The sequence below is a fragment of the Mercenaria mercenaria genome, chromosome 1 (assembly GCF_021730395.1).
Source record: "Mercenaria mercenaria strain notata chromosome 1, MADL_Memer_1, whole genome shotgun sequence".
NCBI classification, from domain to species: domain Eukaryota; kingdom Metazoa; phylum Mollusca; class Bivalvia; order Venerida; family Veneridae; genus Mercenaria; species Mercenaria mercenaria.
In genome coordinates, this window is record NC_069361.1 from 35,245,101 (window position 1) to 35,317,189 (window position 72,089).

Genomic DNA, 72,089 nt, shown 5'->3' on the forward strand with positions numbered 1-72,089 from the left:
GTGATACCACTGGTTTGGATAAGAAGTAGGCGGAAATATATTATGTATCATCGAATCAATTTGACCAGTGATAACACGCTAGTCTTCGAGTAAAAGAGCCGTCTGGACACTGACCCAGACCAGAAAGAAAATGTAAATGTCATTGTACATGTTATACCCTACCCCTATGTTTACTACTGAGCAATAGTCATCAACGGGAAAATATACTAGGTCAATTCATGGTGCCAAAGGTCCGGATAACCAATGAATGCATGCTAGTCTTTTCATAAAATAGCCGTCCTATGTTCTGCGCTTGCTGGATGGAAAAACAACACGTACGTTGAATGAATAATTGACGCAAGCTTTAATTCAATATTATTTACATACAAATGAGTAAGTACTGAGCAATATCTTTTGTCATAAGCTGTTAATTTATACTGCATCTTCGAAACAAAATACCAAATACGAAAACAAAATGGGAATGATTTATAGTTTAGTGTTTCGACTAAGGAATATGATTAATAACTTTCAAATAAATTACATCATTTATCGGCCATACTTTATAACACTTCATATCATTTAAAAGGTATCAACCCAGTTTTGAAGTACTTCCTGTATCCCAGAAAGTAGTTCCTTGAAATTGAGAAGTCTCCATTTCGAAGCCATCCCTATTGTGACTGGTTACATGATTTGAAATATAATTATTGACATTGTGCAAATCTTGTGTCATTTCGGACGTCTTTAACAGTTGTTTTGTCTGTTTTCTAAAGGACCACATGTCTGTGCGGAACGATTAAAAAGCGTATGAAGATTTTAACAGTGAATGTAAACATAAATTTAAAATGTAGCAAAAAAGTTCATTGTTGATGCCAGTTCTTTTTTAGCGAGAAATGACTGGAAAAGTGTTATAGCCTAGAAATACAGAGCTGCTATTGCTGTAATTTTGTTGTGAAATTCACAGTTTATGTCCAAAAATGTTTGTTTTACTATACGGGAAAGTAGGAGAAATGATACCGGGCCGACACGTATATGCAAAATTTTGACAACGGAATATCTCAACAACCATAGAGTTTACAGAAAATACAGTAATGAAACTTCACACACTAGCAGCTGATAGCAATACAAATCAGTGGCTCAAAGAGTGTTATCAAGCTGTGTGGAATTTTAGTTTTATTAAATTTCAAAATATTAAATAGTTGAATTTTCTTTAATAATAGAGTAATAATTGTCTCCTCTTGATTTGTCAGTCTTCTGTTATAGTGCAAAGACACTGAACAAGTAAGAGACTTTAAAAAGGCTATTTAAAAGTTAGACACAAAGTTTTTGACTTTTTTACATTATAAATTCAAATTTCTTTACATTTCGAAAAAAATCTATTTCGCGTACAGTCAATTTTCCAAAGAATTTAAAAGTATATATGTGAAAATCCCATATAGTGTCGTAATAGACTGTAGATGAACAGTGTGTTATGTATGGAAACTGTACATTTTATAACAAAACGTTTATTGTTGATGCCAGTTTTTTAGTGAGGAATGACTGGAAAGGTGTTAAAGGTTAGAAACACAGAGCTGCCATTGCAGTAATTTTGTTGTGAAATGCAGTTCATGTCCAAAAACGCGTGCTTTACTATAAGGAATGAGACCAGGCCGACACCTAAAGTATTGCTGCACAGAATAACCCCACTCGTACATTAAAAGCATTTTTTTCACTTTTTAACGCAGTGTAAATTTCGCGCATGATAACAAAGGAGACAACTCAGCTTATGTGACAATAAGCCAGAGAGGAAATACAAAATGTTCGTACAAAATGAATATCTTATATTTTCCTTTCTTGCGAAATGTTTCTACATCATAACTTTCTTTATTGCCTTCTGTCGCAGATAAATGTTGTTTGATAGTTAGGCTTTTGGAAAATGTTTGAAAAAGATTAAAGATGAATCCCATGGAGAATACGTAAAGATATAAATTGGTTTTGTAGTAAATTATTGTCCAATTTATTTGACCTGTCAAAAAATGGACCCGGCTTTTATAATATTCTGTTCGAGCCTATATAAGATTAACATGAAAGCCGGGAACATGTTTTGACAGGTCAATTAAATAGTACAATATCAATCACAAAGATAAATAATCAAAATACGGAAGCGTGGTCATACATTGTCATAGTAACCGTAAGTTTCCGTTAATAAATTTCTCCTGTCCTAATATTATTTATTTGCATGCATTTTCTTACAAAAGTCAATGTCAAAGTAAATTACCGTGATTTCAAATGTTTGCAGGATTGATCTTTTTTCAGGATAGGCTTTCTGGAGAAATGTCTGTGCCGGAAATACAAACGCTATCTTTTGTCGTAGAAAACATCAAAATATTATTCAGTTCGTTTTGATACAGTCCAGGTAATGAAAAATGGTACACTTGTATATTCTTTTACAGACAGACTCTTGTCTCTAAATAAGAAAACTCTGCAAGCTTCAATACCCTCATCAAGTGGAATATTGGTACACATGAGTACCATAAGCAATGTTTTCATTGTATTGAAGTTCTAAAACAAATAAAAGTTTAAACAAAATTATTTCTTCTTTCGATGCACATTACTCAGTACCACATATTTTTCACCACGAAACAGAAATAAACGCAATACTTTTAAATGATATTAAGTGTTATTAAGTATGGCCGATAAATGATGTCAATAAAGATAGTTCTTTGTCATTAGGATATGCAGGTAGACCTATGTTATCTGCATGCAATTCCCCTACTGATAACATATCTAAATATCCAGATTATCCAGCAGCTGCTTACATGTTCTACTTTTTGTGCAGTGGGTATTTATTGAATCCGCGCATGTTTTAATATTGTTATGTACATGTCATTCCTTCACATAATTATTTTTCAATTCTGGTGACTCTCTGTTTACTGTAAAGTCTGTCCTAGTTTTAAAACATCATGTGTGTCAATAAGGTATTTATATTCTATGGTTTTCTGGAAAGTTCAATCAACAGGGTGTTAACATTACTTTTAAGTCTGGATTAATCTGGGTTTTTACAGAATCTTCTTTTTATTCTTAGTGAAACATGAAAGTTCTGGAATCTTCCATGAGGCTTTAAAAAGGAAGCTGTCTGAAGACAGGGCAGAACCTAAGTATGATCTTATTGAAAACCATTCCAGCATTTGTCTATATTTCTTAATAACAAAATATTACCATTTTGAACATTTAACATTTGATGGATTTACACTAAGATTGTGAATCAAAAAAATAAAGATGGGATTTGTATTCTTTGGGTATGCGAAATTAATTTTAGAGTCTGTGTAAAATATTTTGAATTAATACTGATTAGATTTAAATTTTACCAGGATAGGATTTTGACTACTCTTTCATATTAGAATTGGACTGTCTGGCTAGTTAACGTTTTAAAGGTTTGTGTAGTATTTGAATTGTTCCTTTTCAGAAACAAACTTTGTTATTGTTAATACATTGTAGCTGCTGGTATGTTTCGTCTGCTACATTATGTATTTCAAGTAACAAGCAACTCTTAGACGTAACAATATGTTTATCTTTACACACTTTATTAATGAGAAATACCTCTGCAGTAATAGATTTAGGATTTTTTCGAGAAGTCCTATCATATACCTATTACCATCCTTGTGTTTTCGCAGGAACAACACTTTTAACATATCAAAATGAGTCACGCCATAAAGAGAAAAGGATCTGCATTCTAAATATCTGCCGCCTATTGGCGACGTCTTATAAAATGTTTTGTCAAATTAAGGACAATATCTACCTATTAACGTTGTTCTGAGCTCGCTAAAAGCACGGTAATTACGTAAGCAAGTGAAAAGGACGTCACATACCGTACTATAAAATATAAAACTAACACGGGTCTTTTTGATTATTTGTTCATCATTTTAACAACGACGCTACGTTGCACGTGTTTTGTACTGTTTGATGTGTCGCTATAGTCTTTTTCATATGCATAGAAATTCAAGTTTTTATATAGTGCGCTAGTTTCATAATATCATAATTAGTAACACATCCAAGATGGGGTACTTACGCGAAGCCTTTGATAACGAGCCAGTGTATGTACCATACCCTTTATATCTCGGGACTAAGGTTGTCGGAACTTGATGTCCGTCCTTTTATTCTTTGGCTATAGTTATACTGAAGATTCCCAATTGCTGATGCCTATGCTTCGAACAGTTATTAACTACTATAACCTCTGATGGAAGTAAAATCAAAATACATTTAAGAATATTTTTTACCGCACGGTTGAACTACTCGTACTGAACAAACATGGATTGGCAATCATCTTCGAAATAATGGCTTTTAAAGTTTACATGAAATTAGGAACAAAAGATCCATGTATATACTAGGGTTAGATCATGCAAATCCTTTGAACGCTGCTATCAGCAAAGGAACTGCATCTTTCTCCTGACAAAAAAAAAATATGCAGCAAAAACTTGAAAGTTTACGGTAGAGATTTCGCTTAAAGGACATATTGAGTAAGTTGGAGGCTGAAAACATGTTACACTAATTTTGCCGATTTTTTCTGGTATGCGTATCTTCATAATTATAATTGCAGGTATGCGTATCTTCATAATTATAATTGCATTTTTTTATAAAAAAAAAAGTGAATAAGCACATATTCATTTTTTAAAGTATTTGTAGCACGCGTAAGACTTTTTATTTTATACATGTTATTCCTCTTTTTCCGACAAGATATTTTGATTTTGCATTGCACACAAAATTTAAACAAACGAAACATTTCAATAAAAATCAAAACTTTAATGGACTTCGATTCTGAAATACGAAAGAGCATCTGAGAGTTCATACATTTCTATTTGTCAATTCATTAATAGTTTTTACTTTATTGTAATTCGCCGTTTGCTAGACATTCATTGTCCGGTAGACCTTTAATAAACAGATTTTTCGAAGGACACTTCGTTCACACGTATTGACCATTCATAAAAAATGTCAGACAGATTTTCTTTGCGAGATTAAATCAGCTTGAATTGATCCAATTTCCATTTCCGACATCATTTGTATTATCATGTATCTCATAAAGCTTCGTATTGGTTTTTATTTACATAAAACAATATTAATACGGAGAAATGGAGCACAAAACTGATACCGGAGGTTTATTGCAATTTCGCAAGCCCCCTCTAGGGACGACTGGGCTATCGTAGCTAAGGAGATGGAAATAGCCAAGTTTTGGTCGATATTACAATATTACATTGGACAAATCATGAATGAATTATACCAGAAAGTTCATTCAATCGAAATGAATGGAAACAATTAAGCTGGTTGCCTGGATACGGCGCGTGTCAGTTTCAAAACTTCCGCTTTGGGCTTTTGAAGTGATCGTTTAACAACCTAACTTGTGAATGGGGAAGTCTGTGGCATGGAATCTTGCTACTGGTCGCAGTAATAGCTTCGTATCTAAGGTTTCTGATAAAAACTGTATGAAATCTTATAAGGCCATTTCACCATTCGCTTCTGTCATATCAATTCTCAGAAATTTATCGACGCCTACACATTCTACTTCACGCATGCGCAGTAATAAGTCTCTACTTTGATTTAATCTATTTGGTATTGAAAAGATCTTTAAACTTGGAGGTTGCTAACTATGTTTAAGGATAATAATCCTGATAAAAAGAGAATTATCTTGATAGCTCAGATCATAGTATAATCTTTCGTAAAAGATTCGGGATAACTAACTGGTCGAGGCAATCCAAACCGAGACATAAAATTCATTTGCCTATGAATGATATAACCATCCCCTGTGTCAATTCGAGTCCTGTTATAGTTGCTACAAGAGACTTCTGAATCATCAAGTGTCTGTCTGAGCTGATACGATGCTCGGAGTGGTATCTTGGATGTGATGGGATCATTTACCGCAGTAGCTAATCGCGGTATGGCCTACACAAAAATAAACTTACAATGGCAAATATAAAATGCATGTTTCATCTCGTCGTTTTTAAAATTCCTTAATGGAATATAAAGTATATTAATTTTGTTCGTTTCATTGTAAGATCGAAATTTCTTTTACCGAAAGTATACCAGACGCAATAATTTCACAAAAAGAGTGAAAATATAATATTGTGAAAGATAGTTTGACAAACACATTTTTGTTAATGTCTTTTCATTTCACTGTGGAGTTTTCAGGGTCGCTATTATTATTATACCAGATTTGTTGAGCGCCCTTTTCATATGGAATATACGTTCAAAGGCGCTATATTTCAATAAACCATAGAAAAAGTCAATTAATTAACAACGTAATGGGTCCATAAATATGACCCAGCCCAAAAGAAAAACACGTTACCTAGCAGCTAGCAGGTCTTGAGAAAAATCTTCTTTGTTAACCTGATGATTTTGAAATATATATTTGTGTAAATGTATGTCATTTGTTGTTTGTAACTGTACGTAATTTGTTGATTATCCCGTGAAAGACTGACTTGTCCAGATTTGTGTCCCCGTTAAGGTAGTTCTGCCTGTTTGATACTAATATTGTTCTACAACGAAGAATTTTATACAACCATATTTTTTTCAAAGCATCATTGTATCCGAAGGAAATTAAGCAAGTAAAACGATAGGTTCGTTTGCTTTTTATCTATTTTTTTTCAACCCGGTCAGTTTTCACAATGGTCTTCAATGGTAAAACTGCATTTTTGATGACATTTTTTCATGAAGAAAAAATTCAACGATATGAGCCGTGCCATGAGAAAACCAACATAGTGGGTATGCGACCAGCATGGATCCAGACCAGCCTGCGCATCCGCGCAGTCTGGTCAGGATCCATGCTGTTCGCTAACAGTTTCACCAATTCCAATAGGCTTTAAAAGCGAACAGCATGGAGCCTGACCAGACTGCGCGGATGCGCAGGCTGGTCTGGATCCATGCTGGTCGCAAACCCACTATGTTGGTTTTCCCATGGCACGGCTCATATGATTATTAATGAAACTTTTCATAATTGTATATGATCAAATAAAGTGTACTGGTCCTTGTGCTTATTTTTTTTACAATTCGCAAAACTTCAGTTTGAGTCCTTGCACTTCTGTTTAGTTTATGCTATTTTCTTGAATTGTTATACACCAACGACTATCAATTGTCAAAATTTATCTTAAGAATGACAGTAGCCCTGAATGTATACTCTTCATACACTGAATATAATGGATTCTCGACAACATTTAGGCTACCTGCACAACGGCTACCAGACATTGTTTTTGGTTTTCCAGATAAATGACCGTTACGCTGTCATTTACGTGCAGAACTACCTTAAATAAAGTCTTAAGCAATAATAAAATGTATTGTTTCATAATTTTCATATTGACAAATATACTATCGTCCAATTTCATATTTATTATCCGTTGACGTCCGGGAAAAGATGGTTTAACTGCAATAATAACATATTCCAGAAGGCAGCCAATATATATATAAGCAAATCAAACGTTATATTACTACTGAATGAAACTGTAATACCCTTGTGGATTTGGGACAACAACTTGTGTCTGTATTGTCTTAACCTTGCACGATCGTAAGAGGCGACTAACCGAGTCTGAACACTTGGTTTTGCTGTGTCTCGGCGATTCCGGCAGATATAAAGTTGTGATTCCATATTTCGACGTAAATGAGCTGTGAAACCAAAACGTTTAGTCCTGCTTGGCGTCATTTAACCTGTACTGTGTTGGTACGGCGTAAAACCTTTATCAGATCACCCCTTGTGTTTTAACGTATTTAAACAGAATTTTATTAGCAAATATCAGGGAGGATCAAAATTAATGAGGTGACAATTATTAACACATAATGCTTTGTTTATCTATTTTATTCTTATGTAATTCAATCGTTTATTCATATATGGCGATGTAATATTTTTTGTTATGCTCTGTTTTCTCTTTGGCAGCACGGAATAAATTATCCTTCCCACTGTCTGTCTTCTGGCTGAAAATAGAAATTGGCACCATTCAGTATAAAACATCTTTTCAGCTTCCTTTCACGCGGGAGTAAAGGCAATTAATTAAAATCCGTCTACATAAAATCAAGTGAATAAGCTACATATATGCCACTCAGAAAAAAAGATATATGCGATGTCACAAATATTTAAGGTGTAAATAGCAAAATGTTATCTCCAGATAGTTGGAGTACTTAACGCGAACATATTTTGTGTGCATAAGAATATTTGAAGTGTGAATGCGAAAATAGTCTAACTAAATATCACAGGGGACTTCTGATAAAAAAAGAAAATTGTTTCTGTGGATTTTAAGTGATTACTGAAGACAAATCAACCATCGTTAGTAAAGTAAGTAAAGTGATACAGATAATGTATATATAGAAAAATGTTAATTAATACAAATATTCTATAAACATCCTTGACACTAATTAATGTCACTTTCGCACGTTTTGAAATGTTACAATTATAGAAAAATGTGGAATGGCATAATTTGTTATTTCTGTGAAGACTTTATTTACTGTTAAAGCAAAATTCATCAGGGGATACGTTAAAATAAAAAAAAGAATTAAAACTATGAACAGATATAGTCTGGTGGTTTTAGCCCCTGAAAAAAGTTTATGAGGGCCGGAATGTTAATGCTTGGAGATAAAGACTTTATTAAAGTTTAAACATCCCTGGTTCATGTGGGTGCTGTCTCCAAAAAATATATGACCACTATATGCAAATTATAGAGGTCAAACGGTCATGCATTAAAACTGATATTTTCACATACTTTCTGGCACTGATGCAATGATTCATGAATAATTTCTCATTATACAGGATTTGATTTACAATATTAGGATTAAATAAACCATACACTTGTATCCAATTATTAAATTATGACTTGCACCCGATAACGTATTGTATGCTCTTATATAAAGGTTAAAGGTCACAGGGTATATATACAGAACAAAATAGCTAACCGCATTTGCTAATTTTCCAATATCTTTGTAAATTCTGTAAATACAAATTTGAAATTTAGCATACTTTTAGAACAAACTGTTGATTATAACATAATAAAATTTCAAAAATATTAAGTGACGCCAACATATAAATTTTATTCAATTTACTAACTCAATCCATTTGTAAAAAAGTCACAAAAACACATAAAAGCGGTGTTTTAATGAACAAGTGAATACTAATTGTAAGAATAAGAACTGTTCATATTAACATTTTTTTTCTAGCGAATGGTTAAATATGACACGAATGGTGAATGCTGTTTTTAGAAAAAGCAAGTTAACGAAGTTATTTCATTATCTTCCCAAAATACAATTTCGTGTTTAGTATCTACATACACATTGTTAACATGTTTGTTTACATTTTGTGACCTGTCAAAAATTGGTTTAAATCGTAAAATGAATGAATATTATTTCTGAAGACGTGTTTCGGTTTTGTTGTAAGTTCGGCATTTAATCAATTACATATTGTTCTGAGTGTACATTACATTTCAAAAAGTATTTTATGCTATTTTTTGAAGATATTGGCAAATAAATATGAAGGGCACTTAGCTATTTTGTTCAGTATATATTAGTTATTTTACAGATTAAAAACGTCCCAATAAATCTTTATGTAATATTTGCATACATTTTATCATGAAATACTGTTGAAGTTCACCTTCCGGAAGTACATATTGTTAAGTTTTAAATGTTTCATTTCGTTGCTTTATTAGCTCGACTTTTCGAAGGAAAAGTAAAGCTATTGCTCTCGCCCCAGCATCGGAGTCGGCATCGCCGTTGGTTAAAATTTTTTATTAAGTCAAATATATTTGTTACTATCAAAGCTATTGACTTGAAACTTAAAATGGTTATTTACTATTAAAGTCTACACTAGGAGAAACAATTCCAATAACTCTGATTTGAATTTTGATGGAGTTATGCCCCTTTTTGACTAAGAATTTTGGTTAAAGTTTTTGATAAAGTCAAATATCTCTGTTACTATGAAAGCTATTGAGTTGAAACATTAAATAGTTTTTACTATCAAAGTCTACACCAGGAGAAACAAACTCTCTAACTCTGATTTGAATTTTTACAGAGTTATGCCTCTTGTTAACTTAGATTTTTTGGTTAAAGTTTTATAAAGTTTTTACTGGCAAAGCTCTAATTTAGAGTCAAGCAATGAGAAAATGTCGCGTGCGCTGTCTTACGGACAGCTCTGACTTGTTTTAATTCGGGTTGAGACTACTTAACCAAATATTTCTGATTTCTTGTTAAAATAATTTTCTTTGATCTAGCTAATGCAGTCAGTTTGATTATACAGATGCTTCTCAGTTTAAATGTCACAAATATATGTTAAAGATCCAAAGGTCGCAATTAAGTACTATGAAGTGTAAATAAACACGATCATATTGCCTACTGAAAAGATGCATAACCTTGCATATAAAAGGGTATTATTTATCAACTACATAAATGTTTTAATAATAAACCATTCAATTACGTTAATATTTGAAAAAAAAAATATTGCCAAAAAAATATCTTTCAATAAAGTTGTGACTTGCGTCTGCGTTCATATTCTGGAAATGTAATATTGTTAATAGCATTTTTATATATCTATCAGAACCAATCGTAATTTCATTTTTGAATTAGTTCTAAAACTGGAGAAAAACACATTTCTTACAATATATGATATAAAAGGGAAGTAATTTCATCTACAAACAAAAAGGAAACTTAATTTGGGTGCATGTGACCTTGACCTATGCACATGTCATATTGTTTATAATGGTGAATATTTAAGTGGCGTCGCTGGAATATACCAACAAAAAGTGCAAGCCAATAAATGTATTATGTAAGGATGATGTCGGCTGTATGTGGGAGTCGCTAATACATGTACATGTACTTGTAAACTCATGATTACAGATCAATATTCAGTATTGTTAAATAATTCGTTAATGTGAATTTTTTTTATATATCTATCAGAACCAATCGTAATTTCATTTTTGAATTAGTTCTAAAACTGATTTACAGAAGAAAAACATATTTATTATACTATATGATATAAAAGGGAAGTAATTTCATCTTCAAACAAAAAGGAAACTTAATTTGGGTGCATGTGACCTTAACCTTTGCACATGTCATATTGTTTATAATGGTGAATATTTAAGTGGCGTAGTTGGAATATATCAACAAAAATTGCAAACCAATATATGTATCTTGTAAGGATGATGTCGGCTGTATGTGGGAGTTGCTAATACATGAACATGTACCGGTACTTGTAAACTCATGGATACAGAACAATATTCAGTATTGTTAAATAATTCGTTTATGTGAAATTAGCAGAATAACAGCATACAGCAATGAGTTCATATAAACATTCGGAAATATTTAACTGCTTTCCTATATGAAAACTCATCTAGGTTATCGGTATATAACACATTTACTTGGTTTGATATAAAACTTTTAAAAAAGGTAAAATTTCTTGTATAAAGTGGGTAGTGGACGAAAGTCCCCACCTGTAATGGATGGAACAACTTATTTCCAGCGGAGCCCACGGCAGGTGTGATATTTACCTTCCCAGCATACATTCTAGACCGATAGTGTTGGAAAAAGTACCAGTACTGAACACTGGTCGGGATATCAGCCGCAACCTTGAATCGAACCCGGACCGCTGTAGCCTAGTCTGCTAACTTCTGCGCCCCTCACTCTCTATCAATAGAGAGTTTAAATGCACAAAGGACATACTTTAATAAAGTAACATATGTACCAATAAGCTGCATCTGGCGAAAGAATGCACTTTAAAGAATTTTTCAAGATTTTTTCAAAAGTCATTATAAGATGCTTGTTAACTAAGCACTGTAACCTAATACTCATTGTGTAACTTTGAAAAGTTTGCCAATCTTGAGTGTTAATGTAACGTAGATTTTGGTGAAATAAATGGTACGCTAAACAAAACATGATATACTAGTACTCAGTGGTAGACAGTCATTGCTCAAAGTGTGGTAAATTGTGGGAGAAGGCATTTTATTCATTAAAATTATGTAAAAGCGACTTGTAATAAGAACTCACAAATATGAATAAAATCGAATTATACATGTGTTATGCAGTACATTGTTTCAAAAGTAAATATAAGTATCGGTACATATATTACCATGAAAGCATGCTGAAATAAAACAAGAGGACTGCCTTACGGGTGCAGATGCTCATCTGATTGTTTTGTCTCTGTATAATAGAAATATTGTCATACCCATGATATTTTAAGTTCAAAAGGGGTCGTAATTCTTGCAAAAAGCAATGTAGAGTTACTGTACTTGCAGCTTTAAACGGCGAATAACTGCTCTAAGTTTTAAAACAATGACTTTGACCGTTAATGAGAAAAGTTGACCTAAGCGCAAACTTTAAGCAAGAAAGCTGATATTTTCTAAGTCCTAAAGGGGTCATAATTCTTGCAAAAAGAAGGATTGAGTTATGTTTCTTGCTTTACAGAGCCAGTTTTTGATCGTTAATAAGTGTTGCAAGTTTTAGAGCAATAGCTTTGATAGTTTAGGAGAAAAGCTGACCTAAACACAAAACTTGAACAAGAAATCTGATATTTTCTATGTCCAAAAGAGGCCATAATTCTTGCAAAAAGCAGGATGGATTTATGTTTTTTGTTATAGAGTCAGCTTTTAATGGTTAACAAGTGCTACAAGTTTTAAAGCAATAGCTTTGATAGTTTAGGAGATAATTAACCTGACCATAAAACTTAAATAAGAAATTTGATATTTTTAGTCCAAAAGGGGCCATAATTCTTGCATAAAAGCAGAATGGAGTTAAGTTTCTTGCTGTGCACAGTCAGCTATTAATGGTGAACAAGTGTTGCAAGTTTAAAAGTAAAAGCTTTGATAGTTTAGGAGAAAAGCTGACCTAAACATAAAACTTAACCAGGCAACGCTGACGCAGACGCCAACGCCGATCAAGTGATGACAATAATTTTCGAACAAGAGCTGTCACAGAAGACAGCGCGCTCGACTATTTCGATGCTTGATAGTAAAACTTGGAACATCTGAGGAAACTGGAGCTGTCATAAGAGTGATTCCAATGGTGGATGAAGATATTGCACAATAGCCTGAGTCAAAAATATTAAATAATAAGAGAGGTAAAGATAAAGTGTATCAAACACTATGTAAGTATATTCTAAGCAAAAAGGGGGCATAATTCATTAAAGATTGGTGCAAAAGTTACGCACCTTGTGTCATATGATGTGGGTGATGATGTGGAACAACTTCTTCAAGTTTGAATTAAATATGCATTTCATATTATTATAACTGAAATATAGTGAAAATGCATCAAAATTAACCTTAAATTCTCAGTAAAAGGGGCTTAATTATTCATGAAAAAAATGTACTAGAGTTATGAACCTTGTGTCATATGATGTGGGTGATGATTTTGAACAATTATTTTAAGTTTGAATCAGATCCATTCAGCAATAACAGAGATAGAGTGAAAGTGCTTTTAAAACTTTAACCTGAAATTCTAAGTAAAAAGGGGGAATAATTCATGACAAAATTGTGCCAGAGTTTTGCACCTTGCTTCATATGATGAGGGTGATGATGTTGAACAACTATTTTAAGTTTGAATCAAATCCATAGAGTGAAAGTGCATCAAAACTTTAACCTGAAAATCTAAGTGAAAAGGGGGACAAATCACGAAATATTGGTACCAGAGTTATGATATTTAGGTCAGATGATGTGGGTGATGATGAGGAATAACTATTTTGAGTTTGAATCAAATCCATTAAGTAATTACAGAGATAAATAGAAAAAAGAGAAAGTGTAAAAAACAAAAACTTTAACCAAAGTTGGGACGCGGAAAGACGCCGACGCCTGGTCGAGTAGGATAGCTCTCCTTATACTTCGTATAATCGAGCAAAACATCAGATGAGCCAAAAAGGAACCCCATATTCTATAACAATGCTTAAGATATCTGTGTTAAATTACATACAAACATTTAAATATAAAGACCAAGGGAATATACAACTACCAAAGATCATATGTTGTGCTGTACATGATATATATTGATGATAACATAAGTGCCAACGAGCTGAGGTCTGATTTAACAAGTACATAATACGGTAAACATTAACCTTTATGTCTATAGTATTGATTGTGACCATCTGCTGATATGTATTCTATATAAATGAACAATCCCTTACGCAAGTAGGGTACCACAAACCTTTTGACAAAAGCTTTGTAACGATCAACTGATGCCAGTAACGTAAGTACTATTCAGACCACTGAATAGAAAGTAATGTCATTTAGTGTTTAACAATATGGTTCAGACAACTACATTCTATAAAGGGAGATAATTTAAAAAATGAGCGAAATAGACTCATCATTTATCTTTCAGTGGTCTTTATCGTTGTGTGAAATTTCAACAAAAATGATTGTTTAAATTTAGAGTTATTCTTTGGGAAAGAAATGTTATATGTTAGTTTAATAAAGGGAGATAATTCAAAAAGTAAGCTAGATAGATTTATTGTACTTGTACAAAGCACTTTTCCTTAATGTCCTTGATCTTTGTATGAAGTTAGAATGAATTCCATTTATCACTTTTGGATAACATATTGATAGTATCTATAGATGACATTGTCTCAACGTAAATAGATAAAGTGCACGACCTTTGACCCTAATTTTAGACATTGTTTCTATTTGTCATGTTCTGTTTTAGCTTTGCATCAATTCTAAGTGACTAAAAATAGTTTCATAATACATTTAGGTTACAATTTTCCAGAAAGATTGCCAGTACATAATCATAGAAAACAAAGCTACACAAAAAAGTTGCAAAATCAGAATTTCATAGCATGACCTTTTGACCCCTCTAATTTACATAAAACATCGTTATATTTTTGGAGACAGCTATCAAAGTAACCGGTAAGGTTCAAGCTTCAACAAATATGTTGTCTTCGGGCATTAACATGCCGGCCCTCATAAAGTGATTTCTAGAGCACTTTTGTCACTAAAACCACCAGACTAATATGTATCTATCAATCTTTAATATCATTATTAAACCAATAATCGACTTGTTTTCTTGATTTAAGGTAGTTCTACACGTTTGATAAAGCGGAAGTGATGGCGTAACGTCATTTATCCGGATAACATAGAACGAAGCCTGGATTCGGCGTACGGAAATGAAAATCATTTTATGAATGAATGACAACCCGTGAGTATTTTTCACAATAGCAACGTTACTATCTGAAGTTAAAATATGATATTAAAACGTGTGGCACGTTAAATAATTCAAAATAATGGCTTACGGTAGTTTTGCACGTTTGATAAACCGGAAGTGATGGCGTAACGTCATTTATCCGGAAAACGTAGAATAAAGCCTGGATTCGGCGTACAGAAATAAGAATAATTTTATGATTTAATCGAAACCTGTGAGTAAATTTATTACAATGGTACTGTTGCTATATTTCTAAAGTCAAAATATGATATTAAAACATATGACACGTTAAAAACAAATAATGTCTTAAAATTAGCGTAAAATATTCAGTTCACTTTAATCATGGTCAAATTTCTCAAAAATAAGCACAAGAACCTATACATTTTATTTCCCCAAGTTTTAGGCCATGTGTTTATTTACAACTGTGAGAAGTTTCATCAAAATCTACATTGTAGAAAAAATTCTATTCGCGAAAATGTTATGAAAGTTGTGATTTTCCCATAGACTCCCATTATGAAATATTGCGAGAGGTCCAAATTTTTCAAATCAGTCTAGCAAAAAATCAAGCACACGAACCTATCTTTTTTATTTGCTGAATTTTCTAGGTATATTCTGAAGTTTTGAAAAATCATAGTTTAATCAAATTCTACATTGTAGAAAAAAATTCGACCCAATCGTGCAGAACTACCTTAAAACCAGCTTGAAATGTGGTGATCACTTTAATCATGGGCAAATATTTCAAAAACAAGCACGTGGACCTGTACATTTTATTTTACCATATCATAGGCCATATGTTTATTTACGACTGTGAGAAGTTTCAATAAATTCTACATTGTAGAAAATATTCTGTTCGCGAAAATGTTATGAAAATTGGGAATTTCCCATAGACTTCTATTACGAAAACTTGGTGAAGTCCTAATTTTTCAAATCAGTCTAGCAAAAAATCAAGCACACGGCCCTATTTTTTTTATTTGCTGAATTTTCTAAGTATATTCTGAAGTTTTGAAAAATCATGGTTTTATCAAATTCTACTTTGTAGAAAAAATTTTGATCCGAACGTGCAGAACTCCCTTATTACGTCGCTGGATGAGGTAAACTTTACAAAACAACGTTGTCAAGGATATAGATAATAATCCTTGATACCATTATATGGTCGAAGTAATACATCTCAAGTAGTGATTTTCCCTCCAAACAAATAAAATCATTGTTTGTCGTTCAGATGCATATTACTATAACACTCGGGCTGCGTTCTCGTGATTTAATTTCTTCGCATCTGAGCTCCAAACAATGATTTTATACACCGACAAAATTACCATTATTTCTTAAATTTTGTGGCGTACAAACTGTGGTTTCGTTGCATAATAGTACATATAATTAGTCGTCTGTGTTTAATAGGAAAATAAATCAGGTTGTATTAGAATAAGTATTTGAAAACATTAATCGTGCTCTATCACTGTACAAAGAACCATGTAAATACTTCTTGTAGAATAAAATTTTCGTAGTACTAAGATAATAAGGTGTTGAACGAAATTAGTTAGAAAAACAAAATTATGACGTGCTGTAAAAACACTGATGAAAGTAGTAGGGTTTGCTGCAAGTCGAACAATTATTATGACAGTTTTATATAAATATGACAAACTTTATAACAGCTGAAGACATGCTAGCGGGAGGCAAAAGAATGTAGGGGAGGGGCACAAAAAGGGGGATGAAGAAAAGAAGCACCATCACCATACAAGACTATATGCAAAGCATATAAAACGAAACGGACAAATAAATAAAAAGGTATTTCTATTATTTGTACAATGGCATATTTCCCAAGTTTCTGCGTGCTAGACTAAACAAATGGTGCAAAGTTAGTACGTATTTAGTGATGCCCACTTTGGATTCCGATGCAACAGTACTTTTGATTGTGCGTTTATTCTACATTGTATTATACAAAACCTTCCCTCCTAGAAGAATGAAGCTCTGCATCGTGCCTTCACAGATTATGAAAAGGAACTTTAAACCATTGACTTTTCGGAACTGCTATTAGCAGCAAAAATGATGAAATTGTTAAAATCTATATATGAAAATGTATCAGCCTGTATAAAAGTATTCTCTAATGTGTCTGAATTCTCTCTCTCGTCGATATTCTTTATTTTATTCGTGAACAATTTTGTGAAATGATTTTAATTGAATAAGGCTACGGACATCTTTGGGAAAAAATCTCATGTTTATACATTGTTTTTCTCTGCTTTTTCAAACAAAGCAGGTATTTTTATATAATTAATATGTCGAAAATAGATCAAAAGCTAAATTTAAAACTAAACTTGAATATGAGTTTTACCCGAGTGCAATAGAAAATGATTATCATAAAAAATTGTCATCATGTTTTCAATTATAGTTACACAATGTTGCAATCGAAACAGGGCGATATGTGGGTACACACTGAAGACATAGAATATGTAAAAATGAAATGCAACAGTCGTACAATCTGAATACCGCTTTCTTCGATAAATTTTACTAAGTACATATATTATGCTACTTGTGTTAAATATTTGCCAAATGCGTCAGAAATTTAGTAGAATGATGCCGTTAAACTACAAGAGAACACCTGTTAGAAAATATCTTACAGAGGCATATAAATTGAGAGCTGAAATAATCAAGGATAGATAATAATAAAAGTATCGTATGTTATGATAATTTGTATATAATACCTATTCATGTGCATGTTCAATGATGTTGTTAAATGTTTATCTGTTCCTTAACTCTAAACATATTAATGTCGATTTTGCTAATAGATGCTGTTGTCGATGGTGTTTTTGTTGATGCTGCTGCTGTTGTAAATTTATTTCTCTTGTTATGTGGTAAAATATGTATTCCACAAGTGTATTTACTAGGTAACCTGGCATAATACACAAATAAGTGGGACAAAATTTTGAAAATCTCTCGATGCTGAATGGATATTAAGACTAGTTAAATCATCAACAAGTTTGTGCTCGTACGTGGATAAATTATGTAGCGTAAAAAAAGTTATTACAATTTAAAAAATCATTTCCTATATATCTCTAAAGTAGCAAAATCAGTCGGATTGTGAAATCGATAACGCCGATAGCGTATTTTCAAGGGAGACAATTACATCGATAAGCATCGATATGAAAGCTGGTAATGTATTTGGATTGCTGTAGTATACTCATTGCTTAAGCCATTGTTTTGTTTTTATTGGGTTTAACGTCGCACCGACACAATTATGGATCATATGGCGACTTTCTAGCTTTGATTGTAAAGGAAGACCACAGGTGCCCCTCCGTGCATTATATAATCACGGGCGAGTAGAACCACCGACCTTCCGTAAGCCAGCTGGATGGCTTCTTTACATGAAGAATTCAACGCCCCGAAACACACTCAGACCAATATCGGTGAGCGGAAAGGTTTAAACTCAGCGACCTAATCCACTCGGCCATGGAGCCTTCTCCCCGCCCCTACTCCTATCGTTTATTTCAAAGTGAAAATAGATTGAGTATAGATTGAGTATTGTTATCAGTGTATGCAGTCATGTAGAAGAGAGATTTCGCTGAAAAAAATACTTTTATTGTTACCTCGTAATGTCTGTCTGAAAGAAGCTGCATTTCACTGAAGTAGTATAAACTTTACTGACATGATATAAAAGTCAACAAAATGATTCCCGTGCGGATTTGTTTGTTTGTTCTAAGTTTTATGTCGTCTTTCAACAGTATTTCAGTCATGTAACGACGGGCAGCTAACCTAACCAGTGTTCCTGGATTCTGTACCAGTACAAACCTGTTCTCCGCAAATAACTGCTTACTTCCCCGCATGGATCAGAGGTGGAGGACGAATGATTTCAGACACAATATTTTCTATCAAATCGTCAAAGAGAACATACGCCTCGTCCGAGGATCGAACTCACGACCCCGAGATTCGTAGATCTGCGCTCTCCCTATAGAAATAAGCGGGCGGGTGTCCCGCACAAGTTTGCAACTAAGTTTAGTATTAATTAGTTTGTAAGTTTAACGCAGAAATCGTGATGATATCTAGATGTACTTTGTACATGTATACTTACAAATACGTAAACGCCAGAAGCAGTCAATACATCATTATTATATAGTTATTATAACGCCCATCTGATTGAAAGTTGTATACATTTTTAATATTTACGTCTGCTTCGATTATTTTCCGGACATTTTCATTCGTCGTTGTTTAAATCACTAGGTACCCCTTGTAAGTAGTGTTGCGTATGAACAATTTCCTCTTTGAGGTTACACCGTATATCTATTTGAATTAACCCTTGAGACAGACTATAATAGAAATACGCCTGTGTGCAAAATGGAAACTTTTGGTGTTGACGCGTACGGTGCCCCTAAAATGACATGTTACGCACTTTTTTTTCACTTAGGTAATGTGAGACTTTTTTTATTTCGTTTAAACAAAAGATGCCGATTTTGAATAGAATTAACATGAACAAAGCAGTAATTTGTCTCAAAATTATATAATGTAAATGTTCTCAAGACACGTAATATAATTTTGCTATTTTCGTCATCTGATATAATTATATATAATAACATCCAATGATTTCAAAAAAGACGCCATGAATTATGAAATGTTCATATTTCTTATCACTCTAGATTCTCTAAATTGTAGATTGTGATAGAACGGTCGATGATAACACACGCGCCTGCTCTATTTTTGTGTTTTACATAAATGGCAGTTTCCGTTAAAGATACCAAACCCTAAACTTTCACTAAACTATTTTATCTGTAAATATTTACTTCAAATATAGAAAATCTTCATTACATGTATTTGATTTTTCTAAATAAAAGAATTTATTGTGTATGTGGAGCTGTGGAAAAGGAGGACTGTTGGACATTTGTCCCACAAGAGCTTATTTCTGAAACAGACATTTGGTCCCCAATATTTTTGTCCCCAACTGATTGCTTAGGAACATTGTAGAACATAATTATCTATTGCAGGTAATAATACTTTTGTTTCTTACAATTTTGTAGTAGACTATTGCAAAACTAACAAGTCTGAGTTAAAAATATTGCACAAATCGCTAAAATTATAATGTTGTTATGAGCTTTTTATAACTCAATAATAAGCTACTATGTACCTTTACATCTGAATGTAATTAACATATTTATCATATTCATTAAACTTTTATCAATGAAACATTTTTTTACCGGAAATTGCCTTTTAGAGTAATGTTGTGATTAAACAATAAAGAACACAGTTATATGTGCGGGTATATGTCCATCCTAAAAATAAGCAGTGGGGGCAAATGTCCTATCTACCATTTCGACTGGGGGCATATGTCTAGCAGTCCATTGTTTCGTCGTTGTGGGAGTGGGTGGGGGAGGCAAATGTCTTACAACAAAAACATTTAAGTGATAGTCCATATTTATACTATGTTTAGCTATAGGCCTACATGTGTTAAGGAGTACTATTTTAAACCAAATGCATAGTACCGTTTATACAAATAAACTTGTCATATATGAGCCGTGCCATGGGAAAACCAACATAGTGGCTTTGCGACCATGCTGTTCGCTAACGGTTTCTCAAATTGCAATAGGCTTTGAAAACGAACAGCATGGATCCTGACCATACTGCGCGGACGCAGAAACTGTTTAAATTAGGCTTAAAATCTAGTACCTTGTTCTTTTAGGTAAAGATATGTGCTTAAATGGAGATACTAAGATTGTATATAATTTGCTATTTCTTTCACACTTTGATTTGACATGAACAATGTATATGTTTTAAACAAAATATGTCTAAATCAATCATATTGTATGTCTTTTACATGTAGTATGAAATTTACCTTTCAACGCAATAGTACGGTGCCCCTAAAGTGACATGTTACGCACTTTTTTTCCACTTAGGTAATGTGAGACTTTTTTTTATTTCGTTAAAATAACTATTTCGTTTAAACGAAATCATTTCGTTTTAACGAAATAACTATTTCATTATAATATGGCAGTTTCCGTTAAAGATACCAACTGAAATAACTGAAATACCATTTCGTAAAAACGAAATGATTTCGTTTAAACGAATTAGTTATTTCGTTTAAACGAAATAATTAATTCGTTTAAGCGAAATAACTAATTCGTTTAAACGAATTAGTTATTTCGTTTAAACGAAATCATTTCGTTTAAACGAAATAAAAAAAAGTCTCACATTACCTAAGTGGAAAAAAAGTGCGTAACATGTCACTTTAGGGCCACCGTAATCTATATTACCTTGAAGACAAAATAAAGGAGGTAAACATTACAAATCTTTTGTATTTGTTTCTTGGTATCATATATTTCATAACAATTCAATAAACAGTGAGTTTCTCGCATGATCTTTATCAAAGAAGGCAGTCAATAGTTGTCTGTTTGGGCTCCATAAAAAGGGAGATAAATTATAAGAATCGATAGAGAGAAATCACGATAATATAGTACCTTTTTTCTCCATTACCGCTGTTGTGCTATGCACAGTTTTAAAAGTTTAACTAAAGGGAACTAATTAGCAAATACAGGGAAGTAATTTTAAGATATATAGTTGTGTCGTTATAAACTTACTGTGCATTTTGTCGTATCATACTCAAATCTTACAGCCATATTTATACATATATTCCTAAATTGTGTCGATGTGACTTTTACCTTTACCCTGCTAAACTTTTAAAATGGACAGGTCGATCATTCAATTTGGACAGTACCACTTCTTATTCAAAGGGGTGTTGACTGAATAGCGAATAGTTCAGACCATGATCAGCCTGCACGGACGTGCAGGCTGTCCTAGGTCTACACCGGTCGCAAAAGCAGAATCACTTGCCCCCAGAAGGCTAAAGGTTTACAAAAATAGTTAAGTCAAATAGTACGAGTGGTAATGTAGTGAACAAATGAAAAGAAAGATGAACATGCTTTGTTTTCTTACAGATTATCTTGTACATGGACCAATTCTGATGTTGTATGTCTAAAGTTTGAAGTCATGCCAGTGCCGTTCAAGTAATATGGCAGCAGCTTTTATTGTAGATGAAGTCGTGGCGTGTAACGCACGAGTGAGCACCTTGATAGAACCACTGGCCTTTCGAAAGTCTGCTGTATGTCTCATGATAACCTGAGCATGAGTTGGCCCAACAGAGATTACAGGCCAGTGATTTGGAATCAATGCTCTTAACCATTCAGTTACAGAGAGACCTTGTTGACCAGTTACATTGACAAAAATAAAAGTCATTAATTGTTAAACTTTAACACTTTGAGCTAAGTGTTGTGATAGTCAGTGAATTTTTAATCAGAGTTCTTGTCCAAGAGTTCTGTCATTGTTAATAAATATTTCCCTTCCTGTTCTTGTTTAAAGGCCTAGATCCACTACTATGTAAGTGTCCCTACCCAAAATCCAATAAACAAGCCCAGCTTGTTAGCGATTATGTAACTGTAGTCAATTTAGGACAATTGGCATAGCAGGGGATCTGCACTAGAACATCAAAGCGTGTGCAATGGGTTGTAAGAAATTAATTTTCCTTCTGTGAATGTAAAATCATAAAACATGATTTATGATAATAATAATAATGATGATAATAATAATAATAAACCACAGTTATATTGAAAACTCAATAATTTGGTTTTATTGACCAAGGGTAAAATTTATATCCAAAATCATAATGAAATGGTCATAGCATTGACAGTTACCTTACCTTTATGTACAATACTTACAAAAAATGGGAAATTATTTTTTTCATAAACGAGCAATCACTGCTATTTTAATATAACAGTATAAAATCATCTATACTCAATTCATTTTCAATAATAATTTGCATTAAGTGTGCCTTTTCAGGTTTTATTTGATAACATTGAAATACACGTAGGGTTTTCCATCTTAAACAACTGTTCTTTAAAATATTCAGAATGAAGTGAAATAAAAATTTAGATGTGTAAATGCCGCTTTGCTTTTTATTTGTACACATCTCAAACAAATGTACACCAGAAAAAAAGTATTTAACCCTTATCCATGCTATATGCTGGACACGATTGATTCTGCCTTTGCGACCAGTGATCACATCTGATCACGACCTGCACTATTCGCTATTCAGTCAGTATCTTTTTGGAATGCATCCCTTTTGACAAGTAATAGCACTGTCCAAATTGAAAGATGCACAAGTTCATTATAGAAATTGAACAGGGTAAGGGTTAAATTCAATCTGAAAAATGTTGTCAAGACAGAAATGAGTTTCTTTTTTTTTTGTATATAAGTTTAAAGTCGTTAACTTAAACCAGATAAAACTTGAAAAAGCAAAACATGCTTTTTTTCCTATAAACATGTTAAATGAGAATTTCACTTTCGTCCAAAAATGATCTAAAACTTGAAAGTCTCTAAACGGAGTAAGTTCAAAGTTTTCTTTCATCCAGAAGTATTCATTTATTAATAGAACTTATTCATTATTGAAGACAAAAATGAAAGCACATTTATCAAAGCGGGTACGGGCGCAGCTATTAAGAGGCTGAACCTGTGGTCAAAAATTGATATTTGTGTGGTCCTAATAATTTTGATTTAAAAACTATATTCATTATAGAAGATGTTTATTCTGGTAGCAAATAATGTAAAATTTATTCAATTATCAACTATTTGAAAAAAAATCTAAATAGTGTAGGCGATATAAGGCTTAAGTGAACATTGTCCTTGATCGTTTCGTCCATATAATTAGACCAATTTAATCATTAGCACTATGTAAATATCTGCATACCATTTTGAAACAAAGAAAGGTTATTTCGGAAAGCGCATTATATAAATTACACGTTAGGTATTCAATATTGTGAAGAGTTATTATATTTTTGTGAAAAGAGGATGATTTTCTGCACGAATCCGATGTTACGTTAGTATCAAATTGCCGACAAAGTAAGACAAACAGTTTGCCGACACGCATAGAATACTGGGGACCGAGATTGGGCCCAGGTTGACAGCATTTCTCCGAAGGACGGTAATCATTATTTCTCATGAAAGGCAACGTGACATTGTTTTTATCATACCAAAGCTATAGAAAGAACTTTTAATGCGTTATTTTCAGCTTTACTATTGTGTTACTGATAACCAAAATCTATATCAGGATCAAAATTTGATTGACACATAAAAAAATGCATCAGGATCAAAGATTGATTAACACTTTCAGAACAGAACAATATATATTCCATGATCAAACTTCAATCAAAACCGAAATGATAATATTCACCAATTTCATGCTACTCAGTATTCCATTGTTTAAAAAAAAAAGAAAAGTGATCAGTATGAGTAGGCTGAAACAATTATTCGAATGTTGACAATATTGCTTTATTATGACAAACAATGTGATATATGTATACCACAAAACGTAGAACATAGTCTTGATAAGAAAATTTCATTAACTGGGACACTTTTTCGGAAAAAAGTCAGTCAGTTATAGTGCCATCGTTAGTTAGCTGTTCTGCATGAAAAAAAATCTTGCATGTGTAAACTACAGACTACGAACAAGCATCATGTTTCTGCTGTAAAATACATAGTAAGACTATCAAAATGAGCTATAAAACATATAGTACACGAGTTATAACTCCTTTTTATTGATGATAGCACTTATACAAGTGCTTGTTCAGAACATATTAACGGTCAACATGTTTTAGGTCGATTAAAAGGTCTGAAATAGAATAATCGTCGATTAACCATGATTACAAAAAAAACACATGGACATGGACAACATTACAAAATCATTTTACCCATGGCCATTATTACAAAACATATTATTCATGGTCAAAAATGGTCAAAATAGTTAAACGTTCAGACTGTGTGACTTCTGTATTTTGTTATTTATCGAGGTAATGCACATCACTGGTTTATTTTCTACAGTTTTATCATATTAAAGTCTTTCTTTTATGCATATGTGAAAAGAAAATTGAGATTACGTGAACCGGTTTGATGGTTAACTCGTTTAAGAATCCGGGTTCATGATTCATCGAGCTTGTGATGATTTTCAATATTCCAAGAAATGAAAATTGCCAAAATCGCGCTGAAAAGGATATATACAAATTAAACAACATTAGCAGGATCTAATCCTTTTCATGTAGGACACGGTTGAATCTGCCTTCGTGACAAGATTTTTGCCAAAATCGGTTCCAGAATTATCGAGGACAAAACGAATGTGGTTACAGGAAGTTAATTTAAACCTTCAACTATTAGCAAATAGCAAACATTTTCATTGTATACCCATTGCAAAATTGCATCGCACAAGTATCTCGGATACGGCATTTCTGTCGAAATTAGCTTTACATCTAGACATAATGTTACCACTACTGGGGTTGATTTTCGGATATTTTTCGGGCGTTGCGTAGCTAATTTCAGTTATATCCGAATACTTAATGCAGCGAAATATACTGTACACTTGTGTTGCCCTTTAATTACTTGGGAGCAAAGTTATAAGTATTCCTTTGACATATTTTGGAGGCTTTCACGGGAGTAAAAAGGTCTGTCTATGAATATATACTTAAATCTGATAAATGTAAATCAAATCAAATCAATCAAATCTTTATTATGATTTAGGCCGCCGGCCCATACACCATCAATCATATACATAAGTGTATATATACAAATATAAACATTTACATAAAACACCTCTACTGGATAATCAAGAAAATGTTTTAAATATATTTGTATTATTCAAGTCAGGAAAAAGCATTTGATATGAGAATTAGCTTTGTATATAGTTTCTAATTTATCTTTAAAAGATTTATAAAGGACATAAAAACTAGGATTCAAATGTTAAAAACATACAGTGTGATTATGGCTTTGCAAATGTTTGGTATGAACCAGATTCTGTAGATTATAATCATTTAATAATCATTTTTATGTGTATTTAAGCAGCGTGTTATTGACTGTTTCATACAAGGCTTTGTTGTAAATAAGGAATAAAGTAGTATGTTTGAATTGTATAACCATTGTATATTTGGTTACGAATTGTATTTAGATTTATTGCCAAGTACTTTAAGAATAAGAATCTCAGCTCATGCTTGGAAGATATGCTTACAACAGAACTCCAAAAATATGAAAGATACTGCCAGTGTTGTTATATGGTTGACCTTGAAGATGAATACCACTTTATACTTACTTGATCATGTTATCACAAAATACTATTTCGTTAGACCTTTATAGAACTGAGTCTGTTACAATCACGAAATAGAAATGTACTGAATTAGCTTTATATTCTAATATGCTCTTCTCCGTTAAAGCACTCTTACGTTACAATGACGTCATGTTAACGTGCGGTGACGTCAATGTTTTTGTTGCGACCAAGAAAGAGCACCACTATATTTAATCTACTATTTTAGATTAAGGGCATGTTAGAATCCGTGTTTTAACACTATTTATACACTCGGGCGGTAATACATCGTACAAATAATTTTACTCAGGCTGCGCCCTCGTGAAATTATTGAGCCGACGTATAACCGCCCATCGTGTATAAATAGTGTTAAAGCACTCTTTTGCTATAAATTATTTCTTAACTATTAAAACGCTATGTTAATGAGAAGCAACATTATAAGTTTTACTTCATGTTCTACTCATACCGAGGTGGATTAGCCATTCTCACTTAAAACACCATAGTAAGAAATTATAATGTTGTATAATACAATGTACTGTTCAACTGACTATGTGACTTAGTTGATATTTAAAACACACTCTTTTTATCATTACTTATATTATTTGAAAGTTCTATCAAACTAAATGTTTAAAATCTAGAAATTAAATATAAAAGTACCAAAGCAGTGCCATTAAAAGTTTACTGAGAGTTATCACAAAAAGTTTCGATCCATTACATAAAGGAATAATATGGTATACAATATCAAAGAAGTTAAAACCGGCTTGGAATTGCCATGTATGTCTAAAATTAACCAGTAAAGCCGAAGAAGGAGCAGGTCATTTAACCACAACTTTCAAACTACACTGTTTTCACTGCAAACCGAGGGAAAGTATCTATTTACCCTTACCCTGCTGAATTTCCGTAATGAATTTGTCCATCTTTCAATTTTGACTGTACTATTAACTGTTAAAGGGGCTTTTACCAGAGATATTGACTAAGTGACGAACAGTGCAGATTATGATCAGACTGCACGGATGTGCAGGATGGTCATGATCTCCACTGGTCGCAAAGGCAGCATCAGGGTTATTTAAAAAAAAAAACTCGCCCAAACGACACTTTCGATAAATAAAGTAAATGTATTTTTGAACATCTGCTATAGTGAAACAGTGCAATTTAAAAAGAATATTCACATGTCTTTATGCCCTTTTAATATTTAAAGGGCAATGCCTGACAAAAAGTTAATTCTATATGAAAGCTATCCTCAACCCTTTCATGAAGCTGAAATAATCTTTAAAATCGAACCACTATTGAAAAAAAGATATGGCAGTTTGAAGTTGAAGAAAATGGCTGACCATGAAGGCACTCGCTTTAGTGTGATTATGACGTCATTTACACACTGCTAAATTTCCTATTTAGCAAATAACTTTTTTAACAGATTACTACCGTAATTATGTTTCTTCAGTGCACGATGTAAAATATAGTAATTTCTTCCATTTTAGCTGGAAAAACGTACAGATATAATTTTGCAGAAATAATTAAAATCAGTTCAAAAATGTATCTAGAACTTTAATAAATCCGCCATTTTTAGCTTCTTTAAATGATTTAAGAAATAATAATAGACGGTATTAACATAAGAACAATATACCTTTCCCTTTACTATGAAGTGTTTTAATCAATGATGTGAAATATCGTCACTAACCGTGCAAGATTTTATACAGAATATTTCAGAAAATTATTTGAAATATTGACACAAACCATACAAGAGGTTACAACACACTAATTAGCTGTTCTTCTTTATTCTATATAAAATAGACATATTTCTAATGGCTGCAGCACACATAAGGACCATTGTTTAACTTATATTTTCTTGAAGAATATTGCAGTGCTGAATAAAAATCAAAAGAAAGGTTGGGGTCATTTTTGATGCAAGGACATTTTTACAGTCAAACACACAAACAGCAAAATCAGCTGAAAAATGAGAACCTAAATTGCAGTGGTGGTGTATGATCTAAGTATCCATGACAAATTCTGTCGTATTGTTATTTCATTATAAAAATTCTACTTTCATGTCAAGTATAGATCTGTCATGTTATTTCAAAAAAAAAAAAGACGAAAAGAGAAAAAGGAAAATAGTTCCACAGAGCAAAAAAAAAAAAACACAAAAACTAACCGAGTACTATTTGAATCCACCACTATGCGACTGCCATTTTTTTTTTAGCCATTTTTTTATTTTGTGCCTGTCCCTATTAATACTTTATATAAAGTATTTCAAACAAATGCCGTCGGAGCCCTTTTGATATTTCGTATAAAGTATTTAAGAAAATTGTGTGAAATGTCAACAAAAATCATACAAGAAAAACTTTTGATATTTTATATAAAGTATTTTAAACAAATGAAGTGAAGTGCCGTCACAAACTATACAAGAGTTTAGATACATTTTTTAAGAATGTGATATGAAATGCCGGGACAAACCATACAAGGGACCATTTATATATTTCATTTAACTTTAGAAAACGATGAGAACAACGACTTATAATCAAGCTCCCTTGACATGCGGCCCTGTGTCGGAGTACTATTGGTATTAACAATAAATAACAGAGAATCCCATATAATTCAGGTCTATTTGAAACATTGACTGACGTGTGTGCCAATTCTCCGCCTTGTAATTATAACCTGTTTCGCGTGTCACCGTTTATATAATTTTTACCGATGATTTGTCTCATTTCATCTTCTGAAAGTATAAAAGAAGAGTTTCACAAGTTTGTCTTTCAAACTTTACATAGCGCCATTGTGAAAGCAACGAGGTTTCCGCTAATCACGTGATCAAAGATGGATGCCTCCATGCAAGGCTTTGTAGAAAATGTAGACACGACATAAAATTTAAACAAGTTACTGAAAGCACTATAATCCAGTGAGCATGGTAAAGATGTCTTAGCTGATAATGTGAATCAACTAAAACCTGCTAACAACATAATGTAATGGCAGCGAAGTATCAGGAGGATACAGAATATGAAATAACAGACCAGGTTACAAGGTAAGTTCGTTAGCTTTTGAACGATTACAATGTTGTATGTAATAATTTATTTCATAATCTACTTTCTATGTTTCTTCTTAAATGGCGGTATATCAGGCTTGCTTCTGGGCAAGATGGTATGATGTCATTATATAAAAATCTGCTCATGTCGGCTCTGAAATAAATAACGTAATGTATTAAGCATAACGAAACAAATTTTAGTGACCAAAAACAACTAAATCACAGTTTGCATGTATATAAAGTAAAATATTATGATAAAATGCGGTCATTGTGACATTACTCGGCTATAGATCCATCCGTGTGTAAGCCTACTCTAAATCAATAGTCTATACATGCAAGATGCAAGCGGATTGCGTGGGCGAAAGAGTTCTACGATTTTCACATTTTCCAATTTAGCCGATGACAATGTATCGCAAAAAGCATATAAACGTTTTGACGTTTTATCTTAAAGTAAAATAATGGATGTTGTTTGGGTTTTATGAAAAGACAAACCGGACTTAATGCAGCTAAGATTTAAGTAAGACGTGGGTGTTTTAATGCTTTGGACAACAGAAACAAGGTAAATACTACATACTTTTTAAAATTTTGTATTGGTTTATAATCACTTGATTGCAGATTCAAAGCATGCGTACACCTTTTTCATTATCAAAAATTAGTATTTCGTTTCATACTTGGTTCTAAATGCATAATACTTCTCGTGTATCAATATTATAAAAAATCTAAAATCACAAAATAATAAATTTTAAAGATTAATTACACATGAAAAATACGCTAGTATTACGTTGCGTCTGTGGTAAATACAAAGACTCTCCATTGCCTTAAAGCAGAATTGTGTCACAAAATAAGCTCACAAGATTGTTAAAAGTAAGGAATGGCAAACGGGACGAACGTTTGAGTCATGCGACTGATCAATTTATATAAATGTAACAAAATGCATTATATTTCGAAAATAACATGAGTGCCATGTCATGACGAAGATCTGTACTCAAATAAAAGATGTGTTTTGTTTTGATAAAAAGTGAAAGGTTACTTAAATAACTTATGATAATAAGATGAAAAAAGGGTATATTGACGGTACTGCTTACGTAGGTATCGTTAAATTATAATAATTTCTACTTTTATTATTTGTAATTGTTATAGAGAAAAGAAAAAAACATTCGCATAAAAACTGGAAGAAAACTGCATGCAAAATATGTAAAAAAAATGATTGAAAACAAAACACACTAAAAATAGAAGCTATAGATGTAGAAAAAAAACAATCAAAAAAGACAATCAGACAATCGGCTAAAACATTTATTAATTAGGCAATTTGTTATTTATTTTTTTCTAAAATAAAAAGTTTGTGCTTCTGTAGTCTAATTTACAACGCGAAAAAGCGTTGAAAAATTTATCTGAATTAAACAAATAAATTCACTGAATATAAATATTAAAATATTCTTTATATAAAAGTTTCTGTTTTAAAGTGTTTTGTTTCCGAAATTCAATACGTAATACATTATTTTTCGACCAAAAAAATAAAACAAAAATAAACAACTGTTTTTCACTTGTGACAGTGACTTCGTACACTGTTGCAGTTCCGCCTCATATACATATATTTATATATATATTGTATATGTATGTATGTGTGTGTATGTTTAACTTACACATTGAAAGATACAGATAAAATCGTTACCTCGGTTGTCGCGGGATAAGATTATGATGAAGTAATTTTAGGATGCTAGCTCTATTTTTTGACGTTTACAGCAGAAATATCATCTTGAATTATTTTCATATGATGATGATGATGATGATGATGGTGGTGGTGGTGGTGGTGGTGGTGATGATGATGATGATGATGATTATTATTATTATAAACACGTTCAGCAATGCTTAACGGAATACATTAGAAATATTTGAAAAGTATCTTCTATAGGATTTAACTTTACATGAAAATCAAAATACAACAATTAAATCAAACAATACAAACGATTCAGATTAAGGAAGTAGTATACCTTTTCAGAAGGGTAGATTCAAATTAATTGAACCGTAGCAAGTTATTGTTTTTCGTGTAATTCAATGTTCAGCTGCTACATCTCAAGTTCGTTTATCGTTGGGTACAGTTTTTATCCAGGTTTGAAGTACATGACCCTCCAAAGTTATTTTATATTGAAAGAAGAAGGAAAATACGGATATTTAACACTTTTTATTGTATTTCGTTTTCACTGTTATCCGAACATGTCTGTGTAATTGTTAATTATATTAGAATGCGCGTTAGCTTTCTAATAAAAGCTTAAAATTTATATGTCGTGGGGCTTGTGTTTCCACGGTAACGCATTTTCTCACATTTTTAAACAACTATGTATGATAACGGGTCTTTTAACGGCTTCAGTGCCATTCTCTTTATTGCCAGAAAGGAATATTTTGGTAATATTATTAGCAGAATAGAAAACACTTTACATGGTATCCTGCTTATCTTAACTTTAAAAGTAACCATGACAACAGAGATGTTTAAAATATCTTCTATCGTGCTTTTTATCGTAATTTCTTGGAAAAAATATTAGATAAATTTATCGTTCTCTTTAAATGTAGCGTCAATGCATTTTATTTTCAAAGTAAGTAATATGTTTGTTTTATTTGCATTTATTTAGACAATTAAAATACTTACAGCAGTGCTCCTCATCTGACCGTTTTATGGAAAAGTCATTGTGTTTGCGATTATTATTCTCACTGTGTTCCTTTCATAGACCAGTGTCAACGCCTTTAAATTTTACATTTAGATATATAGGTCACGGGGTTCGTTTCCATGGTAATATTAATTTAGTTCAAGATATCACTATTGTCTACTTGAAATATGAACAGTTTTGGAGCATAGTTATAGTATATAAGAACCAAATTATCAATGGAAGTGGAAAAATAGGTATTAAAATAAACCTGCCAAATGTTTATTCGAAAATGACCGAAATAAGTAACCTTGCACCCAGCAGTGTTCCAATAATATCAGTAACCACCATCCATGCTCTTACATTCTACATGAAATTTCAATATAAATATATTAAAGCTGCAAAATATTGGCCAGTATTCAAAGCGAAAGAGTCATAAAAAATATTTCGGCAAATATTGTTTTAAAAAATAGCTCAAATACAATAAAATGCTCAGAATTACGTAGCTGTTAATTTTGAGCGGCAACTGACAAATAACGCCATGACGTCGATGACGTCATTTTGGCGTAACAATGTTTTGTAGCGTTTCTGTGGTAATAAATACATTATTTCATTTATTAAGCATCACATCGGACACAGGTTATGATTTAGTTTCAGAAGAATGAATAGAAATCTATACAAACATATTTAGTTTGTTGTACACGTTGTCGTAAATCCTCACATTAGCTTCGGTTGGGCATGCGCACATACAAATATTAAGGTATGCTACCTCCATATGGACTATAGCATAAAATACTGCCTTACACTTTTTAAGAAAACTACCCTGCTGATGTAAAAAAGAGTTCTTAACAGCCTTTTAAAGGTCCAATACTAAGGAAAGTGAACATTTTAATTTCTTTTAAAAAGCACAGAAACTATTTCATTTTATTGGAAAATGAAAGTTGGTATGTAGAAATTCGAAATAAATCGCAGTATATGTACAGTTATTTTTCTATGAAGTATGAAGAAAGTTAAAAAGACCTGGGGGGGGGGGGTCATTCTGTCGATTCATTGAAATTTCAACATAATACACATACATTTCTTTGAGTTCCAAAGACCTTCTGGAAATTTTGACTTGCCAATCTTCATTATTTACTGTCTTGCAGAAGTCTATGCACTGGCTATGAAAAAAATTGCCAACTCACTTTCACTTAGTAATGGACCTTTAAAAGATGCCTGTGTACCGCCATCTTTAATTTTGATAGGGTTGGAAAAATGTACGCAAAGCTTCTGTCAACTACCATGTTTCTGTGCTTTGGCAAAACTAATGACAGTATCTTGGATCTTAGGCTCATAACCGGTCATTACAATTCTATCATGTCTCTTATACAGTCTACAGAATGATGATCCTGCATAGTTATTATCAAAATGATTTTAGAACCTTGATATACCTTTGAAAATATGGTAAGTTTATGATTATTCTGCGGTGGGTCCATTTTGACCAGAAAGAGTCTTAATATGATAGCATGCTATAATTCAAAGATCTGCTTTTCTTTTAATTGTCTCCACCGGGTATTTACATATTCCTCAGAAAGTGTTTGAAGCCGTGATTCCGTTGAATAAATTTTAGGTTTAACTAGGAATGTATATGTTTGTCTTTTTGTGACAAATATCTTGTGTTTCTCTTGACTAAACTTTTCGCGTTAAAGGTAAGAAAAAAGTTAATAAAACTTGTCAGTTTATGCAATATCATTAAGTCAGTGACCAGTGTCAACGCAACTGTTTGCATCGAAGCTAAACGGCAAAGGGTACTACCGTAGCATATTTTGATGGAAAATGTTTTGTATTTAATATGCTGTCATTTTACGTAGTTCTTTGTAGATAGGTCAGCTATAACTAATTTATTTCAAGGAAGCTGAAATAGTTTCTGTATGTATGGGTGCGAATATGACTTCTTCTTCTTTTGTGGGGGGGGGGGGGGGGGGGGGGGGGCGGGTGCGGGGATTGTTTTGTTCTTTTCCTTTTTTAATTTACCTTTTGCCTTTACCTGTTGGACTTTTGTCCTTGATTTTTTCACTGTTTAACTGGAGTCACTGCTTCTCTGCTTACTATCACACAGTGCAATATTTTTATCAGTTTGAAGGACAAAATTAAGATTGACACAAAAAAGGTATTCTTTAGTGGTTTACACACAATAGATGATCTCACCAATTTGCAGCAATCACCACATTTCCAGCGGTATTATCAATTTGACCTGTAACCTTTAGTACACCAGTTTCAAGGAAAAATCACTTGAAACGTTTTCGAAAAGATACAGCAGTTTTTAAAGCATTATTTTATGCTTTTGAAAGAAATACTGGAATATGTCAGCGAATAAAATTAATATTTTCACTCTATTTTTTCGCTGTTACGGAACTACACTACGAATTGTAGGTAATCAGAAATTCTTTGCAAAATATACTTCATTAAAAGTAAAGATGTATATAAATAACTGCACGAACATAAAGATATATGCTCTACCGTGATAAAACGCAAAAGAAAGAAATTTAGAAACTTCATAGAAATAATTGACAATTTTCAACATAGAAATCATGTCGTCATGGCTAGCGATGTCATGACGTAATACACGTGACGATGCACGAGTAAAATTCATATTATTTGGTCAAAAATCATACAATAAAATGAAAGTGTGTTCGTTTTACATGTAAAATTTAAATATATTTCATTCGTGGACACCATAATTGACATTTCAACTCAGCCACTCGTGAAAATATTGCATATGGTGTTAACTCTGTGAAATATAGATCTACCTTGATATTACACTGAAATAAACAACTATCCTCTATATCATAGATGTTCTAGTAATGACCTTACAATTCCCCCATTTTCCTAAAATAAACTAGGCAAGGATGCATATATCTTTTTTTATTAAAAATGTAGGAGTTTAATTAAATCTAATTTTCAGCTGTGTTTTTTCATTAATTTGTATCGAACATTTTTAGATATTTCGTCTAAATACACCTGGAGAATGGAAAAGACTTTCACAGTATCTCCTGAGACTGGCAGAGTTTTTTTGAAAAGCAAACACTCTGCTTGAAAAGCACGCAACTTATGTGTAAAATCAGTAAAAAATGTCAAAATTGACGGCAAACTAAGTATAAAGCAAGCCAAAAATGTTTTTAATAACACGTTTTACGTTCGTGTAAATTTTAGAATAGATGTTAACACCACAATTATGTGGTTGAGCAAACACTTGTCTTTTGCAATCAGATTCTGTACGCCTACGTGTTAAACATTATTGCCACATTTTCATAAGTTCGCAAGATAAAATGTTGTGTCTTGCATTTGACAGTGTTTTACATGATTCCGACACCGTCGGTTAAATGAGTCATAGAAATATGAACCCTTTACATTTATTGTAAGATAGAATATACGGGACGAATAATTATTGTATACACACTGACAAAATGACGTCATCAGTGACATTTAGAGACTGGCATGTCCACGTCTTACTGGATTTACTACTAACCTGTATCGTACCACAAGATAGTGCTATCAGGTACGAACATAAATTGAGAGACATAAATGCTAACAATGCTCTTGAACAATCTTAGAAGAAAAGTTGAATATTTATTTTACAATAGGTTGAGTTTGGATGGATGCTTTTATGTTGTATGTTCATGTACTTTATATGAACACACATATTTAGACTTAGAGTCTTTGTTATAGTCCGCCAACAGATTTTAGCCAAACCGCTGAAAGGAAAGTAAGATTTTGGAATTTGCTAGCACTAGAAGACTCTCAACAAAACATAGATTGTTTTGGGAGAAATATTGAAAGAAAACTTGCGTTAGCAATTTTAAATAAAAAGTGTAAGAAATATGCAGTGAGTTCTGATCAACAATATTTATTTATATAGAAAAAAAAAACATTAATATAATCTGTGAAATATTCGGAAAATCTATCTTTTGCGTGAGTCATGCTGTTAGCGTTTGGTGTAAAATAGAAGGCATTAGCTGCACATTATATCATTTTTAATAAATATCAACACAAAAAGTATTTATTATAGGTTGTTGTAAAAACATTTCCGATATTTTCATGCACATGTACGCGCATGTTCCACATCAATTATCAAGTACTAGTCATGTCTAAGAACTACTGGGCACAATGAACAATGATCATGTACATGTACTCTGAAATAAGCTGTGTTTTGATATATGTGACGGGTAAAAAAACACATGGTCTTATGCCTTATGTAGTTGGTTTGATTTAAAAATATTCTTAGCAGATTTAACTTTAACAATTAAAATCGATTTTGTTAGAATTTTCAAAACATTTTTTACATGAAATCGGTTCGCTATAGGATCTTTAAAGTAAACTTGCAACCAATTTTAAGCTCAATTAAATTTCATTTTACTCTTGTTATATCAGGAAAGTATTTTGAAAACACATTTCAATGGAATATATTAATGACATCGAAGTTCTAGTATATTCAAACACAAAGTGTCTTAATGAAACGAATACTTAATGCAAAAATGTCTCTTTGTCGTTTCTTTCTACTTGTCATTATTCTTTGTATGCATTATTATGTGTGATGCATATAATTTAAAATCATTGTCCAAAAGTGTGTGGGCGACAGGAGTTATGTAAAGTTCTTCCCAAAATGCCTTGGTAACATAACTGTGTTTTAAAGAGTTCAATAGAAATGACGTTATATCATTGTTTTTAGAGATGTATTTTGTCAAAACAAATGTTGAAGAAAATCTATTAACATACTTTGTTTTTCAAATTACTCTAGTATAATGCAGCTCCATGATCCGAAAAGTTGACAGGCATTTGGACGCTTATAAATTAATAATACATTTAATTTCACACTATACTGCTTCGAGTGTGACAGTAAATAGTATCCACATCAACGGAGTAACAATGTTTTTCAGAATGTTGACATTGTTACTTTTCTAAAGAAAAAGTAATGTAATATTTATTCTACCTTTCGTGCGGCGACAGTAATATTTTTTGCTATTAAAATTCTTTCCATAGTTCTGTAATGTAGAGGTGCAGTCAAGTTACAATTTTGTAATATTCCAACATTTCGACTAGATATACATGCCTTCTCCATTGAATAATAGTAATAAACAATGGATATAATGTCATAGTACGTTACGTTAAAATTGCGGGAAACATGCGGCAGTATAACGAACGCAACGTCATAGCTGTTATATGCATCAGAAAAAAAATGAAATTAGCACTTAAATCAGCATTCTAACACGATCCGATTCATTTTCAAATTAAACAAAGAAGGCTGAAAACAGTGAATTATTATTCAACAATTCACTGTTCTGACGTCACAATTATTACGGCATAGCGTCAAACGGCATAGCGGCGCGCTGGAAAAGAAACCGATTGAAAACGGGCAAATATTAAATGAATGCCGTCAAGGATGTACTTGTAATGATTGGTAACGTGTTAGAATCGAAATAATATATCTCACTCAGTGATTTGCTCTTGAATAAAATCATTGTTTGTCGTTCAGATGCGTATTATTATATCACTCGGGCTTCGCCCTCGTGATATAATTCCTTCACATCTGAACTCCAAACAATGATTTTTTCAGCGACAAATCACTAAATGAGATATATTATTTCTTAAATAACGTGACGTATATTACATAAATATTGCATTGATCTGTATAATACATTATATTTACATTCACTTTATATTTCTTAGATAGACATAACGTTTATTTTTATACAACACTGGAGAAATAATATCAAGGCTACCCTTCCTACGAAATTGAACAAAATATGATTGACGTCGTTCACAAAGACAATGTCGTTCTAAAAAAAACCTTTGAAAATCGCTTAACAAACTTTGAAAAAGAACATTCAATGATAGGTATAACTTTATCTTTGGACGTAAGGCTATTTTAACTGTATGTTATCGGAATACGTGTTTGTTTGTTGTTGTTGTTGTTGTTTTTTATTATTTGTTGTTGTTGTTGTTGTTTTGGCTGTCATTTCTATTTATTCTAATGATCGATAGTCAAATATTTGCTACATGATTTTCTTATATTTGTGAAAAGGGACCTCGTATTTTTGGTAGATAGCTACTTTAAAAACTAAATGTTACTTGGTGTGCGTTGATACGGGTACAAACCACACTAGAACTTCAGCATGATTCATGAAAACTGGAGAACTGGGGAACTTACATTACCACAGTAATATAAAGAAGTCTTAATGTACAGGTTTGCCTACACACTAACTACAGTCTGTTCCACAACAAATATTAAACCCGAGACAGTTATTAAAATGTATAAAACAAAACTACATAAAACGGTGATATGAAACTAGTTTCAGTATTCAAGGCATTTACATCTTGCATTCAAAACCACAACCATTCTATGAATGCCTTGTGGCACAAGTTTCAGTACAATCTGCCGATGAGTTGACAAGGTTTTGTTTCTTAAAATAGACCATAAATAAGGAAAACTATTTCTTTGCGATATAAAGTAAATATATTTAACGTTAGTTCTGCGAAACAGTGATCAGAATAATTATTGTATTCAAGGTTTTGGGGTTTTCTTTGTGGTATATAAGCGCTAAAACAAAACTGTGGCTTCCATCATTCAGTACAGAATAAATGTCATATTTTGTGAGTTTAGTTTCCATGTGATATAAAGGTTCTGAAAATAGAGCTTTGAGTCTCCTTCGGTAAACGTTGCAGAAGGATATTGCTGTTGTTTGGTCTAAAATGTTACTTTTTTATAAAACAATGAAAACAACTCTTATGCCATTTGGTAGATGTATTATGAGATCATCACCAAAAAGGTTGAAGTAGCCACGATGAAAATTGCCTTCTTCTGGTAAATACCGCATTATTTCCAATGGCTCAAGAGCCAAACATCGTCAAATTTTCATATTGATGATGCTATGCAGTGGTGAAAACTGTTCATCAAAACTTTATTTTGAAAGATATGCTCTGATTGTTAGTCGATATATCGGTCGCTGCCGGGAATGGAACCAGTTCGCTAGAACGGCAGTCAAACCTGATCCCCACTGTGTCACTGACTGAGTATAAAACATATATATCAAACTAGTTGGAAACAATATATGGGTAATATGACCAAAGTTAAATTGTTCGTTGAGACCCTTAACAACTGATTGCCAATGTACCCTCTACGCGCGAAAATATTAAAACTTAGGGAAGACCGGACATGATTTACCCTGATTCCCGGCAGGTACTGCCTACTCGTTTTCCTGCCGCCCACACGTTCCCAAGGGATCATTGACAACTGCATAAATAATCAAATACTGGCACAACAGACAGTCAATAAAATTTTAATCGTTTACGGGAGAAATGCGTCGTATTGGTTGCAGATGACTCCCTTGTGTAATTTCTGAAATCGCGAGCTTTCATAATTGTAAGAGAAACCAAACATTGGGTAAAGTTTATGATTTTGAATACATTGTCCTCTACATGTACTGTCCATACAAAGATACTAAAATTTTCAGACACCAAACATCAAACCAAGTAAAATTTGCGACATTCTTTAAATGATTTTTTTACTGACGATATAGGATCCCTTATGTTTCTTTATCCGAACTGTCTATAAATTGGGTTTGTTTTTGTGTAGTTGGCTTTTAGTTCTTTCGTTAATTTTGTTACATCTTTCAATTCTTCTTCTCATTTGCCGTTGTTTTAGGTGAGGTGTTCCGTTTTATTCCGGTTACTTGTTTAGGACACCTTGCCCCTATCATATGATAATTTAGTGAAACATACTGGTTTTTTCCGAAACATGTACAAATTTGTCATGTGTTGTGTGAATAATGACATTTTTGCAGGAAGGTTTACAAATATTTTTTTTTGACCTGTATTGTAAAGAAAACTGCATTGAAATCATTAAGATAATATCAGTGAATATTTTATATCTGTTACGTTTTGTTCTATTCCATTTACATAAGGAGGATAGAAAATGTGACATATCAGAAGACCATACACGCTCCTTTCAAATAATGTTCTTCAGAAAGAACGTATCATATTTAAGGTATTATACCAAAACTGTTTTAATGCTTTCCTTCTGTTTCTTATTAACATGCTTTTCAGTGAATTATCGAAATATTTTAGAGTGAAATATATAGATCTGGTATTTTCACAGTGAAATATATCAAATATATTTCTCACTCATAAGAAACTAAAAATTGGTAAATTTAGTCAAAACGTGACATAAAACGAAAATTTGTTTGTTTCACGTGTAAATTCAAAATACCTTTCACTCTTGAACACCATATCGTATATTTTCACTTGTGGCTATGTCACTCGTAAAGATATTGCATCAGGTGTTCACTCGAGAAAAGTATTTCAGCCTAATACTGAAACAAACACATATCCTTTTTATATTACAAAACGTTTTGCCACAGTTCTAGTCTGAGACGTTGCTTTATCTTTATTCGGACAAATAAAGGAATTATTTTTTTCTTTAAAGGGAATTTTGAACAGTTTTTCTTTTAACTAGTAATCTAACAGCTCACAAACTGTTTGTGAACAGAATTATCAAGATTTTATTATTTGATCCAGTGTTACGATCTTGACTTGTGATACTTTTATGACGTCACTGCTGAATCATACCTTAGATAACTCGCTATTTGAGATCAAAACGTGTTTACGGCCCCGCACATAAGACAGTACTTTTTTATCATAACTGTATTTTTGAAATAGTGATTACTACCGTTTAGTAATGGAAAAAAATCGTATATATTGAAACAGAAGTAGAATCTTTAATGTTACAATCGTAGGGGGTAAACTATATCAGCCAATCATATTTCATCGAAGATTCATATACAGGCTGTTTGCTGTAGTATGTCTATGTATGTTATCAAACAAAAGGCCATTTCGCATAGTCGCATAAGTTGTCACATAAGATTTAAAGCAATTGTTTTGGATATAACAGAGACTATATATTTCACCACAGTCATTTTGTTTATGAACAAATGCGACAAAGTGGGAATCTGTAAAATCATAAAATGTACATTCACACTTAGGAATAGACATATAAAGTTAAAGAGTCGATAAGTAATTTATTAAAAACCATGAAAAATTTATTCAGTTAGTTTTTGATATCCAAGAACTGAGTAGGCATTTATGTTGTTAGTGAACGTATAATCAATGAGCAAAATTTGTTGAATGTTTGAAAGTTAAAATCAAAAATATATTTAAAAGTGTTATAAATGGAAATCTTGGTATTTAAATATGTAAGAAATTTCCCGATATCTCTTTATTTTTGTACTTGAATTCACTTATATGACTTTTTTCTAATGCATTCAATTTAAATAAATGAGCCGCGCCATAAGAAAACCAACATAGTGGCTTTGCGACCAGCATTGATCCAGACCAGCCTGCGCATCCGCGCGGTCTGGTCAGGATCCATGCTGTTCGCTTTCAATGCCTATAGCAATTACAGAAACCCTTAGCGAACAGCATGGATCCTGACCAGACTGTTTCTCTAATTGCTATATGCTTTGAAAGCGAACAGTATGGATACTGACCAGACTGCGCGGATCCGGATCCATGCTGATCGCAAAGCCACTATGTTGGTTTTCTCATGGCGCGGCTCAATGTCGTTTTGCCTGAATGGTGGCAAAGACTTTTGCAATCATCATACTTGTATAAAAATACGAGCCCATCAAAATATCCTTAACATATTTTTCGTGGTTTCGTATTGTCCAACAAGACTGTAATTATTAGGATAACTTAAATATTCGCGCTTCACATAAGAATAAGTCTAAATTTGTAGATTGCCTTATCTGAAATTAGCAGCTAATTGTAATATATTTATAAAACAGTGCCCTCGTTTATCGTTATTGCTTCAATATGTTTATTGAATTTCGATTGATAAAACTGAATAATTATATGAACTTTTTTTCTCAAGCTCCCTAAAAGTGATGTTTAAATTATTGTAATGAAATTTTGAAAGTTTTAGAAGTCGTTTTTGCTCAGGCCAACGAGACAAAACGAAACTAACAACGTGACATAACAAAACGCGAAAAAACCTGGCCTAAGAATCATCAAGATAAACATTCTGACCAAGTTTCATGAAGATAGGGTGATAAATGTGGCCAGGCACGTGTGCCTTTACTGTATAACCTGCACTTTTGCTAACTGCACTTTGCTAACTGCACTTTGCTAACTGCACTTTGAATGCCGATTTAGCTTTACTGAAGAATATGCTCCCGATTCCAAATTTCTCTGGATTGTTTAAGTCTTTGTCTACATCAAAGAGCAGCATAGTCGAAATTATTTTTAAAACAGGAAGAAAAGTATAGGCATTTTCGGTGTATTTTAAGTTCCCAGGGAAGTGTAACATTCCATGAAAGCAAACCCAAAAGTAACATTTTTAAGAATATTTACACAACAGGAAGAAAAATGTAGGTATAAATAACGACTACGTCCCAGAGAATCGTAGCCAAAAGTGGCATTTTTAGAATTTCTGCACCACAGGAATAGAAGTACAGACATAATTAGTGACTACACCATAGGGAGGCATAGTCAGAAGTAGCATTTATATAGATACATTTATCAGGGTCAATGTATATTTAGCGCCAACATCCAAAAGAATTGTATATAAATTGTATAAAAATGTATAGGCATATTTAGCGAAGCCTACTGGTTTCCCAGTAGTTTCCGGACCGAAATCGCTATTTTTTGCCGGTAACTTTCAAACAAAACATAGTAGAAACATAAAATTTTCACAGAAAAAAGCTAGGTTCTTCGTTAACACCATGCAGAATTCGTATTACACTTGCATTCATAACACAAATGTAGATGAGGCCTCAAACGGGGCAATTAATTCCATTAATATCTCAGTTAGTCCGAGTAGTTTTCCGGACCTTTCATTGTAACAGTTGTACCCTTTCTGTAAAAGCAAACATTTCCGATTTCGTTATATATATTCAAAATTAAAACATAATTCTAAGGCGTGATGACGATTTGAAAAGTATATCTCAAGAATTTAACCAATGCTAGATTTATAATACGCTCATTACAGTTACGTCTAATTACGTTTGAATGACGTTTGCAACGTCATACTAAAATGACGGGACGTATTTAGCGGACTGGTAATATTACAAAAAAAGACATTAAGAACTTTTAATGTAATTAACAGCTTTAAAAAAAACGAAAAAAAGAACAAGACGTGTCTCAAAATTGGTAGTCTAACGCCCTGACCACTCGGGCATGGACATTGCTGCTAAACATTTGATTGATAGACAGTAGATCTATCGTAGGTAAATCCCTGTCTATTTTGGTTCCTATTTTTAATCGATAATTAAATGCCGTAGTAAAGTGAATAGGTCGATTTTTTTCTGACTTTCATTGTTTTATTTTATTAATGTTGGAATGTTTTACTGTATCGTCTGTAAATGGGAGCATCAATTGACTGATGTTTACCTTCAAGGGACCTCAATTTCTGCGCAGGCGCATTGCTACTGGAATTCCCCTGCGGTTGACAATCTCTTGTGTAAACATTACATCGAAGTAAGTTAAAACAACCGGGATATTCAAATAATAAATAAGTTCGGTAATACTAGGTTTTCGCTGCTATGTAAAGGCAACAAAGGTCTAGATGATATGATATTGTTACCCAGATGCTTTACGACGGCGTAAAGTCTGTACAGCACAAAATGTAAAAGGTCCGGAAAACTACTTGGGTCCGGAAACTACTTGGAAACCAGTAGCCAAAAGTAACATTAACCTCAGATATGAAAGTATACACATATTTATCCACTACATCTCAAGGAATAAAGGCAAAAGTAGCATATGTTAAAAAATAAATCCGTTTATAAAATAGTATAGGCATATATAGCGATCGACTTAATTCAAGGCTAGGCGAACCAAAAGGAACATTCATAAAATATTTATATTGCAGGAAGGAACGTATAGGCATATTTAGCGACTTAACCCTAGGGAAGCTTACTAACCAAAAGTGCATTTAAAGAATATATCATAGTCGTATTGGTGATAATAAATGAACACCTAACTAGCTATTCTGTGTATTTTTTTTTTCATGACACTGGTGCGCAGGTTCCATTATTACCAAGTTTATAGAACTATGGTATGACATCTTATGCTCATCAAAATATCTGAGGTATATGAAAACATTTTGTATTCGAATGACTACAAGTACATAATATGAAACTAGGGAAAATATATTGCTGTAAGTCACTTTAAAGCAGAATGCAAATATAATGTACTCAAAATTTCTGACTTCCATGTATTAGTTACATGGCATTTTATATTTGCCTTCAGTTTTGATACACAGACGCGTTTTAATGATTGTGTACATAAGCAAATATCGCAGAAGTATGTGCCGCCCTTTTACCATGTTTGTTTCATTTTGCAAGAACGCTATAAGTGTCTTATATGAAAACATAAAAAAACGTATTTATTCTGTGACGAAAACCATCATGTTTTAGTGAAGGACAACTTTTGATTCGATCGAACCCAATTTTTAATTCATCATTTTAATTCATGATATATATTGTATAAAGCATACATTCATAAAGCGCCAAAATTGCACAAACATGTATTCTATCAGGGAATATCAGAGTTTTGTTTTAGCATGTTTTGACTAGAGTAATATCCCTAACATTCAATTAGGCACAGTCATTTTACAGAACAGAACAGACAGTGTATTAATATCTAACTTGAACATTTACAGTTCATCGTTACATACAAAGTCATATATGCATACATTAATATAAATATAACATATAAAGGCAAACAAAACATCTATCATCTATTGCACAAAAAAAACTCACTCAAACTACACAGTGTGATTTATGCTTGTGAACCAGTAACAAAAAAATACTTTATTAATATGTTTTCTTGAAAGGTAAAACATTTCTGTAAAAAAGCATAGAATGTTGTAGTTGAGATACTACTTTTGTACATTTCTCTTGACGTTTTAATGAACTGGTTTTGTTTTCTATGAAATCTGTACTTCAGGAATACCATGTAAAATGTAAGACTTTACACGAGACATTCGATCCGTATGTATAAATGTGTCCTTGTGAACATTTGTATCTATTCAAATTTTATCCAGTATTAAAATTAACGGTAGTTGAGAGAGGATTCATTCAAAGTGCCATTTAAGTTGTATATATTTTTATTTCTTTTTCTTATTTATTGTTCTCAATTATTTTCTTTTATTGTGGAACAAAGCTTTTTAATGCTTTCGCGTAAATGCATCTTAAGGATAAATGCATATTAGAAAGACTTCTGAAACGCACTTGAAAGGATGCTGTTTACAAGAAAATCGAGATAAAATTAATATCAATTATGTACCTTATTTTTGTGAAAAGGATATTTAATATTACGTATAATGTGACAATGGAAGATGCAGAGCAATATACGCATAAAATGTTATTGTAAAAATCGAAATTGTTACTGTCAGCAAATTTATTCATACTTGGTTTTCATTGATGTTTTTTCATTGCCATAACGGCCATCGCATATCAATTTCCTCTGTAACAATAAGCAACAATTTATACGTGGAATCAGTACATACAGCTGCCTTGGAAAATGATATTTTCAGTGATGCTCATATTACCTTGTTAAAGAAGTTTTACAAATGTGTTATATCCCTAGATATTAGCTTTAATACATGTGTTATAAGCCAGGGGCCAAAAATATATCAAAAAGCAACCCACGTGTTTGTAAAATAGAGCTATCACTGCATGTGATTCATATTCTTTGTAAAGTTTATCTATATTCAAATATTCATCTTTTAAAATACTACTTATTCTACCGTATATGTTATTCTACTTCCCTTCGATGAAGTTCATGTTATACTTTCAAATATGAAAAGTGCAATTAGAAAGGGAGACATTTGTACAAAACTGTTAAAGTTATGATACTTCATATCTTAACGTGTTGTATGAGCTCAGAGGTTTATGTTAAATTCCAAGGAAATACTTCCATTTCTACATTTTTTAAGACCGGAAGGAGAATAATTCTGTCAAAAAGAAAAGGTCAATAAAAGTTACTGAACTTACTTTGAAAACTTGCATTATAATCCTAGTGTTATGTGAGAAGTTTCACTCCATTGCATGCAAAGGTTTCAGAAATATTACAAGAAATGTAAATTGTGATTTTGTCTTTCAATGCAAAAAGGTCGAACAAAAGTCGATGTTATTTTGTCTTATGGTTTAAATAACCCGACTTAAAAGTGTTGAAGCACCCTTGTTAGCGTCACTTCACAGCTATTCAAAGAAACTGACAACTTTGCCACATTTTCTGGGTCATAAAGGTGTTTTTTTTGGTTTTTTTGGTAGAATGAAATACAAAGTTAGAGAGCTTGATTTGTAAATCTGGACTACCAAAGGCCTGCGGGAAATTTTATGAAATTAAATGAATATACTTTTTAAAAAATTAAGGAAATGTTTATTCTAGTATTTCTTCCGAGTGAGAAGGAAAACAAAACTCAGATGAACCTAGTTTTGACGCTTGTCTCGTGAATTTAATAATATGTTTTAAGTTCCACAATGATATATGTATGGGTTTCAAAGATACTCAATGAATTGCGCATGGATTGGTTGGAACATGGACGAACAGGCAAGACAATGTGGTTCCAATATAGTCCCCTTATCCCATCTCAAACTTGAAATTGTGGAGGTATGAGAAAAGAATTAATGAGCTACATGTTATCATTATAGATAGTAGTAAATACGTCAAACATAATAATTTTATTTCGGTTTCTTATTAACACTTAGGAGACATGTGAGTATAAATGCTAATGCCAGTTAAATAAGTTACATTCATGAAAAGAAATGGTAAATGTTTTAATTCCACATATAAATGAAGCAAAAATCCGTACATATTATGTTTATTATAGAACTGTAGAAAATATATTCTTGAATGAAACTGTTAGCATCAGAAAATTTCATTAATGCTCAACTGTTATTCATTGATATAATGTGGGTCATCGTTTTAGTTTCCTCTTGAATAAAAAACAAGGTAATTTCTATGGCGCATCCGTACCTGTAGCCTAATTGGAAAATGATATTTTCTGTGATAGTTATATTGCTTAGGGAAATGTTACGTGTGTCTCATTACATTGCTATGGGAATTTGTAAAGGAGTGTCACATTTAATTGCATAGGAATCGGTAAAGGTATGCCATATTTCATGGCTTAGGAACTGGTAAAGGTCTGCCACATTTCAGTTGACAGATATTGTCACCATCAGTCAGACACCAAACCATACTAAAACCAACCTTTTCATCAGTCTGAAAAATACACCTTTGTAGAAACCAGAGTCTACATCGTTTAAATCGTTGTCTGCAACATTCTTCATTCATAATTGTTTTGTCATTGATGTTTTTCATTGATATAATGACGGCCATCTTATTAATTTCCGGTGTAAGGATGATGAAATAATTTCCTATAGCGATTCTCAGCATATAATTGGACGAGAGTATTTTCTGCAATGGTTTAAACAATTGTAAAGGTATGTCACATTCTCTACTAACAGCTTTTATTGCTCGCACTATCAACTGCGGTTCAGAGACACACCTAAACTAATACACGTGACTACACGTCATTTAAGCTCAAAGTTCTAAGAAAGCATGTAGTTACATAAGAATGCGTCACATAATGATTGGTAATCAACATTCAAAAAGAAGCATACTTTTACTTTTCTTACAACGCTGACATCAGCTAAGAGATATGAGAATGGTATGCGTAAAAACAAAACGGCCAAACACCATTGCTTGAAGTGCACTTTAATGACGCTGTCAAGTGATATCATGTTTGATACCAACTTTTCTAATGTGTTATTCGCTTTTAGTGAATTATTTGTTTCGGCAACTGGCTATGACTATGTTATGACTATGCTACCTAAAATAGACATAAGCAGAAATAAAAAGCCGCAAAAACATTGTAATCTTTAAGTCTGTAAATGAATTGAACATAATCGGTATTGTTCCAGGTCGTTGCCTTGACATGCTTGTTTCAACTCAAGAGGAGTCAACACTAGTTACTGACGCTTTGGAAAATTCTGGCCTACTGACTAACAAGTTTCTATTGATATGCAACTTTTCATATCGTCCCCTGAATTCTTTGGACTGCATTATCATTATATAAACATTGCCAAACTTCATTACAATACACTCAGTTTCAAGAAATGCATAAATGATAATAGAGTTTTATTTTGCTTTTGAAAAAAATGATTATTTTAGGCGAATTCAGTGCGCCTTTCTTTTGAGTAAATGTAAAGGACTGTAGCGATTCTATTTACGAGTACGCTCGTTAAGTCCGATTTTAAAGTCAGTCTCTAAGAAGAACAAGTCTTTCCTTGATTACGGGATTATGGAAAACCGACATATTGTTTAATGTATCTATAAAAAAAATGTGAACATTCATATTTTTTCAGGCATTACAGAGCATACATAACTATTCAATGTTTGCCCATGAACAGACTCAATCAAACCGAGTCTGCAATTTTCACTATTTGCCTTGTTCTAGGTGCTTCCGAGGGATCTACTTTCCAGATTTTATTTATAATAAAAATATTATGCTTATGTACATTTTGTATTCTATTACTATAATATTAGCATACATATTATTGTAAGCCTTGTTATATGAGCCGCGCCATGAGAAAACCAACATAGTGGGTTTGCGACCAGCATGGATCCAGACCAGCGCAGTCTGGTCAGGATCCATGCTGTTCGCTTTCAAAGCCTATTGTAATTAGAGAAACTGTTAGCGAACAGCAAGGATTCTGACCAGACTGCGCGGATGCGCAGGCTGGTCTGGATCCATGCTGGTCGCAAACCCACAATGTTGGTTTTCCCATGGCACGGCTCATATTTCTTTATTTAGACACAATTTTGTGAAACTTATTCCGAAATATTATAGTATTAATTAAACGAAGCTGCATAGTTTCTCAGTACGGTGTTATTAAGGTTATACATAATTTTACCTGACAATCGATTAAAGTTGTCTGTGAGTGACTTAGATTTTGAAAAATAATTATACAGTTGTCAGGAACATTCTAAGTATATAATCAGCTTTAGTAATAGTTAAATTATAAAACGATATAGCATTCTAGTTACCGGTAATTTCAGAACCAAGCAATAAGCATAACACCAAAACAGCTCGAAGAAATTTTCTGGAAGTTATAGTGAGAAAATAAAAACAACATGAAAATCAACATATCTTAATGTCATTTTAGTGTTATCAAAAGCATTTAATAAATACTAATTTTGATATAATATATAAGCAAAATACCAATTTGAATTCAAATTTTTAAAAACTACGAGGGACTGACTGAAAACTAAATATGTCATGTTTTTGAATTCTTGATTTGATCATTTTTAGCATGTTATACAGGAGTTTTCTTCTTTACTTTATTTTTAACCCTTAGCCTGCTGGCGGCAAGTGATTCTGCCTTTGCGACCAGTGCAGACCAAGATCAGCCTGCACATCCGTGCAGTCTGCTCATGGTCTGCACTGTTCGCTATTCAGTCAGTAATTTTTCAGTGAACACCCCTTTGAATAATGGACCAGTCCATTTTAGATATTTAGCAGGGTAAGGGTTAAATTGCCATGCATTTCCCCGTGCAAATAGTGATGCATGTAAGCTAATTCAAAACAAAATTGTTATGGACTGAACCACTTTTCAAATGCAGAGCCGAGCTGTGTGACTTCAAAAAGAAATAAAGTCCAATTAAATGATAAAATCTACCATTTCAAAAAATAGGTACACGTTTTAAAATAAAATAGAAAAAATATTTTTATTGAGAAAATTAGCTTTTAACAGAAATAATATTTAACAATGGTAGTTTTTAATTGCTTTCAACTTGTGATCTCCAGTACTATGCCTGTATACAGTTTTAACCTATCTTATCATCCATATAAAATGCTAGTACAATCAATTAGCTAAACCTTATACATATTAAGGTACTTTTAAAGTGGAATATAATAATTGGTATTTCATCTGTTTACCGATAAGTAAAATGTACTGTACTTTAAAACAGTAAACAGAGCCAATAAGGCCAATAAATTTTTTACTGGGTGAACACCCGTTGCAAATTTTTTCTGAGTTATGCAGTAAATACTTATATAGGATTAACACATTTATTCTACAGCGTATGTGTATATATTCTTGGACGTTATATCATTATAGGTGAACAATATATCATTATTATCGCACTGTTCAACAGAGAAAAGATATATTTCGATAAATTGCTGAACATTTATCAAATAAAAGAAATATATTTCAAAATTTAATTGATTATCTTATTTAAATATATCGTATTGTTATTTTGCGAAACAATCTAAAATTACTTCACAAATGAATACCTCACAAACTTGTTTTTACTAAGCAAAGTATATTTTTGCAACTTGCTTCATTATGTTTATAAAGTATAACATTGCAACTTGCTCCTAAATATTTTAAAAGTGTAGCCTTGCGAGTTGCTCCACAATGTTTACAAAGTATAACCTTGCGAATTGTTCCACAATGTTTACAAAATATAACATTGCAACTTGCTCTTAAATATTAAAAAAGAGTAACCTTGCGAATTGCTTCACAATATTTGCAAAGTATAACATTAGAACTTGCTTCCTAAATATTAAAGAAAAATAGCATTGGGAAATGCTCCACAATGTTAACAAAATAAAATCTTGCAACTTGCTCCTGAATATTATAAGGCATAGCATAGCGACTAGCTGCTCAATGTTCAAAAAGTATAGCATGACAGCTTGCTTTTGGATATTAAAAAGCATGGCACTGCGACTTGTTCAACGTTCACAAAGCATATCTTTTCAAATTGCTCCTCAACGCTTTTACACTGTATCATTGTGACTTGCTTCTCAGCGTTTACAGTGTATAACTTTGCGACCTGCTCCTCAACAGTTACAAATTACATCTTTGTAGCCAGTTCCACAGCGATCAAACCTAATATAATTTCATCTTGTTTTGAACGTTTACAAAAGACATTATCGCTTCTTGCTATTATTTTATTTCAATGCCACGCCTTTCCAAATCATATTATTTTTTCCATGTAAGAAAACACAAAGTTATTCTTTACTCTTTAGCAAAACTAATTTATGTACACCTAGAAAAGAAAGTTTATTTTTATATGAGATATTGCCAATATTTTGGATATCTCTAAATACGAATATTTTTATTTTTTGATTCGGTAATGATGACCTAAATTTATTTTCTGAAAATATATTCAATGAGATCAATAAATCATATAAAGATATTTCAAAATATCTGTGATTTTATTATTTTCCTAAATTCGACTTTTGGATAACATTAATATTTATTTAATGATATCTTTATACTTCTATATCAATGATTCATTATATGATATCAATAAATCGAACTTAACATGTATAAAATTGATTTATGATATTATACAATAGTTTGTGTTGGTCGTGTGCGCGTCCGCGTGCTGGGTTTACGTTTAGGGAGGCTGCGCTTTTAGAACGTGGCTTTCCCTGTTGGATATTCATCTTTGGTTTTTTTAGTGATTTCAAAAATTCGATCTATTTTGTAACGCGCTTAAGTATATTTAATATTGTTTATTATAGAAACTTGTTTCTAGGGTGACCATTTACCAGAATTGTTCAAATCATTCCGATTCCTCAAGAAAGCTTTGAAACTCTGGCGAGCTTTTATATAAAGGACCATCATGTTCTTCTTGTTTTCTGATACTGTTAGTAATATTTAAAGATAAAAGTCCGCTAACGTAACAGATTCTGCAATACTAAAAGAATTGCGTCATACGAAAAAAAAATGTAATTGTGTCTAGGATTTTAAGATTTGTGCAAAATGTTCATTCAAAATAAGTTTTAATGTGTATTGCATAATATAGCCTAAAGGTACAAATTACCTTACGGACATTATATATATATATATATATATGTATATTTTGACTAAAGTCCTTGAAAAAGTACAGTGCAAAAAACTAACGTTATGCAAATACTTGTAAATTCTTTACAACTGAAAAGTTTCTCCCAGATCTACGAGGAAGCAGCTGCGAACTTTTAGTACTCGATTCGATTTTTCTGACAGGTGCTCCTTTATTGTTCTAGATAGAACAGATAATACTCCGCACAAGATTTCACATTAGCAGCTTTTATATATCAAGTGTAAGTGAGGGAGTGGAAAAAGGTGAAAAGACATTTTCGCCAGTGGTAGTAGCTGTTTCAATACATGCATTAAGAGTTGTTCAAAATATTCTTGATCTGAAATTTCTTTTGTCATTATTGAAATTCAGACGGCTCTTCATTCTTACTCGGTGTTTGATTTTTTGAGTGTCTTATTTCACGACTCGTATGAATTTGCCGTCATTTCTTGTCTTGTATTTTCATAACTATATTGTCATTCAATGCATGCAAAACGAGATTGCCTTAGGACATGAAATGCAAAAAAAAAAAAACAGAGAGAAAAGAAATGACCGAAATGAGCTCCGAAGAGGTGTATGTACCATAGTCTAATCAATTAGATGCCTTTCTCAATGTGTCCCTCGAACTTGTACACCTTTTTTCGGTTTCCGGAATAGAGGGGTTCCGGTTCACAGAGGTAATTTTCTAGTGAAAAAAAAAACCCGCAAAATTTGTAACCGCAAATTTTGCTCAGTTTTGAGGGGTTTCAAGTATTCAGGGCTTTTGGTTTAGAATGGTCTCACAGTATACTTGCAGTCAATTATTAAAATAAAATGGACAATAGCATAATAGCATCCCTGGTCTTACCAAGGCGTTACGGTGCTCTGACGATACTCCACGAAATGTTCTCATACGTTCAAATACAAATGAGTGTAATTGAAATGTCTTCTTTCGATTGAAAAGCATATTTATTGACCATCGTACGAAAAATCATTCTGAAGCATCTGATACATCAAAAAAAGACACTGATGTAAGAGTAAGTTATATTATAGTATTTTCGTGCTTTAAAAAATCTCGGTGGATTATCCCTCCGACAACACTAGCACATTAAAACAACAAAACAATACAATGTTATTGCATAGGAAGCGTCGTTTGAGGCCCTTTTCAGAAGCTCAGGAATCTACATTTTGGTTGTTTTTGTACAAAATTTATATCTTGGGAAGGGAACTCCGAACCTCCTCTCCCATCATTTTTATAGGAGACATTCACTCCTTTTATCTCTCTCTTTTCGCATAATGTAAAAATGATCACAGCCCCCGATGTAGGAAAAACTACCAAAATACGTTCCATTCCATGATCCTTAACACATCATATGTAACCTTGCAACGCATTTAAATGCGTTACTAGCATTTTGAGGTGTAACAATTCGCAACAGTTACTTATTCCATATCTGAAAATGTTGGTGATTCTGCAACCATTAAATGTTGTGTAAATGTGTATCTAAAAGTTTTGTTGTCATGAAAACAAAATGTCCACCATTTTGTAAATATTTGAAAATATTCATATCTTTCATATTGTTTTGTCAAATAAGTCATCCTCATATTACTTAAATGTTTAAGAGGATTTAACAAATTGTACGTAAGTTTGAACACTGTTTTTGAATTGTATGACTGCTGCGTAACCCACGTGCGCCTTTGGTTTATATCTATATGATGCATTTTGGCGTAATATATTTTGGTATAAACAGATAAAATAAATGCAGTATGTTTCAAACATTACAAACATATTGAAATTCAAAAGACATTGACATAAAAGAGTATTTTCATGAGAAATATATGATATTGTTATATTTAGATGGAGAGTAAGTATTTTATCTGCCAAAATTGAAATGATTTCACATCAAATTGACTGGAATATTTTAAATAGAAGGTATTTTCCCCATGTAGATAATGCCTAAAATGTTTCAGTATATTTTCATACGAGTGGCTTGCTTCTTATTACAGAAATGAGCCGTACCATGGGAAAACCAACATAGTGGGTTTGCGACCAGCATGGATCCAGACCAGCCTGCGCATCCGCGCAGTCTGGTCAGGATCCATGCTGTTTGCTAACAGTTTCTTCAATTCTAATAGGCTTTAAAAAAGCGAACAGCATGGAGCCTGACCAGACTGCGCGGATGCGCAGGCTGGTCTGGATCCATGCTGGTCGCAAACCCACTATGTTGGTTTTCTCATGGCACGGCTCAAATCACACATTTTCGAAAAAGTAATTACTTAAAATTTGCTTGTAAAACCAACGATTCGATCTAGAAGCTTTTAATACAATCGAACTAAAAATCCTTAATAATCAAGCATTATATAATAATAATAATAATAATAATAATAATAATAATGAAAATAATAATAAGAAGAATAATAACAATAACAATAATGAAAATAATAATAGTAATTACTATTATTATTATTATGGTTGTTGTTGTTTTTGTAACAATAAAACATGTCAGAACAGTTTCAGAAAAAAATATTTCGTAAAGGGTAAAGACTTTTAAGCAGCTGCAACTGTTTCATATATATTACAGTATATCATATCATATCATATTACATAACATTACATTATATGATATTAATACTAATATGCTTGATTTTTTTTTCCTTTTTGTTTTTTCTTCTTTGTATTCCATAAAGGTTATATAAAATAATTATAACCAAACTATGTTAGTTTATCGCAAACGGAATTATAACACAATAGGTACATTTTTGCTTATAGATATATCATAAAATTAATAAATCTTCGAAATGGGTACTGTAGAGAACAATATTTAATAACCCATTATATTATATTATATTATATTATATTATATTATACATTTTGTATTATATTTTTCTTTTTTTTTGTTTGAACAAGTATTACACAAAGATTTTATTAAATCGATAAACTAAATTAAGTAAGATTTTGGTAAAATAATAATAACACAATATGTACTTTATTGCTTATTTACAGCATATTATCCAGAAATAGATTTAGCTGGTAAAAAGAAATCTTTTTTTAGACACTCATGCGTGCTCGTTTGGCAATAAACAACATGAGTGAAGTTTGGAGTCTGAGTCATAGCTTTCCAAGAATAACTACATGAAATGCTCTGCTTAGGTCTGAAGTATTCTAAATTTAATTGTTTTCATGTTAGTTCTATATTCCTCTTAACCTGTGTAATTATGGAGGAAAAAAAGTTACAGCGTTAGAACAGTAATAAAAACACATCCATAGAATTCAGTCAACCAGCCAACAAATGTAAAAAGAAAACAGTTTAAATTTGTAGAATAAGAAAATGCTTGTTCAGATTTATTCTATTCTGCCCCACGTTTGTGTGTTCATAATGACTAAGCAGATGTAAATTGAAGAAATGTACTTTACAGTCGTCGTGACTAAGTATATAAGTTAGGCATATTAATCGTAAATCCCCTAGAAAAGTATGTAATGTCACCTGTATATCTTTAATCCAGTACATTTGTAATATATTTGATATGAAAGCGTTGGGTATCTTATTTCAATTCATTTGCCCCATAAATTCCATACGTGCGAGCAATGCTCACACCGTCATGTGACGAAGCCAATTGGTCTCTGAAAGGTCCATGATTATACCAAAGAGCCCATGCCTCAAAGAAATTCAATGTCCTTAGCGGCATGTTGTGTCTTCCCGCCATATAACCTAAACCGGGTCGGGTTGACTTAAAGCCATACAAAGACACAATCAAATACTACATGCAATATTGATTTTGATTATATGACACGTAAAATATGATAAAGTGTTAATACCCATTCATGAAATCGATGTTAACCATCAATGAAACATGGACTATGTCGTTTATACAGTTGCCACCGCATCGATTTTTTTATCAGAGCTATATTGGAAAGCGTGCTTCCGATAAAGCTCTCTGCAGCTCTATGTAATCTGTTCCTGCCAAGAATATTTCTAAAAATAGTAACTAGTAAAGCTGGCTGTATTGGATCAAGATTCCAAAGGCATGACTAGGTTTAGCTGTATGCTGAATGGAGAGCAACCATTAATGACTAACAAATTATCGTTAACTCAATGCGAATATGAGATAAATGAATGGACCAGGTTCGTTTACAGTTTCTTCAATGAGAAGATGTCAATAGAATTCTCAATGGAAAGATAATGTGAATGGACCAAACAATTTTGCAATATTACGGTGAATATTTATATCAATATTCACTGATACTTACTGATGTCGCATTGCTTGACGTAAAACAGTTGATCTGAAGGTTTGAATGCACTATAAATAGCTTTGTTTACTCTATTGGATAAGTTTGTTATCACAAAATTTTTAACAGCAGAGATTTCAATAGCATTTTACTCAATTATATGTTATTTTGAGAAGACTGGAATGTGCTTACTTTTCAACTTATGTTCCGCACAGACTTAGTAATGAAATATTGTTTTTATTATATATTGATCATTGTAACTTTGTCGTTATCATCAGGCAATAAAAAATAAACCAGTTGTTTAAGTCTTTGGCGAGACATTTGCCGGACACGTTAATTATATTTACATAACAATGACAAATTCTATTACAAAGATGCAAGGCGACAAAGACAAACAATCCGCATGTGACTAAATAAATACTAATGACGACTGCAAACATGCATGTTATTGAACACGAAAAACAAATTTAAAGAAAATGACATGAAATATAACATTGCAAATAACACAGGCAAAAAAAAAGATATTAAAGTAGAAACCTGCTAAAAAATAACAACAACAGCTTGATATCTCACCTGTGCATTATTTATGACATTTAATCCAGCAGTAGCACTCGCGTAATTATAAAGGAAACAGAAGCAATTTTATGTATTTCACAAGGAATATTAGTTCACACATGTATTGATCCGGACAAAACGCCTACGCAATCGGTTGCCTATGGAGACGAAATTCGTTTATTTCTGACGTACATTCTACATGTTAATTTGAACGACCTTTTGAACTTCTTTGCGTCATCACCACCACTGGCACCCGTTCCGGTCAATACTAAAACACAACCCCTTAACTAAAAATATTTGTAAGCGGCACTACATTAAAAATAGTCTAGCTAAAGAGAACAGCAACTTTCTTTACTATAGAAGAGAGAGCTATTCTTAGAAACAAATATCGACCAAAACCTATTTACAGAACGTCTTTATATTATCCATCCAAAAATAGATTCCAGTATACACTGACTTGCGCAGCGTAAATCGACAAGAAGACAAACGTTAATGTCACTAGATAGTTTCCCTTTGCATATTAGCTGAAACAACAATATGCACTCAGTACAAAATCCGTAAAATGTATCAAATGTAATGCAATGCCACAATTAGAACAACTCGAATTTAAAATTTCTACAAAACGTCAATTTCTTACGCGTATTCGTGATTAAATTACCAACATGAATGCAGAAACATTATAGAGACAACAGTACAATTGTATAACTGCCAAACAAATTTATTTTCTCGATCGTGCCATGGAAATACTTATACCTGAACAATTCTGGTAATAGGTAAGTATTTTCTAAATAGTTAGAATGTAATGTGTAGTATATTATTTTCGAGTTCTCCTAGAAGTAATAAGAATCACTTTGATACACATCTACTTAATAATACTTAAAACTACAATTTATCAAATCTGTAAGAAAATCCTTTCGAAGGATTGAAAGGAACCAAGCAAAATTAATAGGAGACTGGGTTTAATTTGATATGCCTAGAAAAGATAATGACATTTACAACAAACCAGTTCTAGCATTGACTTTTGTAAAGTTTGTTATTCAATATCACTGAATAGACTCGATGATACAACAGGACCGAACATAACAAGGCTGTGTAAGCATTGGTAAAAGAGAGTTGCACGTGTAGAAGGTGTAGTTCTGATATCAAAGTCAGTGTGTCGTGTCATTTAACTAGTCTTCACAATTACTCTACATGAATTATAAATTAGGTAACAATCATTTTCAGTATGGCTGGAAGTGACAAGTAGAACACTACAGCCCAAAAAACAATTGTGTTATAAAAGAAGAATGGCCTACTGCTGTATTTCGAGCAGGTGATCAATACAAAGTCGTTGTACGACACCTGAACATTAATTTTGATTTTACATAGTCATGATGCCTGAATGTTAATTTTGATCTAGCAACATATAAGGACATAGGACACCTGCATATTCTTCCAATGTTATATGCACTATAACCTTTGAAAAGCACATACTTGTATAACCTAGTGAGCACATATGAGCCGCGCCATGAGAAAACCAACATAATGGTTTTGCGACCAGCATGGATCCAGACCAGCCTGCGCATCCGCGCAGTATGGTCAGGATCCATGCTGTTCGCTTTTAAAGCCTACTGCAATTAGAGAAACCGTTAGCGAACAGCATGGATCCTGACCAGACTGCGCGGATGCGCAGGCTGGTCTGGATCCATGCTGGTCGCACACCCACTATGTTGATTTTCTCATGGCGCGGCTCATATATTAAAGTCCCCATTTGCCCAAAACAATCGTACTTCGATTGGTTTACAGATTTACTTCAGAATGATAAATATCCTAAACATACTCTTGCGTACAAGTAGTGTAAAAACAAAGAATTTCTCACACATTTGCATTGATTGCCTCTCTGATAATGTAAAGTCATGTGGTCGAGACCAAAAAGACCTGTCTAAGATAAATCACATTTGCTTGGAGACAGTGACGATGTTTGTTGTCCCTCTAAGTTATACCAAAGTGGACTCTAACAGAATTCCAGCGACTTTTCATCAATAACATTGAGAACATTAGGAATGAGTGACTTATCTCAAGTCTCAGATTGCATAACGCAATGACGAATTATTTCGAGGATTAAAATTCTGCAACAAAAAGAGAGGTGAGGTGAACCGTACAAAAAACTCCATAAAAGCTGTAGACATGATTCGATACTGACATGACGTTTTTAAAGAAATGTCTGCATGAACTCTTGCCATTATGCATTATAAATACAACAATGAAACAATGATGTTATGGTTTGTATCAAAAAAGTTTACGAATGGGCTACTCACAATACCTTTAGGTCCGTGTGTAATCTCCTATTAATTTCAAAGGTATTGGATGTCTGGAGAGGCATCTTTTATTATGAATTACAGGTTGCAAATAAGCTTTAATGAAGGTACAAAAAGAACCTCTCCAGTCTTTCTAACAGACTGCAGTTTTCGACATCATTGAGCATAAAACATTTTACGTTGCCACAGGCAATGCACGTGCATGGGTGCCTTTATATCTGAGAGACAGCTGTAAAAAGATGTGCATTATTGATGTGATGTTGACGACCGCGAAATGTGTTGACAGGGATTGGCACTGAATCCAAAGACAATGTTCACTAAACCTGTAAGTGTCATATGCTGACGTCACGAATTTCTTCATTTGACCGCTGAAGACTTAGCTGTCCTTTCAGCTGATAAAAGATAAATTTGGAGTGAGGCGTTGGCACCTTACTGAGGGTTGGGTGTTAGATTCATGCTGAAGTTTAATGCTAATAAAACAGAAGCAATTATTTTCAAGTTCAGGAGGGTTTAAAAGGTTGTCATGCAATATTGCGTTTTCTTATCAGGGCAATACCATTGTTACTTTTAATTCGATTTAATGTACATGTGATACGCAATTTATAAACACATTGTGGTGTAAACATCGTCAGTGTCAAGTAAAGGCTTTAATGTTACAAGACTGGAGACCGGTCTAAGAATTAAGATTTGGCTTTTGATCAGTTTCAAGACTGGGACAAAATCAACCAATCAGGTGCTAAAGGTTTCAGCCCTGTCTCCAAATTCTCATACTCTTGGTCCCAGGTGGGATGGAAATGTCCTTAATTGAATATTTAATATAGCGCACATTCTTGTCTTTGCGGCATATCTTTGTTACCCCAATATCACAATTTGTTTTAAGGCTATATAGATCCATAATGACAATAACGTATTCTCGTTTGCTTTTTAAGTATTTTTAGTCCGAAATGTAGCCCACCGAGCACATGCTTCTCGTAAAACCCGGAGAGAGTCGAAATGGCATACCTAGAATATGCACTTGAACGAAGTCGTCATATGTCATTACGTACTCACTACCTCTAGGTATAAATATCAATTAATCTGAGTTTTAAAGTGGTAAAGTATGTTTCTGACTTTTTTTATCTAAATAGTATGCCCAACGGACAATGTGATAAATTGGCAGTAGCTCTATTCCTATAATGTAGATGCAGATGAAAGTAATTCTTGGTATGTAACTCTACCATTTAGCAGAGTAAATATTCATACGTATATTAATGAACGTCTTAAAATTTAGTTTCTGGTGGATAATCAACCACAGCAAAAACAAATGCTCTTAGAGGAAAAGTGTTGTTCGGTCTCATTTTTCCACTAAAACTATATAGGGTCCTCCATGACCGACCGGTTAATTTCGCTGACTTTGAATCACTTGCCTCTCATCGATGTGGTTTCATGTGAAGAAGTCACTCATCTGGGTTATAGAAGGTCGTTGATTGTACCCAGTTGTCCATCCGTGATGAAAAGATGCACGGAGGGCACCTGTGATCTTCATCAAAAGCTGGAAAATAGCCATAATTATGACATATAATTGTGTCGGTGTGACGTTAAACCCAACACAACAACACTAAACCTAAACAAAGTCATAGCACAAACTTTTGAAACTTTACCACCCTCTTTTGGTTGTAAATCACTCAATTAATTGTATATATGAGTAAAATTTGCTATTCGCAACAAGTACATTACCTCACCTTACGTGCATGGCTAACTCAAGTTTAGTTCAAACTATGTAATTATCAGACGTCCGTTCGATTGGGATTTTCTTCCAAGCTTTTCTAAAGCTTCTCGGAAGCTATTCTCTTGGGCCCAAACGAACGGGGCAGTTGACAAACAAGCTTGTCAGGTGAGGTTCTCGCAAAAATGGTAAGATGCCAATATGGCAGCTTCCACCAGGGCCAAGTTCGGTCTTGGAGCCAAAGACTTCAGTGTACAATAATTGCAGTGGTAGCTTTTGAACATTTTCAAAACGAAATTCAGTAACTAGGGAATGCTTGGGTCTACAGTCCTCGGATTGGCGGAGGTTGATCATATCCTGAAGATGACTTATTGATTTTGAGATCATTAGGTCGTGGTTACAGTGACCTGAACCAGGAAAACAGTTTCAAGACTTTAACCCAAGAAAGCTTGGGCCTAGGATCTCTAAATGGTCCGTGGGCCAAGGCCAAAAAAATTGAAAGTCGTAACCCAGAAATTAGGCAAAGGTTGAGCTATACCATGATGTTATACTATCATTCAGGAAACATTTAAGGGTGGATGTCGGTCTGAGCGACATGTCAGTAAAATTTAATGACGATTTTAAAAACGTTGGTGTCTAATAGATATAATTTAGCATTGCATAGGGATATCGCTGATTTGGATGGTAAAAGAGACATTTATGCGACATTTCTTGTAACAAATCTTATCTTTAAATGCCTGAAATAATCAATAATTTCTTTTGGTTGTCAAAGAATGCTTACGCTATGTATTATATACTGAATAAAATGTAAAAAGTAAGGGCTGATGTACCCCACCCACCACATTAGTACATATACTTATGTAGGAAATCTTTAGGACTTTCAATCCTTTATAAAGGAACAGAATCCTAAACAGTAAAGAAAACAAAATGAATGAATAATTAACAAAAATTTCAGACACCTTTGCACTTTAATGTCAGTGGCTAAACCTATGGTTTGTGTTTCATTTCTGGGCGAATTGCATACTGACAGACCTATTCTTTGTTAGTGCAGTAGAAATGATGAAAGCATTGCAAAAAGTAATACGACCGCAAAAGTTTTATGGAAGTTCCGTATGGGGAACATCAAAATGGAAGCAAATCCAGCAATATAAGTCTTTATTCAAGATGATAGCTATTTCAAATTAATCCAAAATTATTATACATATGAGTTAATGCCACCAAGTTTTTATATTTTGATGACTTTAATTCTCTTCTATGCTAGCTTAGGTCTTCTTAGTTGTCATTATGTACGTAGAAATTAACCCAAATTTAAGTTTGTTAAACTACCAACAAAACAGGTTATTTAGTTACACAGACTATTCAAATTAAGACGGCCACCACTTTCCAAATTTCAAATAACTGCATTAAATTTGATCAAACATGCACATATGAAAGAGGCGTAGCTCTTTAAAAGTCAAAACTATAACCTGAATCACCTGATATTGATTGAAACATGTTACAGAGGATTTTACCGCTCACAAAATGACCACCTGAAATCGGTTACATGTCAAATATTGATGAGCTACTACTGCTTAAATATTCAGTATTATAAAACAAACCAAATAAGTTTTCAAGGATTGAAGTTTGGTTATCCAGATCAATCTAATAAAAAAACTGTCCTGTCATTTTCAGACTGGCCGCCAGAAATAAGTTTGCAAACATACATATGGATAAGATCTAAGTAATCATTTAAGATAATTTCAGTTGGAAACTACGTTACCAATACGATTTACTTCTCTTGTTTTAATCAAGATGGCGCCATTTTCAAAATGCATACCGTAAAAGACATTGCAGTAATATGATTTAAATACTGTTTTTATTCTAAACATGTTACTCTCAATTTTCATTCAAAGGATTTTGAATGTAGCTAAAATGTAATATAATTTGTATCAGAATGGCTGCCTGATAGATGTTACATGTACAGCGTATCCTAGTAGAATAACGAGAAAACATTTGAACATTTTTTTTGAAATATTTAAAAGGATTTATAAAGTTTATGTTTCAATGCAAATTGCATTTTTCTGTTAAAATTCAGCTAAATATGTACGACCTCTTTTTAAAGAACAAAGCCCTATCTGATCACACAAATGTAAATTAGCATATACAGTTCTAAACCTATCAAAGCAATTCAAGATACATATATACTGATGTACCTTTTGGTTGTGCTTGAACGTTTTATCTGTTTTATTTGAAATAGAAATTGTCAGATATATCATAATGCCAAATCCCTTTAATATCATTCAACAAAATCCTTTCAATGCGTATTCCTCTGAAATAGTGTCAAAGTATTATGAATACATCTGTAGTCATGCATTTGCTTGACATAATGAACAGGTAGTCCAGAGCTTCGCAGCTATAAATTGAGCAAGTCCTGGAGTCAAGAAGTCGTGTATCGTATCTGTTTTGTTTTTTTTTTGGTTGTATGAGTAATAATTATTGGTATTGTTGTAATTAATATTTAACGTAACGTATGCTTCAATTCCTTTTAGGATGTAGCTTAATGATTTTACTACGGAATAATTCACTTAACATAAAAGAGTTTTTACAGATACATGTATGTCATAAAGATATCAATACGTTTTCCAAACAAATAGTGCAGACTCTGTAAGTATGTACATATGCATCTATGCGTGTATGATGAACTTATTCTGATACTGATACCGAAAAGTGACTTCTCGCAACCTCTCATATAAAAAATAGAGTATATTTCTGTCATATGGTGTACATAGGTGTTATATATAATGTTTCCTCTTGTGTAGTTCTGAAACATACGTTACCGAAATTAGATTAAGTAGTTACTAGACTTAATGGTTGAAACACAGTTTCATACCGAGGTAATCTATATGTAACAGTTGAAATACACCAATTTTTGAACGAACTAGTTTGTTTGTATTTGTTAATAGTTTTGAAAGTAGAATATTGAATTTTAGTAAGATCTTAGAACTGACAATAATGATACCACAACCACGATATGAACAAGGAGTCTTATCTATGTTTTCGTTAAGGGAATGTAATATGAATTCGTAGTTCAGTAATTCCGCCCCACAGTATAAGTGATATTTGAAAATCACCATTATCAAAGAAACAGAACTATTTTAAAAAACATGTTTTACCAAAAGTGTCATTTGTTTCACTACATGTACCCATGTTGTACTGTATATATATGATGCTCCATAAGTTCAAAATGTGCCGTGTTTATTTACATCAGGAATTACATCAGCAACTTTGAACACATAATGCATATAAACCGATAATTTCAGTAATGAATACAATCTTACCTTCCATAAATATCAAAACAACGCATTAAAAATATAAAATCCTCTGTCTTGAAAGCACCTAAGTCCACCGAAACCCCAAAACTATCCTAGCTTTAATGTTACTTAATGTTCTGTGTAATCTTGGTAACGTATGTTTCATAATATATGATTCATTTAATCTTTGTAATGCTGTAAAAGCTGACTGAGTAGGTGCTTTGCAATGCCAATAAGCATGATTTATGTATTAGCCTGGAATAATAACATACGACATATAAAATTGAATAGGTGACCTTTAAAACCTAGGTAGAGAGGAGTGGATAAGGTGCCGGCTGCTCAATCCAGGGGTCGTGGGTTCGAGCCCCACTGGGGTCACGACCATGACCTCTCATATGGCACCAGTATTGGTTTTTCCAGGAAGCGGACTCAAGAGTGGTTTCAAACAGCTTGACGTTTTCATTTCAATCGAGCTAAAACAAATTAGTATAAACTAAAACCTAGGTAACGTATATTTGATTCTTAGATACCCTCACGTTCTGTATTTATTTTGAATGAAAGTCAAAAATATTCAGACTGCGTACATACTGTAACCAAGTCTACTGTTAATTATCAATATGCTATCTTTTGAAGCAGAAGCCATACAAATTGCTATTAAATCTATGCTATCTTTACAGTGATACTGAAAGAGGCACCGTTGTTTTACTGTAGTTTGTCGACATCCTATAATTGAGAATAGTAACAGGGTTAAGTCCAACAAAATTATATGTTATTATATGTTCAGTAAACATAGTTTATTTCAACTAAAAGCATAAAAATGCAATTGTTGGAGTATTTTCAATGTTGCTAATTCTTCAAGGTGGAAAATTTGAGTGGCGGCTGTTACGTATGTTACATTTTAAAGTATCTTTATCAAATAAAGGTCAACATTATACATGTAAGCTTACTTTGACATCTAAATAAAAGAAAACTATTGTTACCCAAAATCTTTCTGAATAAACACAAATAGGCTTGATTTATTGAGAAACAGCATGTGATTTTATACGTATTACATATGCATGCATGTTGGCTATAACCTAAACTGACTGCAATATTTCATATCTTCTCATGAAAAATATTAAAATTGTTAATCTTAACACAATTATTTGATGATGTCTTATTAAAAAATACAGTAATTTTGATACTTTTACGAGTTATTTAAAATGGCAAAAATGTAGCTCGGGTGGGTGGGGTATTTTAACCCCTGAATTTTGGTAGAAATCGTCAAAATTTGGAAATCATTGTTACAGTGAATCTTTAATTGATTTAGAACAGTTACATAAGCAAAACTCTATTATCTGAAAGTCAGTATTGAAACAATCTATTAAGAATTCGTGTGTAGCCAACAATACTTTCAAAGAGAGAGAATTCCGCATTTTTCATACACAACGTTTACTAAAATGAGTATAATTTTCATTTGACATACGGAAGAAAGCGACATCCGGTCTTAAACTATCCCGGAATGAATGTATTAATGGCTGAAGTGGATGAACCTTTGCCAAATTTCTGGGTTACGAAATCGAAAAATTAGAGGACTTACAGAAACTGGCCCACAGACCAAAACTTGATACGTAGGTTGGCCATCACCAACAGAATGATGACCCCTAATAGGTAACAGTGATTTGCACCAGGGAAACTGTTTTTCGTATATAGCACCCCATATATCATATAACCAGAATTGTTATCTATGTCCCTGATATAACTTTAAAACGAGCAACACTGGACCTCTCCTATGTTTCTTTTTTTACTTGTAGAAATAGCCTTGTGGCCGGTAATATGACACAGTTAAGACTTCTTGATTTGCTAAAAATATTAAAACGACCACTTTTTCACCAAAATGTGAATTCATTATAAAAACAAACAAAACGTGATCTATCATACTGATTTTCAAGCAAATATGTTATTGAACATTACTTGTTTTCACGTCTGTAACAACACAGCCCTTCTTCGCGCTCTCTGTTTACATTGCCGGTAATATGGTGCACAAGGACGTAGCCGTGTATATCATATAAAACAGTTTTTAGCTACTTGCACGTACAATATGTATATTTTAAGTGTTTTTAGTAATACTAGTAGGGATCAGTAGTACAGGAATGATCTCAAGTGATAAAAATATTAGAGTAGTCTAAAATAATGCGACATGATGTCTAAAATTACACAATAAAACAATACCTTAACATAGTTCGCATGCTTAATATTTGCAGAATTAAGATTATTCATCAGATTTTAAATTTCTGCCTGAAAACGTGGATCCTATAAAGTATTCAACATTCAAATTATAATAATTCCAATCTACTCAAACCCATTTGCGCCGTATATTACAGTGGTATGCATGTTTTTGTTGTAGTGGAAACATATGATTGATGTCGTTCCAAAGTCTAAAGATGTGCTTAGTGTAAAATGAACACTTGCTTAAAATTTCTATGACCGATCATTCATGTACTTCGCTGTTTTGTACCTCCCTTAACGTGTTTTTATTCAGCAAATTTGCTACAAACGCGAACTTTACATGTATTTTCAATAGCGACGTCATTTGCGCCATATTATCGGCAGCGCCATATTAATGGCTTTTGCGACTAGTTTGTGATTGTGTATTTCTGAAATTTTATTCTCCGCGCCCACAGCTGCGGCTTTTTGTCAGTGCAATGTATGTCGTAAATGACGATTTTATCCTTTCGATTTGCGAAATTTCAAATTTTTAATTTTTAATTTCTGGCCTGGCCCATAATAAAGGCATCAACTTGAAAACACAAACGAGAAAAATAAGTCTCATAAAACAGGAAAGAAATCAAAGAGCAGAAAAGAAAGCAATTTTTGTCGGACATCACTTGGGAAATTCATTTCCTAATTTGATGAATGCGCCAAAAAGAAATAGTTTGATCCATAAATTCTAAAACATGGGAATAAGCATTTCTAAAGCACATATTATGACTTACAAATTGTTTTAAATGTAAGCGTATCCAAATATTTCGTTCAGTGTGTTGCAATAATTACTGTTTGCGTAATGTGCGTAGTGATATTGGCAGTAGTTGCGCAAATGTTTCGCGCAAATAACCAATCTGTGCGTTTTGTAATCGCGCGGCGCAAATAACCAATATACTGATTTTATCTTCCGACAAAATCTCTTAAAGGACCTTTCATATAAAGTTGTTTAATGATACAAATGACAAAAACCAGACATTCTTGAATGTGTGAATTGTCAGAGCCGTTTTGTTTTAAGTGTACAATTCTTTAAATAATAAAAAGGTGATCCATATGTTTGCAGTTATTTGAAGAAGATATTTATAAATATCCTTGGTATTTAAAAACTGAAATTACGGTATTCACAAACACACGTATAAAATGTTAAAACATGACATGTATTTTTAAGTTTTATTCATAAATTTTTGTTAATTTTACCAAGGACATTATTTACGCCGTTAATCTTAATTTTGTTTGGCATTATATAGTTCAAGGTTAAATTATGCAAGATTAATCTAAATAACCAATGTCCAACATCAGACTGACTCTTTGCCTAGGTTCTACAACAAAGACACCAGCATCGTTATAACACCTCCTGTTCTATCAGTACTACATACACTACTTTGTTTGGCGCGGAGTTTCCTTATGATGCATCTTGCAGGAACGTTCATGCTTGTCATTATTGTATAGAAATTAATGGTAGTTGGAGGAAATGACCCACTTATGATTACATGGCATATTAAAAAAATATTCTCAAATAAATATATACATGTAGACGTTTTTATTATGTACTTCTGTTAAAATTAAATTCTCTCAACTACTATGATTTTGAAACTGTAGAACTACTGAAACGCACTTTTGTGTGCGTGTGTGTTTATTTTTAGAAAATATTGACTGGTTCACAATATACAAGGTAATGCAGTATTTTTTATTTTAAAATCCATGTTTCTCAAAGAACATTGTGATGAACTGAGCAATTTTCATTACTGTAATGTAGATGTATAGAAAAGTAAAGTGTGGTGAGTAACATAAATGCACTTTCAGTCATATACCCGAATTTCGGAAGTACGGAAATGCTAATGTATATAAAAATTATAAATTTAAATCTAACAAACCGTATACGCATGTACTAAATGATTATGGCGACAGCAGACAAACGCCATTAAGGACCCGACGAAACGGGATCAAAGCAGCTCGGCACCAGTTGACTTTCAAAACGGTCTATCAGGAAGTTTACTGTCTATATATATATACTATCAGACGCAATGAAAGGAAAAACGCAGCGTTCAACTTTGGTTGGGCTGATCACTGAACATAGTCGGATCACAACATTTCTTTGAATAATGTCAATTATAATTTTACCGAATATAATAGGATATTTTCATGACATAGAGTCCAAATACGAATAAAATTGACAACATAACGAAGCCTTTTTAAAACCGTTTTTAGGTTAAGCAGTTCATCTGTTCTTTTTTGTCTAAGTGAAGTAATATGCTGGTAGTCCTTCCGCCAGAATTTTTCTGGTCCCAGCATTTCAAACGTTGTTTTTCAAAAACACTTGGATTAAAATTGATCATGCTTTAAAATCAATGATTAAAATTGCTGTATCTAAATATGTCATTCAAGTTAAGAACACTATATGATATCGCTGCAACAAAGGCACTTGTTCCATAGGTACTGCTTGGAAACATCAAGCACAAATGTAACAGTTCAGTTTGGCAATAAGTTGGTTTTTGGCCTTCCAACTGCAATATAGTGAATATGGCCAATACATACAATACAATAACAATATAAATATATTTACAAACACAAGTACTTTTTTCATCAAGAAACAAAATATTAGCAGGGTTATTTAGATCTTCTAACAATTCATATAATAAGCAATTGATACAAATACACATGAATGCACACACATACTTTTATTTGATTCCGTTAGTACTTCTTGTGTGAACTGAACCTAAAACAAGCACCTATCGTTCAATAATGTCTAAGTAAGGTTCATAACAAAATATATTTTACATAGTACTGCTAATTACACGAGCCATTCGCACATGCAGACAAAACCCGTAAACGATTCGAACGAATTGGAAAAAGAGTCATTATTGACCAAAATCAGTTAATAGCTATCAAAATCTTACAATTTTAATTAAGGATTTCAAAGCATTGGCCCATTTGGCTATTCCAGTAATTTGATTCTTCATTCAAAAAGATATCTATAGGTGTAATGGCACTGTCAATCTGACTTAAGTACTTGATCTTCTAAACGAAGATCTGAGAACGACCTATTCACATTCGTCTTCTGTATATTTTGGATTTCCAGTATTGCTATTTTTATTTTATCCAATCAAACGACTTGTTCGAATGTCAAAGAGTAAGAAAAATGTGCAGATATTCCAGGGCTCGAACCCGGGACCCCTCGCTTATAAAGCAAGTGGCCTACCGACTGAGCTAATCAGCTATCTGATACATTACGACATAAGAATTGTAAATATCAAAAGTCAAGGCTACAGGTAGATTTGCAAGATATTGTAAGTTAGGCTCTGATTGGCTAGCGAAAGGGTCGTCAGAACGAGGCAATGAATAGGTCGTTCTCAGATCCTATGCGTAGCGTAATAGGAGATGTACTTTAGTCAGATTGATGGCACTGTTTTCTTAAGTCTCGAAAACAATTTTTGTATGAAATTCACAGTACACAGTTTGTTGGCGCACTCACAGACTTGATTAACAGGCTATTAATCTTTACTCTGGCGTGTTTTTTTTAACTTTATGAACATATAAACATTGCCAAAGTTTTTATCCATCATGGAGACGAAGATTAAATTACCAGATTATAAACTTTTTTGGTTAAATGACAATACAGCAGTAAGATACCTGTACTTATATATCTAGTATGAATCACTTATCGATGACCCTAACAGGAGTAAATTTCATTGACTTATGAACTTGCGTTACTGTGAATATGCCATTTTCTAATGTTCTAAAGGTCTGTCACTTTAATATCAACTACTTTAGAATGTCTTGCAATATGAAATATTGTAAAGGTCTTTTCATAATAGTATTTACTTTTTGCAAAATGCAAATATAGTGTATTTCTGAGGCTTTTTCTACATCGCCTGTGAAATATGTAAAGGATTGCATTTAGTGCATACGTAGAGAACTTATCAGAAACTGAGATGTGCAATAGTGTTGTCCATTCTAGCAATACAGTTTTAGAATTCCTATTACTGCAAATCCAAATCTGTTAAAACTAATTAACTTACATTGTCAAATCTGAAGTTAATTCAGTTCAACCTCGAGTATCGTGGAATTTTCTAAATGTAGAGCATATAATCCAAATGCTGCTGAGATGGCGACCGATGAAAATGTTTCATATATCAGTCACATGGACAACAATAGGATTTAAGAGGCCTAGTTCATACTCGTGTCTTGTTATGTACATGTCATTCCTCATTATGTTCTCTTTATTATTTTTTTTATAGATTATGCCTCATTGTTTGTTGAGACATCATGTATGTCAATAAGTTATTTATATTCTATGGATTTTCCAGAAGGTTCTATCATCAGGGTTCTTACATTATTTTAAAGTCTTGGTTATTCTGGATTTTCCAGAATATTCTTTTTATTCTTGATGATACATGAAAGTGCTGGAACCTTCAATGATGCTTTAAAAAAGAAGCTGTCTGAGAACAGGGCAGCTTATTGAAAGGTTTTACTGTATTTCTTTACAGCAAAATATAACCATTTTGGACATTTAACATTTGATGGATATACTTTAATATTGTGGTTTTAAAAATTACATTTAAAGATAGATTTTATATTCTTTGGATATAATAAATTCAGTTTGGATTATGTGAGGAATTTAAAATTATTACTGATTGGATTCAAATTTGACCAGGCCAGAATTTGGACTATTCTAGTATATTATAACTGGATTTAAGGACAAGTTGACATTTTCAAGGTTTTTCAGTTGTCACTTTTAAAAATATGTTTAGTTATTGTTAATAATTGCTGGCTTGTTTTTCTGTTACTTTTAGTGTTTTAAGTAACAAGCAAGTGTTATCCTTATACGTAACGGTATATTTTAGAGATGCCATCTTTTCCCAACCGAATGTAGTTATAAATTCCCATGGGATAAATTTTTGCCATGGGAAATGTCTCTAGAAATAAAATAATCACTACTGTTAACTAGCCTCTCACAATAGGAGTAGATCTAACAAACGTAACAGATTTTCTTTATTTATTATTCTTTAACAGGTACTGAACCCACGTAAAATCTTTATCGTATTAAGCATTTTCTAAGTTGAGTTTATACACACTAACAACTCCTTAAAATGACTATGCAAGTAAAACTGAGCGCCTCTGTGTGAAAACCAACGTTAGGGCTTTGCAACCGGCAATGATCCAGGTCAGGGTACATCCATACTGTTCGTTTATCGATTTCAGCACTTGTATGCAACCGATAAACAAACAGTAAAAAAACCAAGATCAGACTGCAATGATGTGCAGGCTGGTCTAGATTCATAATGTTCGCAAAGCCCTGACGTTGGTTTTCGCACGGCGTCGCTCGTTATTGTTTCTCTGATGTTTTAATCATTTTCAACAATTATCGCAAACCTATGACGTGAACAATAATCAAGATGATGATTATTTAAGTCAATATTTAAACGATAATCCTGGCGAGTGTACGTTTGAAGAATTTGATATGCCAATTTCAATGGCTGAAATTTATGCAGCAGTCAAGGGTTTAGGGTTAAATAAATCATGCTCAGATGATAATATTTCATATGAATATTTGAAAGAGAGTATTTCTATGTTATTCAACTATATTTTGCGCAATAAAGTCTTTCCACGTGGTTGGTCAAAAGGAATTATCATTCCGTTTATATAGGAAAGACGATTCATGCGACCCGAACAATTATAGAGGAATAACGCTTATCAACTGTTTTGCAAAGCTTTTTCGGCGACGCCGTCTAAATTCGTTTTCGTTACCTATGCCACGTGACTTCAGTTTGCAAAGCAAACTACTTGATAACGCATTATAGATAATTTGTCAAAATGGAAGATTTATGCAACACTCTGCCTGATTGGACGAGAGTGTCAATTTCTTTCACTCTGTTGATTGTGCTACGCTGAGTGAAATGTAGACAAAGCTTTTATCCTAAACGACGCTGTTTACAGTTTCAAAGCTAACTTTGGCTCAGTATATTTAGCAAGAATATTGATATATCTCAAAATGATAAGTAAGTTTAACAAATATGATAAAAACCTGTTCAAATACCAACATATATCAAATTAAAGAAAGAGCTGAATACGG

General features: G+C 32.8%; 2 long non-coding RNA genes across 2 annotated transcripts; one reads left to right on the forward strand and one right to left on the reverse strand.

Annotated features, from left to right (window-relative positions):
- Positions 1 to 7,314: 7,314 nt before the first annotated feature.
- On the reverse strand, positions 7,315 to 57,162 carry LOC123542419 (uncharacterized). Its single transcript, XR_006684731.2, has 2 exons — positions 56,502 to 57,162; positions 7,315 to 7,908 (listed from the first exon to the last, which is right to left on the reverse strand). It is a non-coding gene; the product is annotated as an uncharacterized LOC123542419 (long non-coding RNA).
- On the forward strand, positions 7,986 to 18,059 carry LOC128557176 (uncharacterized). The gene is made up of 3 exons (XR_008371090.1): positions 7,986 to 8,266; positions 14,966 to 15,087; positions 16,740 to 18,059. It is a non-coding gene; the product is annotated as an uncharacterized LOC128557176 (long non-coding RNA).
- Positions 57,163 to 72,089: the final 14,927 nt, after the last annotated feature.